Below are 72,089 nucleotides of genomic sequence, written 5' to 3' on the forward strand. Positions count from 1 at the left end.
AGTCTCCGGAGAAGGGCGGCATATAAATCAAATTAAAAAACAAAAAACAAAAAAACCAGAATGTCGTCTTTAATATGTTGAACCTGAATGGAAATAGAATACAGCTTTAATTCTGGCAAAATGTCAAGTCACCTTGAATTATGAAGTGTTCTTCCTCCATATATATATATATATACATACATACATACATACATACATAGGGGAAGAACACTTCATAATTCAAGGTGACTTGACATTTTGGCAGAATTATATATGCAATTTATGACTATCCTTTTCCAGCAGGGCCTTCCAAGTCAATTATTGATCCTGGATCTTCTCAACGTTGCTTTTACACATTACCTCCGATATCCTTTTACCGTGACAGGCATCCGATTGCGTTCAAAGGCAGAGAGCATGGTTTTTTTTTTTTAAAAAAAAAAAAACCAACAACAACCCACAACCCACACACTCCTCGCGATCAATACACGATAAACTGCTGAGGGCAACCAAAGGGGAAGCCGCAGTCCTGCAAGCGAAGAACGAGCTCAAACAGAAGAGACGCGGCAACGCTTGGAGTCGCCGGCACCACCTGCTTGCTAGAACAAGAAATCATAGCAATTGCTACTCCCCGGTGTGTGTGTGTTGGACATACATCCTGTGGGACAACAACTAAAGCCAGCGTCGGTCCCGTTGTGGGCTGACGGGTAAGAGGAGGAGAGAGATGTTAAGAGAAACACAACGTCAAACGACTGTTTTCTTTCTCTCTCTCTCTCTCTCTCTCTCTCTCTCCATGCCCTTCCTTGTCGCTATGAAAAATCGCTGCACCAATTTCCCGCAACTGAGGAAGGATGGGGCTGGGGGGGGGGGTGAGGAATAGCAGTTCTGCCGTCGAAGCCCACCGTATCCCTCACACACGCCCCACAAACGCCACCCTCATCAGCCCCGGCAGCGCAAGCGCTACAAAACATGGGGGAGCTGCTAGGTCCTCTCGGCTAGGTGAGGCGAAAAGCAGTCAACCCCCAAATCCGCCCGGAAGCTCCGAGCCAGGCGACGAGCAACGGCCAGACCCCCCGCCGCCACTAAAACACGCAACGCGCCGGCGTTTTTCCCGCCGCTCCCGCTCTCCTCCTTTGCCTTCGCATCTCCGCGCCCCGTCTTCCCGTCTTCCTTACGCCGCCACCCCTTCCCACGCGCTCAAGAAAGATACACAAAAGGAGGCGGGCGGCGCCCAGGAGGCTCGCTTACCCTGACGCCGCCAACGCCGCCGCCGCCGTTGCGCAGGGTGGCCGGATTCTCCTCGGCGCGGCGAGATAGTTTGACCGCCTGGCGCTCGCCTCCTTTCGAATGAGGAAAGCCGCGGCGGCCGCCCCGCCACAATCTCTTCAACAATGAGAGGCCGAGGCTGGCCCAGCACAGCACAGCTGCATGCATGCACCCGCTCGCCCGGCCTCGCTTCCTCCCCTTGAGCGGCGGTGCCAAAGCCGCCGGGGACGGCTGGGCGCTGATTCCTCTCACGCGACAGGCCGCCCGTCCCGCCGGCAGGGTCTCGCCGAGGAAGAAGCCCCCATTTCTTCCCCTGGCGAGGCGAAGGGGTGGCGCCGCGCTCGGGTTTATAGTTACACCGAGCTAACGGGGATGGGGTGGGGCAGAAGGCGGACACCTCAGAGGAAAGGGATCCAACGGCGGGCTCGGCAGAGACAGTCGCATGTCAGCCTCTGCTTTTGGGGTGGGGGGGGGGGGTTGTTTTAGTTTTGTTTTTTCCCCTCCAGCCTCAGGGAACCCAGATTGGCTTTGGGATTGTTGTAATTGGAGGTGGGGGGGTGAAACTTGGGGGTAACCGCTCAAATCAGCCCCAAGAGCCTTGGTAGTACAGTGGTTTAAAGCACCCTGTTATTAACACAGCTGCTGCAATTACTGCAAGTTCGAATCTTAACAGGCTCAAGGTTGACTCAGCCTTCCATCCTTTCTATGGTAGGTTAAATGAGGACCCAGTTTGTGGAGGCAATAAGCTGACTTTGTATAAAATATACAAAAGTATGAAGACTATTGCTTAACGCATTGTAAGCCGCCCTGAGTCTCCGGAGAAGGGCGGCCTATAAATCAAATTAAACAAAAATAAAACAAATTAAACAAAATAACGGGGATCAGGTGGATGAGAAGAGAAGCAGCAGTGCCAAAGGAGGACCAGAGGCAGGATGATGTCAGCTCTTCAGTGTAAACCAGAGAGGGCATCCAAAAACATGGAAACCTTTATTGGGAGGGAATGGAGATGTCTGTGGAGATTCTCAGTCACCCAGGTCATGGGTGCTTTTTTTTCAAGAGGCACCTGGAGAGGTGAAGAAGCTTCTTGGATGAGAAGCCAAACGGCTTCAAAGAAAAACCAGGGAAATCCAGCTGCCTCTTGAAAAAAAAAAAAAAAGCACTTTTGGAAGGGAATGGAGAGTTGGAAGACTCTTGCTAACTTGCTTGAGCTTAGCCAACTGTTGGGGATGTTATCACCTTGAAAGCCCTCCCCATCTCTTTAAACTTCAATTATTCCGACCCTGTTTTAACTGCCTTTTATTGACATAAAATACTTGCACCGTTTTTATGTATGTTTTTCATTGTACAATGCCCAGAGTTAATCTGTGAGTGAGATGGTCTGTAAATTTGATATAGAAATAAAATAAATAAAAATAAATATCATGTAAGTTTGACAGCACGTTTCTTTGCCTTTACTTTCCAAAGAATTAAGGAGAGTCCCTTCTGAGATGCTTTCCATCCCTATTCGTTCTGTGGGCTGAGATGTCTCTTATATAATCTTGTCCTGGCTGCAGCCCCCAAAGTTATTCTCACACTCCATTTCATCTGGAGGATAGGCCCATCTCATTCCCTCTTCCAAGCCAAGGAATATTCTTGTCAATCTATGCTGTTATATGTGTGTCTGTCTATTATCTGTCTATCTATCTATCCATCCATCCATCCATCCATCCATCCATCCATCCATCATCTCTATTATCTCCCTCTCTATAACTGTCTGTCTGTCTGTCTATCGTTTCCCTCTATAACTGTCCGTCCTTCCATCATTGTCTGTCTGTCTGTCTGTCTAACTAACTATCATCTCCCTCTCTATAACTGTCTGTCTGACTGTCTGTCTGTCTATCGGGGTGAAATCCAGCAGGTTTTCTGGAGAACCGGTAGTGGAAATTTTGAGCAGTTCAGAGAACCGGTAGTGGAAATTTTGAGTAGTTCAGAGAATTTGGCAAATACCACCTCTGGCTTGTCCCAGAGTGGGGTGGCAACGGAGATTTTGCAATATCCTTCCTCCAGGAGTGGGGAGGGAATGGGGATTTTGCAGTATCCTTCCTCTGTCACACCCACCAAGCTATGCCCACAGAACCGGTAGTAAAAAAATTTGGATTTCACCACTTATCTATCAGCTGTCTGTCTGTCTGTCTATCTATCTATCTATTCACACACACACACATATTTATCTTGACTTTCCTCTATTTTATATGTTCGTATATGCACCCTAATTTCTTTATATGAAAATCAATGTTAAAATATGAGAGTTGAGAACACAAATGACATGGAAATTAAAAGCAACAGAAAACTTAACATGATATGGGTATAATTTCTATGTAGAAAGCTTGGTCCAAAGTAGCTGAAGGTAGAGTGGGAAGCCATTTAACTTCCTTCTAGATCATACAGAAACCTGAGAAAAACCAATGAAGTGATTTTTATGAAAAAGCAAATGCACAGTGTCACATCTATATCTCCCCTAGGCATCTTTTCCAACTTTCAGCCTTGGTTCAGATTAGTTCAAGCGGTCAGATTTGCCATGAATGGTATGGAAGAATGAGTGTCTGGCTTGTTTGCCATTGGCAGCACCCATTGCAAAATCTGCAACCAATGTTATGACACCAAGCATTAACTTAAATCCTCGGGGACTTTCTCAATTCCCCAGGGAGTGAGAAAAGATTTTTTACTTGTCACCTGCACACGTTGGATTACATGGCATTTCTACCTGCTATTTTTTTGCAAAGAATTTCCTTTCTCCTTATACTCTTTTCTTGCAATACCTGTTTCCCTGCCCTTAAGGGTTTGTACTCTGAAAGACGTTAAATGCTATCTGCTGCTGAGGTTTCCTCCCTGTGTAATAAATGCTTGCTCTCCACCCACTTCTTTTCTTTTTCACATTGGAGGAAACCATTCGTCACCTTGGGTCGGGCAGGGAGTGGAGAAGGAGGGCAGAATATATGTTTTATTCCCTTGTTATCTCCAGTACAGTTTTTCTGCTGATGTACTTATGTACAGTACTTATTTGCTTTTCTAATTGTTAATTATATCTTTGCTAAATTCTCACTCCCGTGCACACACCATTCATGCCCATACAGCTAAGATACTCCCTACTATTTTGATTTTTTTTCTTCCAAAAATCTTTAGAATATAATTTTTTTTTTAAAGTAACCTTACATACATTTCTACGGTCTATAATCTATTAGTTAACTTAATGATGCCAAAGCATACAGTATAACTTATATTGGGTGCCACCGGTACATAGATTTAGCAAAAAGCAAGTTATAATAATTCTACTTATGTGATATGCAATCAGCTCATTGCAGTTTTGCAATACTTCTAAAGATAAAGACTTGCCAAAGTTGAGCTTGACTGGTTATCATGCAGAAAAACCCAATGGGATTTTTAAAATTCATACTCTTTTTGAAATAAGTAATGGCAAAGAGCAGAAAAGGAAAGAGCAGATAAATTAAGGAAACCCAGATGAGTCTAGTTTATACCAACACCATTCACTGCATCGCTCCAAACTTTTCTGTCCTTGCAATCCATTGCTTTCTCCCAACCCCACACATTGTCCCTTTTAAGCTTCTCACCTCTTTCAGAAGAACTTATCAGCTCCATCCAACCGCGAGTTTCTCACTCTTCCTCTCTTCTTCCTCAAACCATTTACTCTCGCTCGCTTCAAATTCTTGTTTTGTAATTCAGTTCCCCTCCTCTATTTGAGTTCAAATATTGACTTTATTTGAATCCATAGACCTTCTGTTCTTCAATGTCCGATACAAATGATTCTCAAATGATAGCTTGTTATTTCACAGCTTCACACCAGATGGTGATATTTAACTTTTCTGCACTCTAAAAAAATCCCACTTCAATGTGGGTTTTTTGTTTTTTTGTTTTGTTTTGCAGACTATTCATTTTTACATTCAACTTAATGAATGAAATGTAGGTACATCCACATTACACTAATTCTCCACGAGCTGCACTGGCTCCCTATTGGTCTCCGGTCACAATTCAAGGTGTTGATTATTACCTTTAAAGCTCTACATGGCTCAGGGCCAGGGTATCTCCGAGACCGCCTTCTACTGCATAACTCCCAATGACCGGTAAGATCCCACAGAGTTGGTCTCCTCCAGGTCCCGTCAGCTAAACAATGTCGGCTGGTGGGCCTTCTCTGTCGCCTTCTCTGTGGCTGCCCCAGCTCTCTGGAACCAGTTACCTCCTGAGGTCTGGACCATCCCCACCCTATTGGCCTTCCAAAAAGCGGTGAAGACCTGGCTTTTCCGGCAGGCCTGGGGCCGTTGATCTCGCTCTTGCAATCTGGCAAGATCCGGCCATGAATGGTGTGAATGAGTTTTAATGTTTTTAATGTTTTTAATTCTTAAATGTTTTTTATAATGATTTTAAATGCATTGTGAGCCGCCCTGAGTCTTCAGAAAGGGGCGGCATACAAATTTAATAAATAAATAAATAAATAATACTCACCAAACACCAATCCCATTCATTTGTGGGTTTCTAAATGGCTTACTTTTTTGTATCCTCTTATCTTCTGCCAAACTACCTTTTCATGTCATCATACATACATGTGTGTGTACTGCATATGTGTACTATACACACACACACACATCCATATATACATACTTATCTAATTATATATGCTACATATATTATTTGATGTACCAATATAAAAAAGTTTGCACTTCACACCTATATCTCCAAAGAAGAGTAACTCCACTGTATTTTAGACTAGTTATCCCACACATTTATAGTAAGTGGGACTGCTATCAGTTGAGTTGTGACAATGTATATTATTATTATTCAAGTTTGCAGTGGTACTCCTGTAGCAATCTACACAATGTAACTAAAACACATTCTGTTATGCTAGTTCTTTATTATAGTTGCATCAAAACAAGATAGTTTGATGTAAATGTCCCAGATTCTTTGTTTTATAAACTGTAAACATCATTAGATGTGGTATTTTCAATTTTGAAAAATAAGATGAGTAGCTATGTACAGTAGTGGCACAGATAAGAGCCATGGTGGTGCAGTGGTTAGAATGCAGTATTGCAGGTTGACTCTGCCCATTGTCAAAAGTTTGAACCTGACCGGCTGAAGGTTGATTGAGTCTTCTATCCTTCCGAGGTTGGTAAAATGAGGACTCAGATTGTTGGGGGCAATATGTTGGCTTTGTAAACACTTTAGAGAGGGCTATAAAGTACTATGAAGCGGTATATAAGTCTAAATGCTACTGCTATTGTTACTTCACTTTAGAGTGAGTGCTGAATATTGCCAAACAATACATCAAACAATGAAAATTCCAGACTTCAAAGGTTTTTAACAAAGGTCATTTCTGAATTGAGTTCAGTTGGATGGATAGGATTGGCCCTATAGGTAAGAAAGGAGGAACTCAAATGTATACATTCTTCGATATTTTTCTTCTTTCCTGTTTCCTCCGAAATCCTTCCCCATAGACATTTTGAGAAGGAATAAGGAGAAAGACAGAGAAACAAAATATTGTATTTTAGCACATCTGTATTTTCAACTACATAACAGTGCTTTTTCAAGAGGCAACTGAACTTTCCTTGAAGACGTTTTGTTTCTCATCCAAGAAGTTTTCCAGTTCTGACTGAAGAAGCTTCTTGGATGAGAAGTGAAATGTCTTCAAAGAAAAACAAAGGAAGTCCAGTTGCCTCTTCCCTTATATTATCAGCTAAATTAGGCTGACAATTCTTGATCCAAAACATCCTTGTTTCTTGAACTTACTGTTTTAAAATGGCATGTGGTATCATCTATAGGGCTGGTCCATGATATATACATGAAATATCTACAATAATGGAAGGAAGCAAATCCTTTTTTACCTCTCCCTATAGATAAAATCTTAACATTTCCTTTTAAAGAATTTGGCCTCATAAGTGGATTTATGAAAAGCAACTACTATGACTGTTAACATCCACTTCTGCTGACAAGTTGAAAAAAAAATCAGTTTGTTCACAGAAAAATCTGATAATAAAAGTCACTTGAATAGAAGTTGCCTTCAGTTACTGGCCTGAAGCGTGTCATATTTCATTCCCTCAGAAGGAATTTCTGGGCCTGAATTTTTTATCCAGTTCTGTTAAAAAAGGTTTTAAGTGCTAATTGATTAATAGCAATTAAAGAAAGTTCAACAAAAAAGAGAGATGGAAAGAGAAAGAAACACTGAGTTTACCTTCTTGTTCTGGGCAGGAATCTAAGTTAAAGCATTTCTGATAGATGACTTTTTGGTCTCTGCTTGAATACATCCAGTGAAGAATAGGTTACCGCTTCCCCAGGTAATTGGTTCCATTGCCAAGCGGTACTGCCAGTCAGAAAGGATTTTCTTTCCTCTAACAGTGAATTAGAAATTTTCCTCCTGTGACTTAAATCCATTATTTTTTACCTGGCACACTGGAGGAGTAGACATTTGGGCTTCACCTTCTATGTGCCATTCTTTCAGTTATTTGAAGACTGAGATAATAAAAGCCTTCAAGCCTAAACATTCCCAGTTCCTTCAAACTATTTTCTTAAAATATAGTTTCTAGCCCCTTGTCCATTCATTTGGACCTGGAATTTAAATTCATCCGAAGTAAGAAGATACTCCCTGATCATATTCCTATCAATGTCCTGCTTCATTGCTGACCCTTCAGTCTTCTCTTCTCAGTTTCCTGGAGCAACATTTACTTTCTTGTGGAGAACACCGAGACAAAAGAGAAGATAAGCGATTCTGTTTTTTCTATCACTTGTTAGCATTGTTACCAGGGATGGGCTTCAAAATTTTTAGTAAGGGATTCTCTGCCTGGTTGCTGGGTGGGTGTGGCCATGGTGGACGTGGCCTAATTGGTCTCCTGCACCACAGTGGGGGGGGGAGCGTTTTTGCCCTCCCTGGGCTCCGGATGCTTTCCTTGAGCTTCAGGAGGGCGAAAATGGCCTCCCCAGGCTCCAGAGGCCCTCTGGAGGCCTTCCCGAAATAGTAGGCCTGTTTTTCACCCTCCCTGAGCCTCGGTGTGCGCCCCACATGCACCTGCATCCAAAACAGGCCACATGGAGACTCCTGGTAGGGGAGGGATGAGCGGGCCCAGCCAGGAGTGGGGTTTGGGAGTTCTCCAAACTGCACAGAATCTTAGCTAGAGGTTCTCCCAAACCCCTGTGAACCGCCAGCAGCCCACCCCTGATTGTTACCCAAGCAGATGTCATACTGATCCTCTTCCTATATATCTAAGGAAGACTCATTTGTTATTCTTAATATCCTTGCAAATCTCAGCTCAATTTGAGCTTTCCTGATAATCTCTCTATAAATTCTAGATTACCTCCTTACATTCTTCCTTGACGATATAATCTGTCTCCACTTGCTGTCTGTGTCCTCTTTTTGTTTTATTGTTTTGTTTTTTGGGGGATAGTCATGAAGCCTTTTGGCAATCACATATGAGCCATCTTCTGTTTCTTCCTGGAATTGTTTGCAATTATGCCCTCAGAACAGTGGTGGGATTCAAATAATTTAACAACTGGTTCTCTGCCCTAATGACCGGCTTGGTGGGTGTGACCAGGAGGTGTGACAGGCAGCACTCAGCCTCCTGCACCCCCTGGGAACAAAAACGGGCCATGGGGAAGACGCGCCATCTCCCTGCGCCCCGTTTGGGCCTAGTAAGCCTCCCTGCACCTCCTGGGAACAAAATCGGGCTGTGGGGGGGTAACCCCCCCCCCTGCACGCTCCATTTTGGGCCTAGGCCTCCCTGAAGCCTCCTGCGAGTGAAAACAGGGTACATGGGGACTCCTGGAAGGGGCAGGGTGGGGAGGGGTGGTACCAGCCAGCAATTTAACTACTACTTCACCCAAACCGGCTCGAACCATCTGAATCCCACCACTGCCTCAGAATTTATTTATTTATTTATTTATTTATTTATTTATTTATTTATTCATTTATTTATTTGTCATATTTCTCTGCCGCCCACTCTCCGAGGGCTCTGGGCGGCTTACACCAAAGACAGTATACTAAATAGCATATTGCCCCCAACAATCTGGGTCCTCATTTTACCCACCTCGGAAGGATGGAAGGCTGAGTCAACCTTGAGCCGGTGAGATTTGATCCGCTGATCTGCTGAACTAGCAGTCAGCTGAAGTAGCTGCAGTACTGCACCCTAACCACTGGGCCATCTCGGCTCAAAAGAATCTTCTTTTTATGAACTCCTAGTCACCTTAGGTTCATTTTCATCTTGGTTAATGTTCAGTCAAGGATAGCAAATCTTCTTGTGCCTTTTGACGTCAAATTAAAAAACGTTATTGCCAAAGGCCAACAATAAAACCGTTTCAGACTCCCTCCGAAAATGAAAATTGTTAGCAAGACAAGCCAGAACTTTTCTTAAAGGATCATGCTTGGCAGAATTCATCTATTGAGTTATACAATTACATTCTTCCATGTTAAATTCCCCAAATTAAATGATGGAATTTCCAAATTATTGAAATTTGAATTAAATGCTGTAGTTGGGAGAGAGCGAGAGAAAGAGAGAGAGATTTAGCTGTATTTATTCATTAAAATGTCACCAAGCTCCTTTCCATTGAAAAGTGTAGCTCCAAATCATAAATACTTTTAAAGTAGACTAATGCAATCAGAGCAAATTGAATGCATGTTTTAAACAAATTAGAAAGAAAATTAATCAAATATTATAACCAGTCAGAACCTGAATGAACCTGAATGAACCAAAATAATTCTCTCTCTTTTGGGAAAAGGCAACCAGAAAAGAGAAAATAATGTTGGATAATCTTTGATTTTCTCTCTCCAGTCTTCTCTTTCAAAATACTTTTCATTTCCCACAGAATTTGCTTCCTCTTGATTTCACATTATAAATAAAAAAAAAAAACCTCTGTTCAGATTTTAGTTCATAAGATGGTCATAATTGCATATTGTATGAGGATCATAGTCTACATAGTTAGGTGTGTGGAATAATGTGTGGTCACTGCAATGGAACCATGATGGCATTCAGTTATGTTAATTAACTAAAGAAGCCAATAAAACAGATGAATTCTCATAAATAGCATGATTTTTAAAAACAAAAAACAAAATCATGGTTTTTCTCACCGCCTTATAGAAACTTGTTTGCATCTTCATTTAATAATTTTCCATTTTCAGTATTTAACTTAGAGCTCAAGGAACCAAAACAATGTTTTTTCCCCTATATGTGTGTGGTACAACCCTGTAAAAAAAATACCCTCAACTTCTGCTATAATAAATGTGGTTATTGAAACTGCATTAGATGAAACTATCTGGGAAATTGTTAAATTTTAGTCCAAAGTCACAAATCCACCTATGTTAGGTATTTAATCTGGATCATCCAGTTATGAGTTTAGGCCACTTGACTCATAAGAAGTATTGTGTCTATTTTTGATTTATGGCTATAGGCTATTCCTAATGTATTCTCAAAGCAAACTGTACCCAGCACTTGCTTATTTAGTCTACTGAAAAGAAGGACCAGGGGAGACATGATACCAGCGTTCCAATATTTGAGGGGCTGCCACAGAGAGGAGGGGGTCAAGCTATTTTCCAAAGCACCTGAAGGCCAGGCAAGGAATAATGGATGGAAACTGATCAAGGAGAGATTCAACCTAGAAATAAGGAGAAATTTTCTGACAGTGAGAACAATCAACGAACGGAAAAGCTTGCCTTCAGAAGTTGTGGGAACTTCATTACTGGAAGCTTTCAAGAAGAGACTGGACTGCCATCTACAAGAAATGTTGGGCAGGGGGAGGGGGGTTGGACTAGATGACCTACAAGGTCCCTTCCAACCCCGTTAATCTGTTAATTTACTTCTTCATTCAGTACTTATCTGGCTATACAATATTACTCAGGGGTGCTTGGGGTAGGAGTAGAGAATCTATGTTTGTTCCCCCAGACGTTGCTTAAATACATTCTCCACTTGGTCCCAAAAGCTCAGATGCGCAGTTAATTAACATCAAGAAGATCTTTGAGTTAAGGTCAATTCCTGATTATTATGTTCCTTTTTTTTTAAAAAAAAGTAACAAAATAGATATTGCTTTTCTCCTGTAAGCCCCCCCCCCCAAATTCCCAGCTAGGCCTTTTGAGATCAGCCAGAGTTGATTAGGTACACAAAGTAAGTTTTTTTAAAAAATGTTTGCAAGCATCTCCCATACTGACATGCAGATGACTATACTTGAATATAGAATAGGATTTTTTATTGGCCAAGTGTGATTGGACACACAAGGAATTTGTCTTGGTGCATATGCTCTCAATGTACATAAAAGAAAGGATACGTTCATCAAGAATCATAAGGTACAACACTTAATGATAGTCATAGGGTACAAATAAGCAATCAGGTATATATATATAACCTGGCTAGAAAGAATATGCATATATATGTATATGTATATGTATATGTATATGTATATGTATATGTATATGTATATGTATATGTATATATATTTGTTTTCTTTTCTTTTCATAGGCATTTATGTGTATTTCTCTTTAGCCAGATTCTTCCTACGTAAACCAAGATTTTTATGCAGCCCTAGTTCAGTGAAATCACAATCTACTAGTTTGTAGGCTTTTTTCAGGCAGCCAGCAAGCACCCTGCTGTCCATTGGGAGACTAAGGAGACTAAGATAGATCTATTTCGGACTTATTAGTCCTCATCAGTTATCCATACCCTCATGTATCCTCCCTGTAAAGGTACAGTATTTGTTTTCATATATATATGTGTGTGTGTGTGTGTGTGTGTGTGTGTGTGTGTGTGTATTTTCAGGTATATATAGATAACAAGGGTGGGTGGAGAGCCGTTGAAGTCCACAAGTCTTAAAGTTGTCAAGGTTGGAGACCTTGCTTTAGGTGGACCTACTTTTAAGATCTGTCATTGGGATATCTTAAAGTATCCCAATGACAGATTATTGAAAGTATTATTTCAATAATGCATTTCATTATTATTTCAATAATGTATTTGTTTTCATGACTTGATTTTTGCACTGTTCATCCCCCCTCCCCCCTCTTCCTTATTGAACTAGGGTTGCAACTGCCATCAGGCCTTTGTCCTGCTGTTAAACATGTTATGACTTCATTTTCATCCCTCCATAAAAGTAGACAGATTAAACACGGGACTCATATAAAGAAGGATTAGGGCGTTATTATTTAGGAAGTGAGAGTTTTTAAAACTCCCCTACCTGCACTTTCTTGTATTTCAGCATTTTTGCGGTTTCATTCTGCTCTCCTTCGAGATAAAGTTAAACTATATGGACGTTAATTTATCTTTGTGGCTGTTTGCAAACCTCCTTAAGCCAACCACTTTTTTATTGCTTCACTGACAAACCTTCTCTGTTGTAACTTGTACAAAGTTGTGAGAGCTTGCAGGAAGTGAGCACACACCTCTGCTTCACCGGGTGGAGCCTCTCATTCTGTGTCTGATTAAGAAACCACTTACACCAAGCATGGGAAGTACCTAGGGAACTTAAGGAAAATGCACAGTCTTTGGGGTAGTTTGCTCTTCACCATATTCCACTAAAAAGGCTTTGTGGATCACATTTTAAAGAAATTTAATGAAAGGATTTCAAGTGGCATCAAAAGGAAAAATATGGGGATACTATATTCACAGGTAAGTACTCTGTAGCCATTTACTACTATTTAAATGGGCTTCAACAGTAGCCATTATGCAATGAAGCCTGTTTGATATATGTTCAAAGGGGTTGGTTTTGCTTTTATCAAATTGAAGCATCTCTTATCAAGTCTGAGAAATTGCATTTTTATGGGGAATCAGTAGCTAGTGGAATAATCAACAGTTTTCCATTAAAATATGAATTGAATTGAAGTTAGAAGAGGGAAATATCTGAAACAGGGTTGCGTGGCTTATGGAAATCAGAAAAAGTGGTCCGTGTGTGACCTCTTGATCAAGGACTTTGGAGATGTTGGTTAAAGGTGGTGATTGGAGATACAGCAATGAATGTTCTAGCAAGTGCTTGCTTGATACTACTAAGAAAAAAACAGATTTACCTCCTCAGTATCTGTATAAACTAGTGAATGTTCTAATGACAAATCTAGTCTTTTTTGAGTATAAAAACAGGAATTAAAATAGAGCTAGATATTTAAAGCATATGCCAGTCCCTAAGACAGTCCAATAAGGACAGAACGTGTTCAAAGCACTCTACCAGGAACAGCATGTTGAATTTGAGTTAGCAAAGAAAAATGTGTAAACATAATAATGAAATATCTTGCTTCATCAGCCTAACTAAAGGTTTCAGTTTGCATTAGAAAGTATGAGCAGTATCTAAAACAGAAACTTTCCTCCGTGATTATAGGTATATTGCCAAAACCTCTTCTAAGTTCCTATGTCTACATTTAATTCCAAATTTGATTATGTGCCATCAAGTATGCGTTCACTCTTATCAACCACAATGATATATTTTCTTCCTGATCCTTCAAGTTTTCCAATGGTGTACCCATTATTGCTTTAATGAGTCATTCCTTATCTCCTTGTGACTAGTTGTCCTCTTCTCTTACTTTCTACCTTTCCCAGAATTATAGACTTATCCAGAGCTACATCTTTGCACAATATGTTTCATATTAATATATATTTTCATAATTTGTGCCTGGTCATTTGTGCTTTAAGTGAGGACTCTGATTATTCACGATATTTGCTATAGTTATATTTATATAGCTATCGCTGATATTCCCTGGAGTCTTCTCCAATAATACAGTTCACAAGTATCCTTCCTCTTCAAAATCCAACTTTCACTTCCACAGAGCCTTTACTGATTACATCAAACTGGCTTACAATTGCAAACTTAAAGAATAGTAAACCGGTATGTGTATTTTGGGATTTTGTAATGATACAGTATGTGGCAATGATCTTGGGAGACATGAGGAAGAGCCACAGCCTGATATATTAAATTTTAGTCTAAAAAGAGGAGGGATCACGGTTGAAATCCAGCAGGTTCTGACAGGTTCTGGAGAACCAGTAGCGGAAATTTTGAGTAGTTCAGAGAACTGGCAAATACCACCTCTGGCTGGCCCCAGAGTGGGGTGGGAATGGAGCAGTGGTGAAATGTAAAATTTGTTACTACCAGTTCTGTGGGCATGGCTTGGTGTGTGTGGGGGGGTAATATGACTGAGTGAGCATGGTCAACTTTTTTTTTTTTAATTTTTAAAACCAATTTTTCTACTGAAGATTTTTTTTACAATTTGTAAAATATTTCTACAATTTTCGGCTGAAGAGATTGTAAAAAAAATCCTTTTAAAGCCTCTGATGATCCCAGCTGAGCCACGTGATCATCAGAGGCTTTTTTTTTTTTTTTACTTTTAAAAGCATTTTTTTTTCGGCCAAAGAGATTGTAGAAAAAATGCTTTTAAAAATTAAAAAAAAAAAGCCTCAGATGATTGCTCGGCTCAGCTAGGCAATGGGGGTGGGGACGGGGATTTTTGCTACTGGTTCTCTGAACCACCTGCCTCCTTCACTACTGGATCAGGCGATCCGGTCCGAACCGGGAGCATTTCACCCCTGGAATGGAGATTTTGCAATATCCTTCCCCCAGGAGTGGGGAGAAAATGGGGATTTTGCAGTATCCTTCCCCTGCCATGCCCACCAAGCCACGCCCACCAAGCCATGCCTGCAGAACCAGTAGTTAAAAAAATTGAATTTCACCACTGGGAGGGATGGTAAAAGAATCTCAGAAGGAACTATCAGTAGTTTTTAGGAAAATAAAAATGAGGGATGGAAGAGGTACTTTCAGCCTTGCAAGATTCTGCTAATGCATCTTTACAATAAAGGTTAAGCTAAAATTCCTGGCTGTGCTTCTTGCCTGGATTACCTCACAAGGCTAAGAGATACAACTCTCTGTCATTGTTCAAGAAAAAAATAATTTTACATTTAAAAACTTCTTATGAAAACTCTGTAACTAGGGGAGACGATCCCTATTTGTTAAAAGTAAATAGAGAAAATGCGATTTGGATTCCCAACCCACTTAATCTATAAACACACGGGTTTGTAGTATAAGCATATCCAGTTGAGCTGCATTCCATTTCAGAAATGATTTGGATTTCTGAATCCTTCACCTGGGTTATTGTGGCTTTTGTTCATTCACTGTCTTGAAATGCAAAATGTAGACGTGCGGTGATTCTGAAGCACAATCCATGCTGATGAAACTCCTGTACATAAGACATTCTCAGGCAAAGGAGAAAGTCAGGATGATATACGCGCCCTCTAAATTAGAGGGGCCCACGCCTTGTCACGAAGACGCCAGAATGATGAAACGTGGTTTGTGTCATCATAATGCAAGCTCCACCGTTTTATATTAGTGTCATGACAAGGAATACATAAGGAATGTAGTTTATTTCACATCATTAGGATATTCTAACAGTGGAAGTTTTTAGGAAGATATTGGATAACCATTTGTCTAAAATGGTATAGGGCCGTGATGGCGAACCTATGGCATGGGTGCCACAGGTGGCACACAGAGCCATATCAGTGGGCATGCGAGCATTGCTGTAGCTCAGCTCCAGCGCACATGCATGCACCGGCCAGCTGATTTTTGGGCCTTCCAGTCCCACCGGAAGTTGGGAAATGGGCTGTTTCCAGCCTCCGGGGAGGGGGAGGCCGTTTTCACCCTCCCCAGGCTCCTAGAAAGCCTCTGGAGCCTGGGGAGGGTGAAAAACAGGACTACAGGCCCACCGTGCCATTGCATGCTAAAAGCAAGGGAGGGCTGCAGGGAGGACGCACGCGCATGAGCAGAGACTGGGCACATTGAATTATGGGTGTGGGCATGCATGTGAGTGACCTCCCCGTGGTCCCCCCACTTTTGGCACGCGATGGCAAAAAGGTTAGCCATCACTGGTATAGGCCAGTGGTGGCGAATCTTTTACTTACTGAGTGCTGAACAAGAACGCGCTTCGTGCGCTGCACATACTCATGTGCCATCCACGGTAACGCGCGGGTCCTCCCCATGTGCTGCGCACACAACCGCACCATCTGTGCACGCGCACAGCTTTTGCGCATGCGCACTAGCGTGTGCTGTGTGTGCAATCTCACCATATGCGCATGCGCACAGCTTTCGTGCATGCAATGCATGTGCGCAAACGCTGTCTGCACATGCGTGCACAATCTTGCATGCATGCGCAAACATGCGCACATGCTCAGGACAGCTCCGAAGACCAGCTGGGTCCCCTGAATTGCGCGCATACGCACCAGAGGCCTGAACACCAGCTGGGGCACACGCGCATGAGCAGTTTCAGTTGAGCTTGGAGACGGCTTGCGTGCCCGGAAAAATGTCTCTGCATGCCACTTCCGGCACACGTGCTATAGGTTCACCAACACGGGTATAGGATTTCCTGCCTGAGCAGGGGATTGAACTAGAAGACTTCCAAGGTCCCTTCCAACTCCTATTCTATTCTATTCTATTCTATTCTATTCTATTCTATTCTATTCTATTCTATTCTATTCTATTCTATTCTATTCTATTCCATTCCATTCCATTCCATTCCATTCCATTCCATTCCACTCCACTCCACTCCACTCCACTCCACTCTCCTCTTGTTTCTTTGGGGGTTTGCTATTCTCTCCCACTCTCCCTATGCCCATGCCACCAATATATCTTTATATCATGGTATCAAAAAGTAACCAGGATAAATGTTACCTCTCTTTTTCTTTCCATAAGAATGCACTATTGAAAAATAGAACCCCTAAGCAGTGTCACCGATTCATTTAGAATATTTACTTGGCCAATAAAAAGTTCTATTCTATTCTATTCTATTCTATTCTATTCTATTCTATTCTATTCTATTCTACTCTACTCTACTCTACTCTACTCTACTCTACTCTACTCTACTCTACTCTACTCTACTCTTGTTACTTTGGGGCTTTGCCATTCTCTCCCACTCTCCCTATGCCCATGCCACCAATATATCTTTATATCATGGTATCAAAAAATAACCAGGATAAATGTTACCTCTCTTTTTCTTTCCGTAAGAACGCACCATTGAAAAATACAACCCCTAAGCAGTGTCACCGATTCATTTAGAGTATTTACAGCTGATCCTTCAGAAAAGTTAGCTACCTTTAGATTTGCAGGTGGTCCTCAACGTAAGACTACAATTGAGCCCAAAATGATGTTGCTAAGTGAGACAATTGTTAAGTGAATCTTGCCCCATTTTATGACTTTTCTTGCCACAGTTGTTAAGTAAATCATTGCAGTTGTTAAGTTAGTAATGCGGTTGTTAAATGAATCTGGCTTCCCCATTGACTGCTTATCAGAAGGTCATAAAAGGGGATCACATCACTCTGGGACACTGCAACCATCATAAATATGAATCATAAATGTGAATTTTGATCATGTGACCATGAGGATTCTGCAATGGTTGTAAGTCACTGTTTTCAGTGCCGTTGTAACTTTGAACCATCACTAAATGAACTGTTGTAAGTCAAGGACTACCTGTATAGTTCAAAATGAGATAACCCTACGCTAAGAGGTGTTCTGTCCCCGTCTCACACACGCACACAAACAGTCAGCCAGGAGTTAATTAAACCAGCAGTAAGGAATTTCTTTGAGATAACAGAATTGGCAGCAACCCAGTAGCTGCCTGCCAAAAACTTTACTCACAAAGGGAGGTTTTTCTCCTCCATCCTATAAACCAAAATAAGTCCACAAAGCCAAAGAATTGTCAAGTCCAGTCCATAATAAATCAAAGGAGGGCATATAACGAAGTTCCAGAAATGCATTATGACTTGCTAGCTTTTCAGTTTTGTCCGTCACAAGGCCTGAATGGCCACCACAGCCCCTTTTATCCCCTGTGGGGTGTGGTCCAGTGACTCAGCTTAATCTCTGGCACGCCTCCTTCTCTACTGCACGTGCTTGTCTTTCTGACGCTGTCGGGGATCCAGCCAAGACTCATCTCCGTCGCTGTCTAACTGCGGCTGCTCGGAAGTGCCTGGCTCCTGGCCTATCTCTTGACCTTCGGAGGACACCTGAGGCATTGCCAGAGAGGAGGGTCCTGGAGAGGGAGGCCTTGCCAACTTCTCTCCTTCACTTTTGGAGTCTTCTCCCCCTGATAAGACGGGCTCGGGGATCAGAGTCACAACAAGAGGATGGAGAAAGAAAACAAGAAAACTGAGACACAAATTCTTCATACTTGGTGGGATCTTATAATTGCTGACATTATGGCTGAACTGAAAGTTATTATGACAATTGACTTGAATTGAAATAACTCATAGAGTCAAACCGTTCTGATCTGTATAGTTGCCTTTATGTAGTTTCCTCTTTTCTTTTTTTCACACAGCTGGATAGTCCGTTTTGGACTGAAATTATGCAATTTCTGAAACCTAAGTATTCTAGGCTTGGAGAGGGAAAGGACGTATGGACTTTTACCTTTTGATTTGTTATGATAAAACAAAAACAGTTCTAACCTAACCTACAAGCCTTTTTCACTAGCCTTTTGTTAAACAGTTTACATTCCTTAGAGGGCTGCCAATTTGTATTCATTAACATTAGAAGTCAGTGCTCTCTACATCATACAGCCGATTAGACTTAGAGATCTTTGAAGGAACAGTCCAATCTATGTGTATGGATTGGAGACTACAAATCTCTTTATGGCATGAGTTGGCCAGATTATGCCTTGTGGGAAGGGCAGCCATGCCAAGCCCTGAAAATTCATGTGCCTAGTTTGCTGCGTACTTTCAAAGAATCCCTCACTTCCACCTCCTCCTCCTCCTCCTCCTCCTCCTCCTCCTCCTCCTCCTCCTCCTCCTCCTCCTCCTCCTCCTCCTCCTCCTCTTAGCCATTGTCTATCCATTGCAGGATGAAGGCCTCTTCTTCATGTTTCCAACCAATATGGTCCTGAGCTTTCTTTTACCAATTGGGCCCGCAATACTTGCTGATTTCATTGATCCCTCTTTGAAATCCCTCCCCATTTTAGATCTTTGAAAAAATAGTTGCCCTTAAGTTGATTCCTGGTGACTATATGCCTGAGTTACCAAAACAATTTATCTTTGGGCCTCCCAATCAAGCATACATTCTTGACGATTTCTTGATGGGTGGTCTCTCCTCCAAATACTAACCAGATCTAACCCTGTTTTAGCTTTCTTTTTTTTTTTTCCAAAATCATCTAAGTGCTGCCGTTTGCCTTACTTAACTATGATGGATCTCATATCATGATCAGTTTTACAGTTTGCAATAGCAATTATTCACCAAATGACTCAAGAATTCTTATTCGGAGAATAGATGTTAAAGCATGGAGATCTCACTGTTATCCTGCTTATTGGGCTTTTCAACTGGGAAAAAAAAAACAATTCAGGGAAAACAAGAGTGATTGGTAATTCAGCAATCCTTGAAGCTGTCACACCAGTAGTTTTAGATTAATTGTTAATCTATTAGCACCACTTTGTGGATTTAATGTGGAACTGCAGCCCTTAATGCAATACTTATTCAAGTTGTCCCTTAGTTGCACACCTTTAAAAACTATTTTACTTTCTTTTAACGTGTATATGAATTTATTCATTACACATTTGTATCCAGTGTGATGCCTATATAGTGTATGTTAATTCTCCTGTGATGTTTCCAAGAGTGCTCACCAGGTGCTGGGCTGATTTAATTTGATTTTAAAATAAAGCAAAACAATGAAATGATGAAACAAAACGACGAAATGGAAAACGGCATGTTGATAGCACATTACCTTTATTTCCAAGAAAGTGTTTGGATACCACAAAGACCCCAGAGCCATTTTTTGGAAATAAAAATCAGGGATGTTTGCAGCTTTTTTTTTTTTTTTAAATGTGTTCTTGGTTTCAATTTCAACTTCAAACTTCAACTTCACCAGGAGTTTGGTGAATGCTGCATTGCTGCAATTCCTTTTCTCCTCTCCTTGGTTTCTTTGTCTATCTCTAAAAGTTTAGGATGATCCTAAGTTCCGCTCTGTGAAAGTCAGTTTGGTGGCAGTGGTTAACGCATCAGGCTAAAAATTGGGAGGCTGTGATTTCTAGTCCCGCCTTAGGCGCAAAGCTAGCTTGAGCCAGTCACTTTCTCTCCAAGAGGCATCTTGGAGGGGAAATGCTGGTATCAGGGTTTTGAAAGTAAAGAACTTTCACAAGAACAAGTTGTATATGCATGATAAGACCCATGTGTATTAATTTATAGAACTGGAGACACCAATTTGTTCTTTACCTCATGGAAGAGATCTCAAGCTGCTTTCAACTTACAGTAATCATCTGTCACAGTGGTGGGTTTCACATTTTGTTGCTACCGGTTTGCCTTGCATGCGCATGCTCGCTTCATGCGGACACCTTCCGTGCATGCGCCCAACTTTCCGCACATGTGCTTTGCTCACGCATGTGCCTTCCACGCATGCACCCAGCCTCAAAACCATGCCTAAATAGGACAGCATAGAGCCGGCGGGGTTGGGGGGGCCGGCCCACCTGCGATCTCCACTACGGTTCCTCTGAACTGGTACGAACCGGCTGAATACCACTTCTGATCTGTTGGTGAAAGTTCATTTACCTAGCCTGCATTAGAATTACAGGTAATCCTCAACTTATGACCGTAGTTGAGCCCAAAATTTATGTTTGTTAAACAAGACTGTTGTTAAGTGAGCTTTGCCCCATTTTACGACTTTTCTTGCCACAGTTGTTGAGTAAATCACTACAGTTGTTAATAAAACAGTTGTTGAGTGAGCTTCCCCATTTGACTTTGCTTGCCAGAAGGTCACAAAAAGGGATCACGTGACCTGGGGACACTGCAACCATCATATACATGGGCCTGGTGGCTCAGCAGACTAAAAGCATTGTGATTAACACCAGCTGTCTGCAATTACTGTAAGTTCGAATCTCACCAGGCTCAAGGTTGACTCAGCCTTCCATCCTTTCTAAGGTAGGTAAAATGAGGACCCAGTTTGTGGGGGCAATAAGCTGACTTTGTATAAATATACAAAAGTATGAAGGCTATTGCTTAACGCATTGTAAGATGCCCTGAGTCTCCGGAGAAGGGCGGCATATAAATCAAATTAATATATATATATATACATACATGCCAGTAGCCAAGAATTTGAATTTTGATCACGTGACCATAGGAATGCAGCAACTGTCGTAAGTGTGAAAAATGGTCATAAGCGCCATTGTAACTTTGAGCAGTCACTAAACAAATGGTTGGAAATTGAGGACTACCTGCATGTTGAAAAAAGTTTGTGTGTTACAATTCAAAAGGGTGGATGGATGTGTTGAAGTAACAACCCACAATCCATTTATCGTTTTGTCTTAAATCAAAAGCTGTTGAAACTACTTACTGAAGTTCTCCTGCCTTTCTCTCTTTCCTTCCCTCAGCCCATTTGCCAGGCAGCTTATAATAATGACCTCAATGAACTTCAGCTCCTCTTGGAAGAAGACAGAAATAATCTGAATATCCAGGACTATTTTGGTGGAGACACGCCATTAATCTGTGCATGCAAAAAAGGGCACAATAGAATCGTCAGTTACCTTCTGAAAATGAATGCTGATGTGAACATAAAAAATAAGGTGAGAGCAGCTACTGCAATAGGACCTCTTCTTAGGTTGCTAAAACCAGGACTGATCTGCAAAGAGAATAGAGGAAGGATATGCTATCTGAGGAATTCTGGGAGTTGAAATTCACACATCTTATTGTGGGCAGGTTTGAAAAACACCGGTTTAAAATCACCTCTTAAGCTCTGTAGAAATGTAGGTTTCCTTTCTGAGTTCTGAAGGGTGAGGCAGGAATTCCAGACATAGAGGCCAGGGGTGGGTTCTACTTATCTTTACTACTGGTTCGCAATGGAGGCCCGCATGCCTGTGCTCGCTCACGCTTCTGCGCGTGCGCAGAAGCTTCCTGATAACATCGGGGTTGGTGGGCGGAGCCTCCCGCCAGTTTTACTACCGGTTCTATAGAACCGGTCCGAACCGGGGGCAACCCATCACTGATAGAGGCAAAATGAGGAGATGTAACTAATGTTTTTGGTAACCTATATCTCTGTTTATAGGTAAGATATGAGAAGAAGAGATCATTTGTTGTGTTTTAAGAGAAGGCTATTAAAATTCTTTGTACTGATTGTGAAGAAAGTCATTTCTTTTCCTTTTTGTTTGCTGTATTCTTATTTCTTCTTCCTTTTCCAGTTTGTTTTTCTTTCTGCACCTTCTATTTTTCTTTTTAATTCTTTTTAGTTTGTAGTAGCCTTCTATTAGCCTTCTAATTATAATTTCTAATAAAGTTATTAACATGCTTCACATCCATTACATTTGTACATGTAATGGATGTGAAGCTTGCAAAAAAAGAATGGCGTTTCAATTATCCAATTGTGGCTTGCCAGCTTGATTTTTAAATGATGGTTGAATGCACAGTCAGCCAGTGATTTAATCTGCATTTGGCATTTTTGTCTATCTGCTGGGTCGTTCCTAAGGATCTAGGCTGTTGTTTAATAGTATTAAAGGTATCGTTGAAGGATGCCAGTGGTTCTGACTAATTGCAATTGACTAATGGTGATTTTTCTCAATGTTGATGGTGCTTTCGTGTGGTGCTCCAGATGTTTTGGAATTGCATGCAAGGTACTTATTACTATTGGTGTTATTCATTATTATTATTATTGTGGATGGTTGCACAATTAGCCAGATGATTAGACTGGCTGTGGCATTTGTATACACCTGTTGGGTTCTTCAATTCAATTCAATTCAAACCTTTATTGTCAGAGTACAACATGTGTACTATGAGATTGGCTGAGCCTCCCTTCATGCACACCCCCTCCCAACACAATACAACTCACCGTGAAAGATAGAAAATCCCTAGCCCAGTGAATCCTGCTCACAAACACTATTGCATCATTGTTTGATGGTATTAAAGATGTTATTGCAGGATTATAAACTGTTCCAATTATAGCTGCCTTTTGCTATTGACTGATGATGATTTTGTCAATGTCAGTGATGTTCAAGATGTTGCTCAAGCAGAGATGCTCCAGATATTTTAGAATTGTGCCTCAGGTACTTATGACTATTAGGATTATTTTTGCTTTGGTTTGCTACAGTCATTCTATTTCTATGTCTTTGTATTTTGTGATTTTCTACAATTCTTTCTCTTCTCTGTCTCCAAGTACCGCAACATCCACTATCCAGACTCTCTCCTTCTTAGTTGTGAAGTCTTGGATATTTTGTGGAAGGTGTTTGTATGTTTGAATTCTAAAATCCCACCTTTATTATTCCTTTCTTATGAATGTTTCTGGGAAATGGGGGGATAAAATATCATAACCAGCACTACTAAATGTTTGACTTCCATCAGGGGTGAAATCCAGCAGGTTCTGACAGGTTCTGGAGAACCGGTAGTGGAAATTTTGAGTAGTTCGAAGAACCGGCAAATGCCACCTCTGGCTGGCCCCAAAGTGATGAGGGAACGGAGATTTTGCAGTATCCTTCCCCTGCCACGCCCAACAAGCCAACCACGCCCACCAAGCCACGCCCACAGAACTGGTAGTAAAAAAATTTGGATTTCACCACTGACTTCCATGCAAGACATGGAGCTGAACTGGGGCGACGGCTTGCATGCTCACAGAGAGGACGCTGCGTGCCACCTCTGGCATATGTGCCATAGGTTCGCCATCAAGGGGTTATGACATCAAAATGTTTTAGTAAAATTCCAAGTATTGGCAGAGGGCTTTTGCTTCTAAGAATTATAAAATTGTTGTACATTAAGATAGATCACAAAGATAGGAAATTATTAAAAATGTGAAAGAAAGGTATATATATATATGCTTTAATTTATATGCCGCCCTTCTCCGGAGACTCAGGGTGGCTTACAATGCGTTAAGCAATAGCCTTCATACTTTTGTATATTTATACAAAGACAGCTTATTGCCCCCACAATCTGGGTCCTCATTTCACCTACCTTTGAAAGGATGGAAGGCTGAGTCAACCTTGAGCCTGGTGAGATTTGAACTTGCGGTAAATGCAAGCAGCAGATGTTAATTACAGTGCTTTAGTCCACTGTACTACAGGCTCTTCCATATTTGTACTATGTTGAGAAGTAAATTCCATGGATGTGGAGTAACCATGGGGAAATCTTGGTCTCTGGTGACTTGTTGGAGCTAAGCTTTGTAGGATCTAAGTGGGTGGTGCTAATCTGCAAGGAGAAAGCGTTTTTCAGTGGTCCTTGGTTCAAATCGTTTGAGGCTTTTTAGATAATAATAACTATATGAAGAAATCAAAATTGCTGCATCATGGTTTCTATGGAGATCAATCTGCTGCAACGCTGTGTCCCAGCTGAAGTTCCATGTATGTAGAACATATTAGAGAAATGTTCTAAAGCTTGGAAGTTATCTGTATAATGTACTACTGTTTTAAAGCCAGTTGTATCTAGGATTGGGAAGCAATGAGTCTTTTGCCTCCTTCTGGGGGATTAGGAGAGATCTAGATTGCTTTGAAAAGCATGGAACTTTAGAAACTGACCTCAATTACATTATTTAAGAGATTAAGTGAGGACTTATTGAAGATGGCTTTAAAAAGGATGAAACCTCCTTTCCCTCAAGGAAGTATTAATCATGTTTACCAGGCCAACTCCCAGAGCTATCTGGTAAATAGATACAAGCCATATAAGGCAAGCATCAATACAACATGTGGTAGATTTTGCTTCTCTGAATAAACTATCCAGGTCCTCAAAAACATGTAAATTATAATTTATACATTATTCATGTATGAATTAGGAAAAAAAGAAGAAGGCAAATTGTCACTGTCAACTTGCCATGGCCACCTCGCCACAGGACAACTCACTGCAGGACAAGAGTTACACTAATAGCAAATAAATAGTGGAATAATTTTTTTTTTAAAAAAAGGATGCAAAAATGCAGAATGAAATGTGAATGGCAAAAATTAAAATAATGTTTATTTATTTTAAATAATTAAATAGAATTGTTAAATTGTCCCCCAATGAGTTGGGTCGTGGCGAGTTGGCCATGATGAGTTGGCTGCAACGAGTTGGCCGTGGCAAGTTGTCCCACAGTGAGTTGGCCATGATGAGTTGGCTGCAGCGAGTTGGCCATGGTGAATTGTCCTGCAATGAGTTGCCCATGGTGAGTTGGCCATGATTAGTTGGCTTCAGTGAGTTGGCTGTGGCAAGTTGTCCTGCAATGAGTTGGCCTTGATGAGTTGGCTATGGTGAGTTGGCTGCAGAAAATTGCTGTGGCAAGTTGTCCAATTCCTGCTGCTGGCTGATAACAATTCAAGTAGCTTCTAGCTACCTAAATTCCTAAATCCCTTATTCCTTGTTATTACTGTCTCAACAAGGCCCTTCTTTCTTTCCTTAAACAGTAACTGAGGGTAACTCTCCTGGAACCGAGAATATCTCCAGGGTAATATCTGCAATGGGAAAGCATCGAAAACCTTTCCAAGCTGACATCAAACAAATCGCGAATAATTTATGGTCGATGGAATGAGAAACTGTCTTAAAACTCTTTCTTTTCTCTCTAGAAAGAAAGAACCTGTTTGCACTACGCAGTCAAAAAACGATTTGGTTTCCTTGATTATTTGCTCATCATACTTTTAATGCCTGTTATGCTACTAGGATATCTTCTCATGGTAAGTTCCAGGTCAAACAAGTATCAAATGATGCCTACAGTTATTATCCGTGTGCCCTGTCCTTTCTACCATGGTTGTTGTAGTTACGTGTTTTAGGTTTAGATTCAACTCAGCAAGGAGTTTTGGGCTTTAGGGGTACCATAATTCTCTTTCCTGATTCAAAGAGGTAACTGTGATTCATCTCAATGAAACACTTCATATTGTTTCCATGTGAAAATTAGTCCTTACACAATACAGGCAGTCCTTGACTTACCACCACCACAGCTGAGCCCAAAATTTCTGTTGCTAAGTGAGACAGTTGTTAAGTGAATGCTGCCCCATTGTACAACCTTTCTTGCCACCCTTGTTAAGCGAATCACTGCAGTTCTTAAGTTTTTTATTTATTTATTTATTTATTTTTATATGCCGCCGTTCTCCGCGGCTTACAATGCGTTAAGCAATAGCCTTCATATTTATGAAGTCATTATACAAAGTCAGCTTATTGCCCCCACAAACCGGGTCCTCATTTTACCCACCTTAGAAAGGATGGAAGGTTGAGTCGACCTTGAGCCTGGTGAGAATTGAACTTGCAGTAATTGCAGGCAGCTGGATGTTAAATGCTGCCTTAGTAGGAGGCATTAGCCTCCTACGCCACTCAGGCTCCTTAGTAATGCAGTTGTTAAATGAATCTGACTTTGCTTGTCAGACGTTTGCAAAAGGTGATCAGGTGACCCCCGGGACACTGCAAACGTCATAAATGTGAGTCAGTTGCCAAGCATCTGAATTTCATTCACGTGACTATGGGGATGTTGCAAAGTGTCATAAGTGTGAAAAAAGGTCATAAGTCACTTTTTTCAGTGCCGTTGTAACTTCGAACACACCGTTGTAAGTCGAAGACTAACTGTACTGAAAAATTATATGATGGCATTGAAAAAACAAAGAACAGATGGGAACAGACCAGTCCCCTCAAAAGACAGGGCTAGATAATCTGATATATAGGACAAGAATGAGAAAAAGTTTTTCTGAGAGATTGAGATTTTTTTTTTCTTTATATAGTTTGCTTTTGAAAGTTGCAGGGATTCTTGATAATGACTTTCTAATTTTTCTTATTGGAAGATATTGGATTCTAGTGATCTTGTCCTATTGGTTACAATCTTCTCTGCTTGGTAAAATCTGCCATGCAGCCCTACCTTATGTCTTTCTTTTGTCTCTGGCAAAAAACAACAACAACAACCCAAAAAGCTTTTGGTAGGAGCTTCATATTTCCACAGTCTTTTTCCAGTTTTTTTTTTAAAGTGCCAGAAAATTTAGAACACCCCCAGAGCGTCTCCTTAGCATTAGCCAGCTCACTCTAAAAGCAGAAGAGGCTCCTGAGCATGTAGAGAAGACCAACAATGATGATAAGGGTCTGAAGGCTAAACCATACAATGAATGATTGAGGGAACTAGATATGTCTAGTCCAGGGGTCTGCAACTTTAAACACTCAAAGAGCCATTTGGACCCGTTTCTCACAGAAAAGAAAACACTGGGAGCCACAAAATCCTTCCCGCGCCTGACTATTTCTTGAGCGGCCACAAAACTAGCATATGTAGTTGAATTAAACTTTGTTTTCTTCTGAAACTTTTCTTTTCTTGGATTTATCCATGGTTGGCCTACCGAGGGGGTGGGGGTGGGGTTTGAAAAGCTCAATAAATTGTGTGCCGGTGGGTGTCGCACATTGGCGGTTGTGACACATATTTTGATTGCCAGGGAGCTGCAGCAGAGGGGTGAAAGAGCCACATGCGGCTCCAGAGCCGCAGGTTGCTGACCCCTGGTGTAGTCTAATGAAGAGGAGGACTAGGGGTGATGTGATAGCAATCTTCCAGTATTTGAGGAGCTATCACAAACAAGAGGGAGTCAAAGCATCTGAGAGCAGGAGAAGAAGCAATGGGTAGAAATTAATCAAGGACAGACCAATTTTGAACTAAGAAGAAGTTTCCTGAGAGTGAGAACAATTAACCAGTGGAACAGCTTGCCTCTGGAAGCTGCGGGTGCACCATCACAGGAGGTTTTCAAGAAGAGACTGGACAGTCATTTGTCCAGAATGGAATATTTCCTACCACAGGCAGGGGGCTGGATTAGAAGACCTCCAAATTCCCTTCCAATCCTATAATTCTATGTTCTGTGCACACAAACTGTCTTCCAACCCGGAAGGCAAAACAAAGCCGGTCATATTGCCATGTAGCAGATTCAGGAAGTCGTTTTGCTCTTCTTTGAAGCAAAAAACACCCTCATAGGTTTACAGTCTAATATTTTCTGTACCCATTGATTACAGGAACACTTTTAATTCTAATTTGTACAGAACACTTTTAACTTTTATCTGTAAGAGCCACGTCTCCCTTAAAGAGTGTTTTCTACATTAGTATTTAAAGAGGTGATTGTTTACCCTTATCTTTCAACTTGGTGTGTTCTAGATGTGCCGTGACAGTGACTTTCTAGCTATGTGGGAAATTACAACATCTAGAAGAACCCAAGCTAGAAAAAGTCATTTAGCAACTCATCTGTATCATTCCCATGATGTACTACTTTTCTTCCTATAATAATTTTTGACTTCCTAAAAATGGAATTAGCCAATATTCAAATCTGCTTCTTGGGCACTGTTCAACTGTCTAAGTATTAAAGTGTATCTCTTAAGTAACTGACACATAACTTTTCTACTGTAGTTATGCATGTTATGGATACTCCCCATGTGCAATTTCTCAATTCATAATTAGGGCGAGTCATTCCATCATTCAAACTGATCCTGCAAACATTATGAAAGATCTGAACACACTTAGAATAATCCATAGTTTCTTAGGACAGAACTTGGGAGGCAACTAATCAGATATCCTAATTATGTTTTGAGAATTTTTAGTATCAGGAAGTTTAAGAACACCTAGATGTTCTCAGCCGGATTTGGATAAATTTATATAAGAGAAAGTCTTTATTAGCTGCCTGCTTAATATGAGTGTTACCCATTTTCCAATAATGTTCCATTTTTTTTCCTTTCTCACCCCTAAAATCTGCTAAACAGGTTTCTAAAAGTAAGCAGAATGAAAACCTCATCAAGATGCTGCTTAGAGCTGGTGCATATGTTAACACTCAAGATGATGTAAGTGCATCTATTCATATACTCTAATTCTATCTAGATTATAGTTTGGGTGGTAACTGGATGTGACCCATAAAAATATCTTCATTTTCCTAAGGATGAGGCAGGAGAGGACCATTTTTCCCCTATGATTTCCCCTATATCAGGCCTGTCAAACTGGTGCCCCTTGGGCCCAATGCGTCACATGCAGGTCAAGCCCACCCCAGCTCCGCAAAGGCAAAAAACGTTGTGATACATCATGCTACATCATGTGACGCGATTAAGTTTGACACCCATGCCCTATATGGAGAGAAAATGGGAGCAATTGCTTCTTTCTTTTTGTCTAGTACCCAAGCCAGCCAACTTAACATGAGATCTATCAGGGCAGGGGTGAAATGTAAAATTTGTTACTACCGGTTCTGTGGGCATGGCTTGGTGATGGGGGTAATGTGAGTGGGTGGGCCTGGCCAGCTTTTTTAAAAAAAACTTTTCAAAGCACTTTTTCTAATGCTTTGAAAAGTCTCGGCCGATCAGGCAACTCAGCTGGAATCGTCAGAGAGGCTTTTTAAAAAATGCCACTCTCCCAATCAGGCAACTCAGCTGGGATCGTCAGAGAGGCTTTTTAAAAAATGCCTCTCTGCCAATCAGGCAACTTAGCTGGGATCGCCAGAGACTTTTCAAAGCATTTTTTTTTTCCACCTCTTCGGCCAAGAGGTTGCAGAAAAAAATGCTTTGAAAAGCCTCTGACGATCCCAGCTGAGCCGTGCGATCATCAAAGGTTTTTTTTTTTTTTACTTTTAAAAGCATTTTTTCGTCGGAAGAGGTTGTAGGAAAAATGCTTTTAAAAGTTTTTTTTAAAAAGCCTCTGATAATCATGTGGCTCAGCTGGGCATGGAGGGGGCGCAGGAATTTTTGCTACCGGTTCTCCGAACCATCCACTGCCATCGCTACCGGATCTGGCGATCCATCCAAACTGGGAGCATTTCACCCCTGTATCAGGGTCAAGTAGACTAAAATGTTACCTCTTGTCACCCTTTCAGCCTGTCTCCAACGAGGCCATTTCCTAGGCCCCATTGTTCAGCTGTTATTTTTTGGTTGTTTTTCCTCACCAAAAAAAAAAAAAAAGAAAAAAAGCAAAACAACCAGGGAAGATGAGATCCAATTAGATCCAGTTGGCTGACTGCCAGTTGTACCTTTCCACTTATCAACTGAGTGGTTCAGTGTCGGAGAAGTACATCAATCAAAGATGTATAGGATCTACAAAATTACCACAGAGGGTTTGAAGTGTGAGGCTGGTAGTTGTGTAAAAGTGCTATTAGATTTAACAATTTTATATGCAATAGGATAATTTAACATGTTTTCTCAAGGGCAATTAGACAGAATGAGGACGTCTTCCAAATACCGCAGAAGTTTACTACATAGCCATGTAGTTAGGTTGCAGGTACTATTCTTGAAAAAAAAATGCAATAGTTTCTTTTTCATTACATTAACAATAACAATGCCTTTTAAATGATTTTAAATTTGTATGTTTCCTAAATTTTTGGCCAAATTGAGATATTTCCTTTTAATTTGTTCTTAATGTTTATATTATGTGTTTTTATCTGGCTGTACACCGCCCTGAGTTCCCAGGAAGAAGGGCGGTATATAAATTCGAAGTAAAATAAAAATAAAAATAAATTAAAACACCAAAGCAAACCAAACAGAAGTGGCCGTGAAGAGTTCAGTCCTTTAGCAAATAATTGTGTCTCCTGAACAAGTATGATTTACGTGTGCTAGAACTTTGTGGCTTCACCTGCTTCAACTCTTTAATTAAAACCACACAATATTGCATAGTAGGGTTATTCAAATCAGAGTTAAACCTTATTTTTATTTCAGTCTGTATGTTGGGAATAATATAGGACAGTGATGGCTAACCTTTTTGCTGTCACGTGCCAAAAGCTGGGGGAGTGTGGAGTGGTTGCCCACGTGCGTGCCCACACCATTCTATGCGCCCTGCCTCCCCCCAAGCACGTGTGCGCAACTCTCCATGCTCCCCCTGCTTTTGGCATGTGATGGCATGGTGGGCCCGGTAGGTCCATCTTTTGCCCTCCCCAGGCTCCAGAGGCTTTCTAGGAGCCTGGGGAGGATAAAAACAGCCTTCCCCACTTCCCCGTAGGCCCTCCGGAGGCTGGAAATAGCCCGTTTGCTGACTTCCGTTGGGCTCAGAAGGCCCAAAAATCAACTGGCCAGCGTGCACATGTGTGCTGGAGCTGAGCTAGGGCAATGCTCGCGTGCCCACCAATATGGCTACGTGTGCCACCTGTGGCACGCGTGCCATAGGTTCGCCATCAGGGATATAGGACTAGATCACTGAATCTGTCCTAGTACAATATTGTACTCAGCTTCAGGATTACAATGGAATAAGATGGTTTTTCAAATCTCAAGGCAATTAAGGAATACAGGTGAACACTTGCAGAAAATAATACAAATGGAACTAACTGAAAAAGAGTTGGCAGGCCATGTAAATTCATCCTTGGTTGCAATTTAACGCATAATTTGAAGAAGTTGCTACATTTTATTTTTACTGTTGCAACCCAATGAAGACTGTTTAAATTCTGTAGTATATATTAATTATGATAATTTTGTTTTGAAGTTCTTAATTTAATTTTTTAATTTAGCTTATTTTATTTATGGAGCCATTTTGCAGTAGAGTAGCATAAAGATACCTGACGACATCAATGTCCAGTCTATAAGTGAATGAAACAATAGACCAAAAGTATAAATATATGATAATTCAAGAGTTTGCAAGAAAGAATTCCATTTTTAATTTTATACTTAATGAGAAGGATATTAGGGTAAGGGTACAACTTATTCCTGAAGAATATGTATTATGTTTTTTCTCTAGTCAGGACGGACTGCTCTCCACTATGCTTGTGAAATGAAGAACCAATCTATCATTCCATTATTAGTTGAAGCAGGCGCTGACCTTTCCCTAAAGGACAAGGTATGGAAAAGTAGTCTTATTATAATTTTGAACTCTAGCTCTGTGATTTGGACTATCTCTCTACTAAGAAAGAGGAATCTATTTTTATTTTAGAAAAGAAAAAATATATAAGTGGGGTTCTTTTCTACCAGGGCAGTACATTGGCTTAATGGTTAAGATCAGGGGTGGGTTCTAAATTTTTTTACTACCAGTTCTGTGGGTGTGGCTTATTTTGTGGGTGTAGCTTGAAGGTCATGTGACTAGGTGGGCGTGGCTAGCTGGCCAGAGTCATTTCTGGAAGGTCCTCGCACTTATGACCAAGTTCTCGCACTTACGACCCGACTCATTTGTTTGCTTTTAACACTGATCAGCTGTAGGACGGCCCTTTGAAGCCCTGTGGCAAGAGTTTAAACAGTTTTTTTCCCTCTAGTCATCAGCTGGGACTCAGGAGGCAGCAATAGATTGGGGGTGGGACCAAATAAAAGGTAAGAATAACGTGGGTGGGTGGGGGGGGTGGGAGGGCGGGGGGGGGGAGAATCGGTTCGGTGACATCATATCGTCACCGCTACCAGCTCGGCCGAACGGGACCGAACCGGGAGGAACCCACCACTGGTTAAGATGCTGGGCTTCTCAGCTCGAAAGCTGACAGTCAGGGTTGAAGACCCGAGAGCTGTGTGACAGGATGAGCTTTCATCATCATCGCCCCAGCTCCTGCCAATTTAGCAGTTCTAAAGCATGCAAATGCAAGTAGATAAATAGGTACCACTTTAGTGGGAAAGGTTTTTGTGTTCTGTACTTTCATGTGGGCCACATAATGACAGAAGCCTCTCTCAGAAAATGCAGGATCCCTACGCTGAGAATTGGAGATGAGCATTGTCACCTTAAGTCAATCACGACCGAACAGGGGAACCTTTAAACCTTCTTTTCTTTTCTACCATTTTCCAAGATTTTCATCTACTAGTTTGCTAATCGAGGAAAATGTGAATATTTGTGGTGATGTATTACAAGTCATTACATTTGAAGATTTTGATACAGGTTATGTTGTCCAGAAACAGCTGATGTTTAAAAAGTCAATATGGATAGTAGCAAGGAAAAAAAAAGCAAAAAGGTAAAAGAAACAATAAAAAGGAATTAAAACCATCTATACAGCATCCATAAATATTTAAAAATTGAGATTTATCTACTTACTATAGATCATGTGTAAACAATCCAGCACTCCCCATTAAGCTTTTTGACTAGAACACTCAGAATCATTTACCATGAAGGTTAAAGTTAGCAACCTTAACTACCTATGCTGATGACAGATAATTTTAAGTTTCCCATAGGGAGAATAATATTTAAAGCAACTAGTCCCCTTTAACAATTTGAACAAGGCAGTTAAAAGACGAACGGCGGTAGATGCAAGCATTTCGTATTGACTCGTCAGGGCCAAACTTACAATAACACAGTTAAAAATCAACACGGAGCATAAAGTCCAGTGAAACCATTCAATTAGACATATAACGTGTGTGAACACCAACCAGTGATGAAACTTTACGCCCACGGAAGGCGCAGATTGACATACAGTTGTTTCTGTACACCCAAGGGAGGCTTCACTCGATTGATGGCAACCGCTTCAGCCAACCACAGAAAATGAGAGTTCCTGTGACACCATAAAACTCTGAACTTGGTGACCCGTGGCTATATGTGGCTATAATATATGTCTCGCGATAGCAGAAGAAGACATTTTATAGCCATGATTTGAGAATTATATTGTTTAGCAGTAGCTTAGCAGAAGTAAGTGATGTTTTAGACTCATAGATGTCCCCCCCCAAAAAAAAATAATATCATAAAATAATATTCAGACGTTTCCACTGTGTGAAAATCAATCTTTATACAAGGAGTTTTATTTCTCACTGATAAGGCACTTTTTGTCATACCAATAGCAATCATCACTCACCTTTTGGTCAAAATTCTTTTTGTTTGACCTAACATTGAAGAGATTAACTTCAAGTGGTAATCTTACCTGTATTACCATTTGCCACTGGTTTCAGACTATATGGACTACTTCCAACATTTCTTAAACAAATTTGCACTGGAGAGATTCATCAAAACTTTGAAGCAAATAGAGGAAAGTTCTAATGGTAGATTAACACAATTATTTAACCACAATGGAGGTGGTTGTTCGATTAACAACAGATCCCATTCCCCTCCCCCCCAACTGTTCTCCACATCTTTAATTGGATCATAGTGTTTGGCTTGTTTTAACTTATTTATGTTTTATTATATTTATATCTAGCATTCATGATTATAAGCAGCCCAGAGTTACCTTGTGGTTAGATAGGTGGAGAAAGAAAGAAAGAAAGAAAGAAAGAAAGAAAGAAAGAAAGAAAGAAGGAAGGAAGGAAGGAAGGAAGGAAGGAAGGAAGAAAGAAAGAAAGAAAGAAAGAAAGAAAGAAAGAAAGAAAGAAAGAAAGAAAGAAAGAAAGAAAGAAAGAGATTATGACTTCCTCCTAGAACTTGTAACATTTGTAACATTTGCTTCAAAAGCCAGTATTGGATACTATCCAAAATGAAATTATTCTGCGCAACTTACAATGAAATAACTGTCTTCTTGGCAATAGTACTCTTTCAAATATCTAAAGTTGGCCAAGTTAGATGTTTATGGAGCTTCTCAGTCATCATGGTTGTCCCAAAGGTGCTTTTTTAAGAGGCAGCTGTTTTTCTTTGAGGACGTTTCGCGTCTCATCCAAGAAGCTTCTTCAGCTCTGACTGGATGGTGGGGAATGGAAGGATGGAAAGACATTATTGTTCTGACCTAGGCTTCCTTAGAAAGCATGAAGCAAGGTCTTAGTCCCACAAAACCTCTTTTATTTATCCGACTGTAAATTACTTTCTTTTACAGTCCGCAAGGCTTGATAAACAGTCTTTCAGAGGAAGGTTATCAGCACCCACCTATCTCATATGGAATGCTGCCAGAGAGCTAATTTCCAGATGCAGGGCAAGGCCAAACTTGGCACAGAGTCACAAACAGAATTTTCAAATCTTGAACCGTCCAAATGAACTAATTGCTTCCTGCAAAAGCTCATGTCCTGTTCGCTCTTTTATGTTTTATGGGAGGGGCCAATCATCTCCAAGCTTTACTCCCAAGTCGACCCTGTTTTCTTAATTGTTCTTGTCTTCTGGCAGCTCTACACATGCACACACTGGGAACAGGCTCCCACTGTTCTTCTGCCTCACTGATGTCAGACTCCAGGGGCTGCATATAACTATCAGATAGCCTTGGCCTCCTCACTGCCTCTGATGCAGAGCCCTCATCCGAGCTTTCCCCAGCCCCCAGGACTGGCCCAAGTTCCTCCCCAAGCTCCTCACTGTCCGTCTCTGTTGCCAGCTCTGCTGGCCACCAGCAGGCCACAGCAACTATCCTGTCAGAACTGAAGAAGCTTCTTGGATAAGAAGCAAAATGTCTTCAAAGAAAATCAAGAAAGTCCAATTGCCTCTTGAAAAAGGACCTTTGGGTCAGCCAAGTTAGATTTTATATATGTTGATGCTTTCTTCATTCATTCTTTTCACCTTTGTTCATTTTATCCCTTTATTTCAGGCTGGAGAGACTCCATTGGACATAGTAAGAAGATTAAAGTTCCTCAACATAGAACACATATTAAAGAAGGATTCCTAGATCATTACATCAGATATTGTTAGAAAAGCTCCGACCCATGGGGCCAATTCATTGTGATAAATGTAATTCCTTTTATAATTTCAAGTAACATCAGGCAGCCAATAAGCTTATGCAAAAGAATAGACTGCATTAAATCCTGTTGCTGGAGGTTTAATGGGTGATAAAATCAAAATGAGGTGGTCAATTCTGTGAGTGTCAAAATATCATTTTTATTTTCATGATTGTTTTCTTACTAAAGTACAGCGTTTGTAGAGTATAAGTCAGTGTTTTTCAAACTTGGCAACTTTAAGATGTATGGACTTCAATTCCCACAATTCCCCAGCTAGTTGAAATCTACACAGTGGTTGTCAATTTGAAAACCATTGGTATAGTATAAGCCAGTGATGGCTAACCTTTTTGCCGTCGTGTGCCAAAAGCGGGGGGAGCATGGGGGTTTGCACACGTGCGTGCCCACATCCATAATTCAATGCTCCCCACATATGTGCATGTAACCCCCCCCGTGCTCCCCCCATTTTTGGCACGTGATGGCGCAGTGGGCCCGGTAGGCCTGTTTTTCACCCTCCCCAGGCTCCAGAGGCTTTCTTGGAGCCTGGGGAGGGCGAAAATGGCTTCCCCACCCCCCCAAGGCCCTCTGGAGGCCAGAAATGGCCCATTTCTCAACTTCCGGTGGGCCCAGAAGGCCCATTTTTTGCCCTCCCCAGGCTCCAGAGGCTTTATAGGAACCTGGGGAGGGTGAAAACTGCCTTCCTCACTCTTCCCGGAGGCCCTCCGGATGCCAGTTTCCTGACTTCCAGTGGGCCCGAAGGGCCAAACATCAGGTGACTGACGCGTGCATGCATGCTGGAGCTGAGCTAGGGCAATGCTCGTGTGCCCACAGATATGGCTCCGCATGCCATAGGTTCGCCATCACGAGTATAAGCCGTATTATTTATTTCATTGGTGTTAAATTGTGCTATTTATATGTGTTGTAATCCAAAACAGGTTTAGCAATAAAGTTATGTTGTAAATTGACTTTTGGCTTGTCAAAAGGTGTTTGTCTATTTTGTTTTGAATGTATGTAATAGTAATAGAACAAGGAGATAAAGTGCTTTAATGCCTGGGAGTTGCCAACTTCACATGGGAATGGAGATAGAACAGCCACACCCTACCAATTCCTTTTATCTTTGTTATTAATGATTTGAGCAGAATGACACAATCTCTTCAAATGTTGCAGAATACTCAAAGGCACTCAAAGGGATATTGTTGAGATTTTACTGTTTTATCTTAGGTCTCCTCCTTGGGTGCCAGTTCATCTCCTATTTCATTTTCCCGTTGTTAGTTTTTGATTTTTTCCCCCCATTTTACAGACTGCTTTTCTAAGACTTTCTGGTTGTGTATCATAATAAAGAAACTGACACATTATATTAAGACAGATCCCAAGAAGTATTCATGTTAGGCAGTGAGGCTGCACGGCAACATTTTTTTGCCAATGTATCACTATCGCCATTTGCATCTCTATCTCTGTCTTCATCTCTATATAGGATGGTATGCATTAAAAATGGAAAGCCTTTAAGTGTTAAACAAAACAGCTAAAACCATAATAAAACTCAGATTAAAACCACCCAAAACTAATAAATACAATGAATAAAAGCCAGACTAATTGTTGTGGCCCATCACCCGTATCAGAGGAGGAGGAGGCATGGGAGTCAGGATCAGCATCAAGGCAACCTGAGATCTCCGAGGGGGAAGAGGGAATGGAGCTGGCAGAGAGAGGGGGGGGGCAGAGCCTTGGCCATCTGTCAGCCCTCAGATGGAGAGTCAACAGCCTCCAGGTCTGGAGGTGACTGATGAGGAAGAGGAGCAACAGCTGGGTCCAGTGCCTGACGTGTGGATGCGCAGGCAGAGGAGAGGAAAGCAGTGGAAATCTTTGGGCCTATCCTTGGGAAGGAAGAGCCACTGCTGCTAGTGAAACCCCACCCTAGCTCTGGGGATAAAAGGCAGGGGGCGGAGATGAATAGATATGGCAGACAACTATCCATCTCCCTGTCAGACAGACTTGTTAGCCTGATGTGAGACAGAAACTTTTTCCTCAAAGATTAAAGGAATCTTTGAGTTCACTTCAGAGGGTTTGTCGTGTTTGGGTCAGAACACTAATATTATGAGCCTTTATCATTCTTTCAAAGACCTTTAAAGAAGCTAGACTTTGATTTTTTTCTGGTGGTTTCTGTTTCTAATGTAGCTCGCCCAGAGTAATTTTGGTATCAGAGTCTTCTAATTCTCATCAGTCAATCAATGAAAGCTACAAGAAAACCCTTTCTGAATTTAGGGTAACAAAATTAGAAGGCTTGTTCTCAAGATGATGACAGATGTCTGGGAACTCTTCTGATTATTTTAATGAACATAGAGTTAACACAAAGAAAAGAGTCACCTCGGTATTTTGCATTTCACCCAGAAGCATATCAACAAACTGTGGTAAATTCTTAAGCATATCAGCTTAGAACAAACATAACACAGTCTCTCTTAACTGATCAATGTCGCTGCTGCAACTTGAATTAACTGAACTGTCCAAGATACATATTATAATAGTCATATTACCACTTTGTACAGCGGTGCTTATTGTATATGGATAGTCCTCGACTTACAACTGAGTTGAGCCCAACTTTTCTGTTCTTAAGTGACACATTTGCTAAGTGAAGTTTGCTCCATTTTACGAAATTTCTCACCTGGTTGTTAAGTGAATCTGGATTTCCCCATTGACTTTGCTTGTCAGAAGATCACAAAAGGGGATCACATCAGTGGTGGGTTGCCCCCGGTTTGGACCGATTCTATAGAACTGGTAATAAAACCAGCGGGAGGCTCCACCCACTGACCCTGACATCATCAGAAGCGATCTGTGCATGCACAGAAGCAAGGCATGAACGAGCGATCCCACTACGAACTGGTAGTAAAGGTAAGTAGAACCCACCCCTGGATCACATGATCCCGGCACACTGCAACTATCATAAGGATGAACCAGTTGCCAAGCATTTGAATTTTGTTCATGTCATTATGAGGATGCAGCAAAGGTTGTAACTGTGAAAAACCGCTTTTTCACTTTTTTCACTGCTGGTGTAACTTTGAACAGTCACTAAAAAACTGTTGTAAGTCGAGGACTACCTGTATACTGCACAAGCCAGAAAGAGGGCTGTGAAAATATCTACAGACCCCTCACATCCTGGACATAAACTGTTTCAACTTCTTCCCTCAAGATGTTGTGGCTCCGTTGCCTGAGCCTGGGCTATCGACAGATGCATACTCTGAGAGTGAGGGAGAGGAGTTGGCAAGGCCTCCCTCTCCAGGACCCTCTTCTCTGGCAATGCCTCTGGAGGACACTGAAGGCCAAGAAATAGGGCCAGAGCCAAGCACGTCCCCGCAGCCACAGGTGGACAGCGACGAAGGAGATAAGTGCTGGCTGGATCCTCGACAGCGGTGCTGGGAGAAGCATGTGCAGCAGAGAGGAAGGCGTGCCAGAGATTAGCTGAGTCACTGGACCACACCCCACAGGGTATAAATGTGGGTGTGGTGGCCGGTTAAGTTTGTGACGAGCAAAAACTAGAAATAATCCACGATCTCTGTGTTACTGGACTTCTGCCTACCTTGTTGGACTGCATTTGGACTAATCCTTGTATTGCTGAAACTTTGCCTGCTTTATTGGAATGCTTGCAGTCTAATCTTTGTTTTGTGTGAGTAAAGTCTGAATTGGCAGCTAGCCACTGGGTTGCTGCCAGCTTTATCTTCAAAGACTTTGTCGTGTGGCTTATTAACTCCGGGCCGCCTGTGGGTGTGCGTGTGTGGGACGGGGACAGAACACAAGATGACATTATAGGGCATTGCACACTAAAACAAGGAAGAGCCTTGGTGACACAGCAGACTAAAGCGCTATTAAGTAGCACCAGCTGCCTGCAATTGCTGCAAGTTCAAATCTCACCAGGCTCAAGGTTGACTCAGCCTTCCATCCTTTCGAGGTAGGTAAAATGAGGACCCGGATTGTGGGGGCAATAAGTTGACTTGGTATAAAAAAGAACACCGCTTGGGGGCCCCAAAAGCCCTACTAAGCAGGTATATACAAAAGTATGAAGGCTATTGCTTAACGCATTGTAAGCTGCCCTGAGTCTCCGGAGAAGGGCGGCATATAAATCGAACCAATGAATGAATGAATGAATGAATGAATGAATGAATGAATGAATAAATAAATAAATAAATAAATAAATAAATAAATAAATAAACAACTAGACACAAGGACAGTCCCCCCCCCATGCCATCACTCTGCTAAACAGCTAATTCCCACAACACTGCCTTATGCCCTGGGATGTCAAACCACCTACTAGGGCTGTTTTCCTATTATCCTTCTCATCTTTCCTATTACCTATTTCCTTAGCTTCTTATGACTATAACTTTGTTGTTTGTATCTTACAATTTATGTTGATTGCTTATTTAGTATCCTATGACTACAACTGAATGTTGTATCTTATGATTATGATGATTGTATTTTATGATTATGATCATGATTTATCACTTGCCGTTTGCGTGTACACTGAGAGCTTATGCACGGGAGACAAATTCCTTGTGTGTATTCAATCACAGTTGGCCAATAAAGAATTCTACTTCTCCAGTATATGAGCTAAAACCTGGTAAGCTTTTGCTCCAAATGTGCCATTTGACTGATTACTGCTACCCCATTTTGTTAGTGCTATAACTTAGTATTGCTACTATAATGGGCATCCAAATAAAAAAAAAGAAATTTCTTAATTGTTTATGAGAATTTAATTTGTTTCTCAGTTACAGAGGAATAAGGTAAAGAATTCAGAGGAAATGGGAACAGCTAGAAGAAATGATTGGCTAATATAAATATTATTTGGAAAAATAGCATTAAGTCAGATTGCAAACTTCAACAAATTCATCGACTCAGCTGTATTAAGACTTCAAAGCAGCCTTAAGGCATGTTTTTAAATTGTCATCATACAACATGCATTCTTTGTATATCACTGCTGAGGAATCACTGATATTTTTTCATTATCTCAATGATATGCATGTACATAACCTCAGGTGCATCAAGTCCCCAAATGTAATCTAGATGTTGCCATTCAGGAACATGTTGATGATATATGACGTTACCAAGCCGTGCTAATAATGCCTGGAGGTCTTTTATGTTCACCAATAAGTCATTTCCACCATACCAGAATGCAAAGGGTATTTTTATATCTTCTATCTTGTATACAGGAGGAGTCGTCTGGGAAGAAAAGCAACAAATTTAAATAATTAGTCAAAAACTGCTCAGGAAGAGATGCAACATATAAAATATTGCAAATTACCACTTTCAAAAAAGTGGGTGAACAAACAAAGTAATAGAACTCAGTGCAAACACTAAACCTGAGATGAAACTGAGGGTGGTAGATTAAATGTGTTTGGTTTGGTTTTTTAACTCTGATGTTTGCCTTCATTACATTACTGATCAGGTCAGAGCGTGTCATGACTCAGGTGATTTATTTATTTATTTATTATTCAAATTTCTATACCGCCCTTCTCCTTTCGGACTCAGGGCGGTGAACAGCCAAAATAAAACATTTATACATAAAATGCGATTAAAAATAGATTTAAAATAATTAAATTTGGCCCATAGTTTAAAATTGATGATGATCAAGGCAAGGCAGATCTTTAGAAAGTCCTTTTTTTGCCCTCAAGAAGTGTCCAATGGCCAGTAAGGCCCCACCCCATGCTACCTTGAAGGCAGCCTCCCTCAGTTCCCCCAAACAACATATATTATGTATAAACATATATTACAGTGGTGGGTTTCAAAAATTTGTACTACCGGTTCTGTGGGTGTGGCTAGATGGGCGTGGCTTGGGCATGGCAGGGAAGGATACTATAAAATCTTCATTCCTTCCCCACTCCAGGGGAAGGTTACTGCAAAATCCCTATTTCCTCCCGATCAGCTGGGACTTGGGAGGCAGAGAATAGATGAGGCTGGGGCCAGTCAGAATTTTTACTACCAGTTCTCTGAACTACTCAAAATTTCTGCTACCAGTTCTCCAGAACTGGTCAGAACCTGCTGAAACCCACCTCTGCTATATTACCAGGAAAGTCCACAAGTCCAGGCATAAGACAAATGACAATCCTTAGAGCAAAGACAAGCTACAAATGAGGAACAACATATTTCACAGGAAAACTGTTTTATTTTCATACCTGGTTATATTTCTCCATATTTTTTTCCTTAGTGCCATAGTCATATGCTTGAAACACCTTTTCATGATAGATCTGTAATGAGTAGTAGTTACAGAACTGAATAAAAGAATTACCAGTCATTTTGATAACATACCACTGCTCTACAAGCTACATTGTATAGCAGATACAGATGCAACTCAAGGTGCTGGTTGTCACCTTACAAAGTCTTCATGGCTTGGGACTCAATTACTTATGGGACCGTCTCTACTCAGTGGTCTCTATTTGTCCCATCCAGCAGGAGGGCCTGTTCTGGCCTATCCAGGGCTGGGTCCTACTTACCTTTACTACCGGTTTACAATGGGGCCGCACGCGCATTCTCGTTTTGCTCGCGTGTGCACTCTTCTGTGCATGCACAAAAGCATTCTGATAATGTTAGGGTCGGTGGGCGGAGCCTCCCACCAGTTTTACTACCAGTTCTATAGAACCGGTGAAAACCAGGGGCAACCCACCACTGGTACTATCAGCTGGAGGCCGGTTTGGGCCCATCCATGTTGTTCTTCTGCAAGACTACTCACATTGTAATCATGAAATCTCTAGAACCATAAAGCCTACAAACTTGAAATTTGCCACGTATGTTCCTCTTTGCTTTTAGGTGCTCACTAAGAAAGGATTTTTCCAAATGACCATCAGAACATTAGTATTTCCTATCTTATTATTAACACACTCTGATGCTAAGGAGTTCTACTCCCCCTCCCCACCTGAAAAGAAATCTGTTCCACACTCTGATGCTAAGGAGTTCTTCTTCCCCTCCCCACCTCAAAAGAAATCTGTTCCAAATGCAAAACACAAGCAGAGGAAAGGAGTTTCACTTTCAGTTTTACTTTCACAGCAGCAAGCAGCTTTACTACAGAACACTCGAGATAAGAGCCTTGGTAGTACAGTGGTTTAATGCACCCTGTAATTAACACAGCTGCCTGCAATTTCTGCAGGTTCGAATCTTACCAGGCTCAAGGTTGACTCAGCCTTCCATCCTTTCTAAGGTAGGTTAAATGAGGACCCAGTTTGTGGGGGCAATAAGCTGACTTTGTATAAATATACAAAAGTATGAAGGCTATTGCTTAACGCATTGTAAGCCGCCCTGAGTCTCCGGAGAAGGGCGGCATATAAATCAAATTAAAAAAAAAAAAAGTCACGCCCAGCCTCCTTCCTGTCTCCTTCTTGCTCACACAGCAAATACTGTTTGAGTTTCCAAACACCCCTCAACTCTCTCACACACTGACAGGATGCTAGCCAGATGAAAACTGATGGATGCTGCAGGCTGGGACATTCTACTCCCACTCCCCCTCTGTTATTTATGAGACCGTCTCTCCCCAGAGGTCTCTATCTATCTATCTTTTTATTTATTTGTTTGTTTTGTCAAGCATATATAAGATTACAGAAAAAGTATAAACATGATTGTGAATACATGAAATGTATAAGCATGGGTATGAATACATGTGATAGTTACGAATACATGGGGACATTAGGACAGGGACGATAGGCGCGTTAATACGCTTATGCACACCCCTTACAGACCTCTTAGGAATGGGGTGAAATCAACAGTAGGCAGTCTAAGGTTAAAGTTTTGGGGGCTTGGGGAAGAAACCACAGAGTCAGGTAGTGCATTCCAGGCACTGACCACTCTGTTGCTGAAGTTGTATTTCCTGCAATTGAGTTTAGAGCGGTTTACCTTAAGTTTGTATCTATTGTGTGCTCATGTATTGTTGCGGTTGAAGCTAAAGTAGTCATTGACATGTAGGACATTGTAGCAGATAATTTTATGTACTACACTTAGGTCGGACAGAAGATGGCATAGTTCTAAATTGTCTTAAACCCAAAATCTCAAGTCTGGTTGCGAACAGAGGAATGGAGGACTCTTATCCTGAAATATCTCTGGACATTCTCAATTGTATTAATGTCCGATATGCAGTGTGGGTTCCAGACAGATGAGCTGTAATCGAGAATTGGTCTAGCAAATGTTTTGTATGCTCTAGTTAGAAGTAAAATATTACCAGAGAAGAAGCTACACAAGATTAAGTTAAAAACCGATGATGCCTTTTTGGCAAAATTGTTGCCAAAATGTTGTTGGGCTCAGGCACTTAGATCATTAGAGGTCCTTGACATAGTGAGGGTCATCTACAAGGTCGTAGGCATCCAGTTTGTATTTTATGTTTTTATTTTATTTATTTTATTTTTTTTGCCAATGTGTAAAACAGAGCATTTGTATCTGTCCCATCCAGCAAGAGGGCCTGCTCTTTGGTCCCATCCATGCTGGTCTTCTGCAAAATCTTGAAAGCGTGATCGGAGCTGCCGTCTCTCTATAAATACTGGTGGGGAGGTGGGGAGTATTGGCTTTGTTGCTGTGAATGGGTTGGTTGCCTCTGTCGTTATATCTTGATTGGTTGATGGAGTTGATGTTTGCAGATTAGTCAGCTGTTTCATAACATTACAAAACAGCCGACTAATCTGCAAACATCAATTCCATCAACCAATCAAGATATAACAACAGAGGCAAACAACCCGCTCACAGCAACAAAGCCAGCACTCCACACCTCCCCACCAGTATTTATAGAGAGACGGCAGCCCCGATCACGCTTTGTTCGCACAGGCACGAAGCCGAAGACACAGCCTGAAGATGACAAGTGGGACCTCATCAAAATGTCGCCAAAATACCCTCAATCTTACATGGGAAAAGACCCGAATACGCCAAGACTTGCATACCTCTACCTGTGAAACTCTACGAATACACACACACATACACACATATATGTATGTATGTATGTATGTATGTATGTATGTCATTAGCTCAAATTTGTACATAAGCCAGAACAGTTTTATTGCATAATACTGTATAAGTAATATTGTGTAATGAAATTGAACCATTGAAAGCAACCAATACAGCAAGCTCCGTTCTTAACTACGGTTCATCTTTTAACCAGGAAAAGTCTTTACCTGGAGACTTGCTATAGAAATAATAAAGATTGCAGCTGAAATAGACAATTTGTATGCTAACATCATATGCTGAATGAGCTCAATGTAGTTCCAGATATTACAAGCTGCAGATTATTACCCCCAAAAGAGGCAGTTTTAGGTAATGTCACAAATCTTACAATTCTAGGTTGCCTTCTTTGATATAGTGCTCTTCTTCATAGCCAGATTTTTTTACTTTAAATTAGTCAATGATGTTTAATCAATTTTTAGTTAAAAAAAAACCTTAAACCTTAAACACCTCTGTGGATTGTATAGTTTCAGATATTCAATTTGTTTTCTCCCTTTCTGTCACTAGATGATCATGAATGGTTCACTTTAGGTATAATTTTATTATAACAAGGGAATTTATAAATCATATACTTAAATATATTTGTTTGGTGTGTTTCTTTTACCTGATCTATTTTATTCTACTCTACTCTACTCTACTCTACTCTACTCTACTCTACTCTACTCTACTCTACTCCACTCCACTCCACTCCACTCCACTCCACTCCACTCCACACCCCACCCCACCCCACCCCACCCACCACACCACACCACACCACACCACACCACACCATACCATACCATTCCACTCCAACCCACACCACTCTACTAGTGAACTTGTTCTATTTGTGTCTACTCCTCCTAGCATAATTCAGTTTATGTGATTTATTATTTGTGATTGTCACTAGTGCTTGAAACATTTAATAAATTCACATATCGCTCCGCTGCATCCAGAGTTAGTCAGAAGAAACCCATATATAGTACAATGATTAATGTACTCTCCTATGTATGGTTAGAACTGGATTCAATATATGGTACAAAAACCTACCTGTTTCCAGTGAAGAAGATTTTGTACAGATGTTCCAGCAGGAGAATGTGCTACATACATGTCCATACGACTCTGAAATAAAATAATTCTTCATCTTAATTCTCTAATTAATTTCATCTGCTGTGTAGTAAAAATTCAATTAGAGCTTATTGTAAATTTGTGGGTCTATTTACATTCACGAATAGACCTAACACAATAGATGAACATCCCCAACCCAGGATACTGTCTAGTAATGTGCAGTGTAATAGGTTTAATTTTCATAATTCAGCTGAGGTTACCCTATTCATTTGCTATGTGGTTACTTTGTATTTTGAAGTTGAATGCACAAACATCAATAGTTTTGGATGACTAGAGCCATTTGTTATCCTGCAACTAGCCAGAAATATAAAGGGGCAGCTCAGAATGCAGTGCTTTGTATTTTTCATTTTAAAACAATTCTCATTCCAGTTTGCTGATTCTTTATACAAGCCATTAGTTTTTCGAACAGTCATGGTGCTTGATTCTTCAGTTTTATTGGCATGACATTTGCTAAAAATAACTTGGAAAATTCTCAGTTCCAGTATAATGAACACAGTTACACCCCGTGTTCTAAAACGTTTGCACAAAAGTTAGTTCTTCCTTCCTGGAAATCTTGAAATCCAAATGTTAATAGTAAAGCTCAGCTTTGGCTTACTTAAAATTTAAAAAAAGGCTTTCATCTAAGGATTAGCAAACTTTTTCTGTAAATGGCCAGATTCTATCCCCTCCCCCCATGTTTGTGACTGGCAGATCTGCAGGGTTAGGGTTAGGGTTGGAATTGCAAATGTATTTAATAGAAACCAAGCCTGATCCAGTTTTCGTTTATACATACCAGGTTGAAATTGGGAGTGTTAGAACCAGCTATAAAAGACATAATAGATTCGCAGAATTTCGGTTGAAAATTACAAACCGCAACCTTTAGATTTCTCAGAGTACTAGGATACTGCAGAATTCCTAGGTAGCCATACAGTGTCTGAAATATATTAATTGATTAATTAATTAGAATTGATGTAATTCATCCAAATCAAATATTCTCCTGAATAGTTTCTCCTGAATTCCAAGTTGCTTCTCTCCTTAATTAGTTTCTATCCATTGTTTCTTTTCTTGCCTTCTGGGGCTTTGGAAGATAAGTTGAGCCCTTCTTCTTTGTAGCAGCCCCTCAAATACTGGGATACTTATTTATTTATTTATTTATTTATTTATTTATTTATTTATTTATTTATTTATTTATTTATTTATTTATTTATTTATTTATATGCCGCCCTATCTCCAGCCGGACTCAAGGCGGCTCACAACAGTTAAGAAACATCTAATAAAAAGTTAAAAAAATAAATCCAAATCTCATAATTTAACAGTTAAAAGTACAATTAAGACTAACAAATTAAAATTAAATTAGAATTAAAACCCCATCAGTCCAGACCAGCCAAACGAAACAGCCATGTTTTCAGGTCACGGTGGAAAGAGCGGAGGTCGGGGGCCACCCAGAGCTCCAGGGGCAGTTGATTCCAAAGGGTAGGTGCACCCACAGAGAAAGCCCTCCCCCTGGGGGTTGCCAGCCGACACTATCTGGCCGACGGCACCCTGAGGAGGCCCTCTCTGTGGGAACACACCGGGCGATGGGCAGCTGTTGCTGGCTGCAGATGGTCCCCCAAATATCCTGGGCCTAAGCCATGTAGGGCCTTATAGGTAATCACCAGCACCTTGAATCTCACTCGGAGGGCAACCGGCAACCAATGCAAGTTGTATAGGAGAGGTGTAACATGGGAGTGTCGGGATATTCCCATCACAACCCGTGTGGCCGCATTCTGCACCAGCTGAAGTCTCCGAGTGGTCTTCAAGGGCAGCCCCATGTAGAAGGCATTGCAGTAGTCAGTACGGGAGGTGATACTGCTATCATATCACCCCTAGTCCTTCTTTTCTCTACACTGGCCATACCTAATTCCTGTAATCGTTCTTCATGTTTTTTTGTCTCCAGAGGGACCATGAGGAAGACCTCCTGATCCAGGAAAGGGCACAATTGGCACATTAGGCAAATCTGTTCAACACCCCCCCCCCAAGCCAAGTTTTGGCCAGGAGGTACTATTTGTGCCTCCCTGTCTTAGAGATAAATATCAGGAGGGGGTAGGGTCATCGCCCACTTTTCCAAGCTATGCTGTTTTCATTACTTTACTGTTACTTCCTTTGGAATAAGGCACTTGACTCAATTATGCATCAACAGAGTCCAAAAGCACTTACGTGTAATAGCAGAGGAGGGGTCCACATTTTTATTAGAGGACATGTAGTATATGTTAGTGTGATTATAGGTCCCATTCCAAAAAAGACCTTGATTCTTTCAGCCAGTTCTGGCCAAGTAGAGAATGAGATGAAACCTGGAAAAAAAAAGCTTTTGCAAAGAAACTGACCTTTTCAACTGTATAGGAGAGCAATGTTTTACACTAAACAACTATTATTTTTCTTTTTCCTCCTGCATTTCTGCAGGGTATACAGTAATTGTGCACTTCATACACAATGCATGGAGGAGAATGCATCTTTGGTTTGCAATCAAACAGCTGGACTGCATGATGAGTGTGATATTTATTTATTTATTTATTTATTTATTTATTTATTTATTTATTTATTTATTTATTTATTTATTTATGCAGCGGAGGGAGAAATATCTGTTTCCTGTTCTCATCTTCACAATGGGAAGATGCATTACATGATTCAGGTGCCTTCACTGATCAGCCAGAAGAAAATTGCTGAAACACAAGACTATCACTTTATGTTAGAACAGTTTGTTTACACACAAAAGTCCTAGGCTTATCTTTCTTTGTCTAGAGTGTGGCATGGCTAATTGCATGCCACACTTAGAGACGAAGGGCTGGGTTAGATGAGCCAACATTACAAAGTGGCTCATGATTAATAGAAATTCAGAAATTGATTTGTTCAATTCTTCCTGCCTTGACCTCCTCCATAAACTATTTGTCAGGAGAGAGGAATTCTCAAATTGTTCACTGCAAGTTGCACAATTGCAATTTGTAGACTGTATTAGTTTTCCCCATTCATCCCTGCTCATAGATTTGCCTGAATGACTTACCGGCAGTTGTGCCTTCTGAATGGCCCACATAATAAAGCTGCTGCTGTTTGGTTTTGTTCAGGATAAAATTTATGACGGCTGGAATGTCATAGTATCCCATCTCATGAAAACTAGGAAGAAACAAAGGAAGCCCATTGCTTTATAAATACCAGCCTAGGTCATCTTGCTCAGAAAGTAGATCAGCTGATCGCATGGAAAGGATCACAAGGTAAAAAAGCCATAAAGATATTTGTGCAAGTGTAAGAAGGATTGTAGAAGAGGGAAATCAAGATCAGGTTGTTGGGAAATCTTAGGAGAAAATAATAGATTGCAAGACTACAGACCTTGTTGAACTAGTATTACCAGATTAATACCCTCAACCCAGATCCTGATTTAGATTAATCTTGGAACTATCCAGTTCACTGGATATCACTAGATTGAATGTAATTAAAATATTTGCTAAGAAGAATTGCTGAACATACATGGCTGACCTTGCAGGGAGAGCAAGTTTAGGAAAGAAATATTTCAGAATCCCAGGAAAAGCAAACCAGAGAGAACTGTTCTTCCTGCCCAATCAGAGGTGGGTTTCAGCAGGTTCTGACCAGTTCTGGTAGCGGAAATTTTGAGTCGTTCGGAGAACTGGTAGTAAAAATTCTGACTGGCCCAACCCCCATCTATTCTCTGCCTCCCAAGTCCCAGCTGATCAGGAGGAAATGGGGATTTTGAAGTAACCTTCCCCTGGATTGGGATGCGAATGGACATTTTACAGTATCCTTCCCCTGCCATGCCCACCAAGCCACACCCACAGAACCGGTAGTAAAAAAATTTGAAACCCACCACTATGCCCAATGGAAAGTAAATAGGATTGGAAAGTAATTTCCATCATTATATCTTTCCCAGGTAATGCCAAAGATAGAATTAGAAGTCATACACTAGTCTGATGCCTTAACCACTACAACAAACTGCCTCCTGCTCCTATCTTTTTAAGCTAATAATTCATTATAATCTGCTATCCCTTTTATATTTTCTTACCTAAAGTTCCAGAATTCATTCTGCCATGGCTTCATTGTCTTATGATTTGAAGACCAGATGTTTCCTCTGCTATTTCCAAGCCAAACATCATAACCATTATCTGCTAATATGAAACCAAAACTATTGTGAGGCTGGTTAGAAACCCAATGGGAACCATCTCCCATGACACTATGTACCAAATACACAACAGGTCGTGCAGCTGTAAAATAAAAAGAGATGCTTTTTAAAAACGAGCCAGATTGTTGAAGACTGCAAAACCATTGAAGTATTGGCTGCAAATAAAACTTGCAAAGAATCAACATTTGTGGTACATTGTTACAATCTCTTATTAGAAATAGTATATGTTACGCTGTCTGGAATGAAAACATGATCATTATGTGGTTAAATCTATAGAATTTAGGAACTGAGGTTTTATTGATTCAATGGATCTACTCTAAGCCATTCCTTTGTCTCCAACATTATGATATATTCTCAATGATATGGTATAATCTTCAAATCTAGATTCTTATATAGAAAGGTTGTAGAACTCTTCTTCTTTAAAAGAAATTGACTAGACTGTTTATTCTATTGGATTATCCATTGTTTTATAAATAGTATCATGATCTACAATACTTCAGGATGCCTCAGTATACTCACAAATTGAGAATATATTTTTCTTAATCTTTCAAGACTCAACCTAATTAAATTATGCATTGGACTATTAAGCAGGTTTAATAGCTAAAACATTTTCCAATTGCTTCTTAAATGGGATTCACCTTTGTACGTTTTTAAAAAATCATCGATTTTTGTTTTGAAACATTTCATGAGAAGTTTCCATTGGATCCTAAACATTCTTTAATAGACAATTTCACAGATGTCTTCTTATGAGACTACTTTCCTGAATTCTTGACCTTTTTAAAATTATAAATGATACAGGATTTCAGCAAAAATCAAGGGTAAAAACCTTCAGCAATTAGAATCCAAATTAGATATTAATTTTGGTTGAAGCAGCACCTATACAGCGCCTAATATGGATTTATTTGTAAAGGTCTGGTATAGTTCTAGTAAAATTACAATTCTCATTCTAGTTTCTAATTGGGCGGTTTTGTTTTTGTTGGCCTTAGTTTCTTTCTTGCAACATCTGTTGCCATGATTTGTCACAATAGTTTGCTATTTTATTATATCATTCTTGCTTTTAAAACTTTTTTTAATTAAAAAGAGCAGTGTAAGATTCTCAAAAATCTCAATCAGTCAGTCGGTCCTTCAAGACATTTTGACTATCTCCTTTTCTAAGCTATTGAAAGGAGAAGTTTACAGTACAATTTCTTGTAACACCCAATACAAATGTCGGTGTTCATTCTGAAATTATCACATTTCACTTGGAAGAGATAGATCATTCCACCTCAATTATTGAAAAGTATTTTCAGCCATGTTCTATAAGAATCTTGCACGGCACATAGGTTTGTCGAGAATAGATTGGTGCATCACTTCAGATCTGAAGAGGAAAAAGGTGCTTCCACAGCTGTGGAGCGCAAAAGTAGCCCATTTGCCGTTTCTTAAACCAGACTGCCATTGGATGTCATTTGATTTGTCCATGGTCTTACCTTTATTTGCACCATTATATCTTCCGTGTGGTATTCTGTTAATGGTAAGTATATATCCATCTTCTGTTTCAACATGATATTTCTCACTTGGATAGTTATGAAAATGGATAATTTCACTCTATAAATAGAAAAGAAAGATAACAGAGCAAACTTGTCTGAACTTATATTTTCTGAACACAAAATGGGCAAACAAGATGATGAATACTGCAGAAAGCTCAGGAACATTAAAAAAGGAGGTTGCCAAAAATATAAACCTTCAAAAGATGGAGATCTTTTCCCCAAAGCCAGTGGAATGAAAAGTTTTAAGAACATTGATAAACTTTTGAAGTATTTTGAATGACACAGACAAAAATAAAAGCAAGGGTTTTTTTTTTTTCATTAGGGGAACTGGGAATCTCAAAAGCCTTCAATATGTATTTCTTTTGACTTCTATGTAGAATGCACAGAACCCTGCAGATAATTTTCAAGTTTTTCTTTCCATGCAGATTCGTGTAGATGGAATTGCTTAACATTTGCAAAGCTCTTACTCTATGCTTAGTGCAAGGGCTATCAGAACCAAGTCTGTAAAACTTTTAAAAATTTTTAATTAATTTTGGGGGGCATTGCAAAGGATTATTCTTTACCCTCCATATTGCCTAATGTTCAAATTTCTCCTAACCCAGCGGTTCTCAAACTTTTCTTTTTCATGGACCTCCTTTAAACATTTTCTTTGGCCATGGACCAGGGCCACGAACCCCCAAGAATTAACTCAAGATTTAAATCATAACATTTCTTAAATCTTCATGGACCCCCTGTGATGAAACCTCAGCCCCCCAGAGATCTTCAGACAACAGGTTGAGAACCACTGAACCTGTAGAAAGATTCCTCTTTTTCTCTATTGAAACATTTGGAATTGCTTCTCAGAATACTTTTACGATAAAACCTTTTAAAAAACCTTTTTCAAAGCTATCATTTCCATCAGGCTTTGAGATCCTTTTAAGGCTCACTATAAATGAGGAAAGCAAACTAAGTGGGGATGAAAAGAATCGATGTGGCTAATTTTCCTCTGTATCCTAAATTCATGTTTACAGAATAAAAGACAGCCAGTTCCTCCCCACAGCAGATCCCACTCTACCCAGCTCATTGCTGCAGTCTCTTTTGCAATTCTTCTCTAGCATTGTATCATAAAGATCGAGGGATAAAGATTGAGCAAAGAATTTTAAATTACATATACTTGAGACATCAGCATGACAGGGTAACATCAATCTCAGTTACTCTCTCAGCCCAACTCATCTCACAGAGTAGTTGTTGTGGAGAAAATAAGAGGAAGAATGAGTACTGGGTTATATTTGTCCTCTTGAGTTATTTAGAAAAATACAGGTTGGATATAAAAAACTAAATTAAAAATTAAAATTGACTTTACTCTCATTATTTGGTAGTTTGTACATTGTATAAAATAGCATTTAGTATTAAACATTTCAACATCATACTGGAGTAAATATAATAAATAACCCTTTGAAGGTTATAGATTTGGCAGTGATGCCTCTTTTGCATTTCTTTTATGTATCTGGCTGCACCTATCAAAATATAGCAGTCAAAAAGGATTTAACGTACAATATTCATAAAACACTCAGGGTTCACGTTATAGTTAGTGTCAAGACTTTCTGAAGTTTCCAGTTCTTCCAAGCTGAGCATTTCATGGCATAAATAAACCATTATGATGAAACTCCTCATCTTCATCCTATAGGAAGCAATTCAGTCTTTGATTAACTTTTATAAACATGACCTTCCCGAAGATACAAAGCACCAGTTGCTCTGAAATATCTTCTGCTATCTGCCCATTGAGCAGAATTTTACTTCTAAAGAGAATGGGAAAAAGTCAATGCCAATTAGAAAATGGCTTTGATCTGAATGATGCTGAAAAATAATTAAACTCACTTCAGCAGTGGATTAACAAATAGGTAGATAAGGATCTACATCAAGATTAAGCAACAGAGAATTTACTGGTTGGGATTTATATATATCTTTTTCTCATGTTCCCATGTTGCCTGTTTCACCTATTGTACCTCCATTTTGAATTAAATGATATGAAAAAGGACTCTAGGATGAATTTTCCAACCAAACAAAAGTAGTTGAGGCCATCTGCTCAGCTCTCCTTTGGATTCCCAACTGTTGAATTCGAATAAGATAGTTGCATTCCATAATCTTTTGTTGTTGTTGTTAACATTTTTTGTTGAGTTATAAAGTATTGTAAAATACAAAAGTAAATAGAAAAGCAATTTTCTATTGGGTCAATTTTCCCATTTCAGCTAACTCCATCAATTTCTGCAACCATTCGTCTACGGTAGGAATAGAAGTGTCCTTCCATTATTGTGCATACAATAGTCTTGCTGCTGTCAACATATATAATAACAAAGTTCCATTTTTTTTTCTTCAGTTCTTTTTCCATTAAACCCAAAAGGAAAAGCTCTGGTTTCATTTATATCTTCATTTTTTAAAAAAAAAAATGTATTAAAATATGAATCATATTCCAATTGTTTTTTGCTTTATCACATGTCCACCATTGATGATAAAAGGTCCCCTGTTTATTTTTACACTTCCAGCATTCATTTGACATACCTTTGTACATCTTAGATAACTTATCTTGTGTTAAATACCAATGATACGTTATCTTATACAAATTTTCTTTTAGATTGCAGTTTAATGTGAATTTTCAACCCTTCATCCATATATTTTTCCCATTGTTCAAACATCACATTATATCCAAAGTTCCTTGTATGACTGAATCATACAATGTTTTACATGTTCATTTTCTAAATTCAATTTCAATAACATTTTATAGATTTTAGCAATATGATCACCATTGCCACAGAATGAAATGTCCAATTCATTTTTAACAAAGTCAAATCCATAGCTTTCAAAAATCCAGTTTAAATCTTTCTTTCAGTTGTTGATAGGTAAACCAGTGTCATACGTAACCTTCTGGTTCAAGTTCTTCCCTCGGTTTTATTATTATAGTTGCATTCAATAATCTTAACCATAGGATATGCCGAATGGTGCTAGAGGTTTTGTACAGAGGTGTTTTTGCACTCATTGTTTATTGGTTTCAGGAGGTGTGATGAGTGCCAAAAAGAATGACTACCAAGCAAATTTTTCCCATAAGGAATAATGTAGTGAGTCACCAGGTAGCCGACATCGAGAAGGTCTAGGGTTACCAAATAAATGATGAATACCGGGTCAAAGTTTGTCGGATACTAGATACTAGACCATTACATTTTAGTTAAACTTTTCTTAGCCAGTCTATTAGCACACTAACATACACACACACACTTAGGGGCAACAGAATTTAACACTTCACTTCAAGACTTGAGAGATAAACAGTGAACAAAATATGTAAACAAAACAGGAGCTTGCCTGAAAAAGCTTGTTTTTAACAGAAACATTCAGACGATGAGTCCAAATCCAGTCCAGATTCCAAGAGCCAAGTCAGGGCAGTCATCCAGTGGAAAGATCAGAGATGCAAGGTTTCTTACACAGATAGAAGCCACACACAAGTATCACATAAGAGCTAGAAATCAGTCATTGTTTCCCAGATCCAGGAAAGGCAGCATGCATCAGAACTGCTTCTTAAATAAGGATACAGTCAGCTATCACTAACCAATGAATTTACTCCCTTCTTTGGCAAGAAGTCTAATAGAATGTTGCTGCTTTGATCTCTTCTCTACTCATTGAATCTGAGTATGGAGGCCTTATGAGAGGGTGGATGGGAGAATACTTATTCATCTTGACTCAAACAGCAAAAGAAATTGTCGTATTTATTCAATTGGTTTCTGTTAGATCCATTTTAATTGGAGGAAACTTTTGTAAAACCCAAGGGTGTTGCAAGTAAATAATTTAAAAATGTAGACCAAATATAACTATAATTATTTCTTGGAATCAAATGGCCAGGAGCAAAAGAAACGCATAGGCAATTCATCCTACAACTGGCTATCCTGGACACAGTCCAGCACATCTAGGAGGCACCAGATTGATCAAACGTTTATGGATATTTGTTTGTTAAATAGCTGCCTTGCCCTATTTCCATATGTGGATTCCTCCCATTAGAGATATCCCTTTTTTGGATGGGGTTGCCTTCCCCTTACAGAGGGAGCAAAATACACAAAATACAAAGTCTTTAAGCACCCTCCACCATCTAAACATAAAAACAGAATGTAAATTATAGAAAAAAGAGATTTCAGGAGGAACTGAAACCTATGCAGTACAGTGGAAGGTGGTGAGGAAAGCAATATTTTCACCCAGCCTGGGTAGAAATTGAAAGAGTGCCCACTGGAAAATATAGGGTGGGCAGAACGATAAATTTGTAGAAGGGGTGGGAAAACCTTGGACAAAGACAGTTCATTGATGTAACTGGCCATCATTAGATGAATTGCCAGATAATAACCAAAATTTTAATTATCAATTTTGTGAAGTGTGTATGACCATCAACCCAGTCAAAGAGAGCTGCACAAAACAGCAACCAGGTGTTCAAAGGAGAAGACATGCCATGTGACAGTCAATCAGAATTAGAGCTATCACTAGATCAGAAAGAAGGGCTTTAAAAAAGCAGTGTTTTAAAGCAGAGCTAATACAGGGAGAGGTCGATAGCAATTTAACTAGGTGAGTGAAGCTCACAAAGCTCTGTTTTCATTCACTATTTTATTGAAAGAAGGCACCAATATTTTTTGAGTGGGAAAACAAATTCAGTGTGTAGATTCATTTAAATGAATTTAACTAGCAGGGGATTAATTAATTTCCTAGCCCTTCTATCATCTCTCTAGAAGACTCAGTCACCTTTCAATGTGAAAGATTTTTTTTAAAAATGCTGAACATGTGGAAGGAGTCAACATAGCTCTGATGACATCACCCGAGGGGTGAAATCCAGCAGGTTCTGACATGTTCTGGAGAACCGGTAGCGGAAACTTTGAGTAGTTCAGAGAACCGGCAAATGCCACCTCTGGCTGGCCCCAGAGTGGGGTGGGAATGGGGATTTTGCAGTATTCTTCCCCTGGAGTGGGGTAGGAACTGAGATTTTGCAGTATACTTCCCCTGCCACGCCCACCAAGCCACGCCCATCAAGCCACGCCCACAGAACCGATAGTAACAAATTTGGATTTCACCACTGCATCACCCTCTCTGAGTATCCATGAATTCGGTGTTTTTATCTGCAGGGAGAAAATTTTGCTCATGAGGTTTTCCTTACAGCCGCTTTTCTTCCCCCTACCCCAAGTTTTTTTTTTTTGTTTGTTTGTTTTTTACAAATATATCAATGCATGAACAGTGTGGCAACTGAGTGTCTTACATTTTAGTACAAATGAAATAATATTCATCGCATTGACTACATTTGACAAGCTTATATAGTTCTGGTAATAGTACACATATTTTTGTTGAATTATAATCTTTCATTATTTAATTATTCAATATTTCAATATGTTATTTTTATGCCAATCACCATATTCTAAGTGTTATTCCTTTTACTACAAATAAAATATTATTAATCATATTTGTTACATTTAGCAGGCTTACTGTATACGGTTCTAATCATAATACACATATTTATGTTAAGTTATAATCTTCCATTATTTAGTTATTCAATATTTCAATGTTATTTTTATGCCAATCACCATATTATTCAAGCATGCTTAATAATACCATACTTCAAGTTCTAATTTCCCCTCTTGTTATTACTTCACTTTATTGTATAAAAATGTGTATTCCATTAATCCCCCTCTCTCTAGTGTTCATCCCTATTCTAACTTTTAATTATGCCACTGTTATATTTAAAAATATTCCCTTTCTATCCATCGTCTCTTGCCTGCTTTAAAGCTTTAATTGTCTGTTTCTTAGCTTGCCTCCTATATTCCTCTCTTGGATCTTTATTTCTATCTGCTTCCATGTCTTGACCAATCATTTTAAACATTTCTCCCTTCTCTGCCCTATTCCATTTTCTAATTTTCAAAATATCTACTCTTGCCCCTATCTCTCTTCCAAAAAAAGTCTTCCTGCAACTCCAGTTCCTTTTTTAATTCCTTTAAAATACTCTCCCCCTTGGCTTGTTTCATCAGTCATTATTATTTTTGTTGTTATCTCCTTCTTGTGATCTCATTTTATTTGTTGGTTTATCTATTCTACTTATCTATTTTTCCAATTGGCTCCTCCTCTTCCTGGGTGTCTTGGTCACTCCTTGTTCTTTGTATTATGTTTTCCAGCCCTCCAGCTATGCTTTGCCTTTTATTCATAATCTCCTTGCAGCTTCTTGTCAAAATATTGTTGAATCTCCGTAGAGGTTTCCCCCAAAAGGGTTTGAATTTCCCGGCTGGAAGAGCATGGCAGGCACGACGAGTAGATTAACGAGTGAAGTGAGCTGCGTGAAAACAGGTTTCTTTTTATTATCGTTTCAGGAAGATGGATCCGGCAAGCGCACGAACCAGGGTTCCTGGGTGAGCTGACATCGTTACAAGATAAGTGTACATTTTTATACTTTTCTATACAAAGGAAATTCTTTGTTTCTTTTGTTGCTTTTGTGGGTCTCCCTTTGTGTGTGTGTTCACGGATCGCCCTGCGTTTTCTTATGTTAGTTCTTCCCTATTTGAGACTGGGTGTTGTTTTGTTCATCTGGTTTCGTGTTCTTTTGTTTCCTTCTGCTCTTATTATTTGTTTCTTGCCTTAAGCTGATCATGTTGTTATCAGGTAAGCCCTTACCCCCGCCTTAACTCTTAGCAGATCGCTTGAGCAATAGATTGCTTAAATCTATTCCTTAGCTAATCCTCTGCCATTCCTTTGTCTGCTTTTCTAGTTTCTGCTGTTTCAATAGTTTCTTTCCTGACATTTCCTGGTTCTTTTGTGTATGTCATTTCCGTGGGTCCTCTTTTGTTCCTAAATGGCCCTGAAGTTTATGTGTTCTATTTTGGGAAGGTTGTTTTCCTATGCCTGTGCCTTTATCTTTCTGAGTTGATCTTGTACTATGAGGTTTTATTATGTCTTACTGGCCCTGGCACTGTCTTGGTGGTGTTCCCCTCCTACAATCCCCACTTTTTTTTCTTTGTGTGCGCATGTGTTAAATAGGTGTTTCTCCATCTTCCTTTTCTTTGGCTGGATCTAGGTCTGAGTAAATTTGATACTCGTGGTCAATCTGAACCATCATGAGGGCTGCTTGGTTATTTCCTGCCTTCTGCTGAGAAAGATTTGGCTTACAAGTCCTTATGCAGCTGAGGCAGGGAGGGATGCAGTGATAGAGACAACACATAAGGCCTCCCAGTACACAGATAGTGACAATACTCATTAGGGCAATTTTGAGCCAAGACAAGTCTGGTAACCAAGAGAAGAGCCAAGAGAAGTCTAGTGATGACTGGCTGTGGCCAATGTTTTGTGTCAGTTCCTCTAGGTGTTTGACTTCTGTGTCTACAATTTTTGAGCTTTGTTCCAAGTCAAAACAGCACAACCCTTTAAATTCTTTGCAGCCATGGTTGTGTTTTAATAGTAAGTAATCAATTGCTGCTTGATTCTCAAGGGTGGCCTCCCTGATTTGTCTCAATTCTCTGTTTAGGGCATCCAATGCATAGGAAGTCAAATTTAAACCTTTTGCTTGGGTGCATGCCAAGCTATTTAAGTTTCTGGAATTCCGAACTGCTAGTCCTGGCACTCCCACTAGTGAAACAGCCAATGAGACATATTCTGCTTTGGTGAGTAAGCTCACTTGAGAGTCACAGTCTGTTCTGTCTCCTGTCCTCACACAGACAAATGCAGTATCAAATACACCTGCCAATAATTTATTGTATAAACAGACCAGAATACCTGGTAGACAAGAGTTCTGGCAGCTAACTGTAAAACGCCTACCAAGTCCAATTAGTACTCCCAAAAAGCAGGAGAGGCCTTATCTGCAGTCCGTTTCCAGAGCGACAAATTATCCACAAGAGTTTAGTCCAAAATATATCTGAGCCGAAGTGCAGGATTCACGATGTGACTCTTTAGAGTTTAAACTTTTGTCCATCATAAAGCCTGCCAAGCAATTACGCCCCCTTTTATCCCTTGTGGGGCATGGCTCCTTTTTAAATTTATCAGTATGGAATCCTTGGCCTTACGCCATCTTCCCCAGGTGGATTTTTTAAGGATGTACTCACCGGCTGAGCTCTTTGCCTTGCAAGACTCCCCCCTCTCACAAGCCTGGCCTTCTACGTTATCGAAGGCCTACCTCGATGACGGGCTTTGAAACCCAGAGAGGTGGCATGCCGCGAAGAGGGGGTCGAGGGGCTTTTTATATAAATTTTTAGTTAACTTTTTAAGGGGTTCCAGGGAGGGGGTGGGTTGGTTTAGAAGTAGGGCCATGGGTATGGGGGATAACCCACAAAGGGGAGGGCCGGGTATGGCTGTGAAGCGCGGCATGGAGGGTGGGGGGCCCGGAGTTGAAGGGGGGGGTTAAAGCTCATCCAGATAAAGTTTCTACCATCAGTACTGTAGGTGGGAGGGGTAGATATGGTGGGAGCAGGGGGCCATATCGTGTTAGGGGAGCGCGTGCCCGCTATCTCCAAGCGGTGGCGCGCTCCGGCCCCCAAAGCTCCACTCGTTCTCCAGGTTGCACAGATCCTCAGGGCCCTCACCTCCAGCTGATGTTGTGCAATGCCAGGTCTGTAGTAAATAAAGCCCCCCTCATTTGTGATCTTATTCAGGAGGGGGGAGCGGACCTGGCAGGTATTACGGAAACCTGGTTGGGCCAAGAGGGGGGGTCCCTCTCGTTGAAATGTGCCCACCAGGTTTCCGCGCATTCCATCGGCCGAGGTTGCAGGGTAGGGTTGGGGGGGTAGCGGTTATTATTAAAGATGGTCTGAGACCGAGGGAGGCCACTGTTCCTCAGACGACCGGCTGTGAATCCCTCCTTGTGAAGTGGGGTCATGGGGTTCAGATGGGTCTGCTGATTATGTACCTGGCTCCCTGCCATGCGTCAGCAGCCTTGCCCGAGCTACTCAATGTTGTCGCTGTGGTGGCGGTTGATACTCCTAGGCTTATGGTCATGGGGGATTTCAACCTGCCGTCCATGGGTGAGGCGTCAGAGGTGGCTTGGGAGTTCATGGCTTCCATGACAGCCATGGACCTGACCCAGTTAATTCATGGCTCTACCCACATGGGGGGAAACACGCTGGATCTGGTTTTTGTCTCTGGACAGTGGCTGAGTGGCCTTGAGATAGGGGATATAGTTACTGAGCCCTTGTCATGGTCAGATCACTCTCTCCTTGTCTCGACTTTCAAACCGCTACACCCCGCCACAGGGAGGCGGAGCCGGTAAGATGGTTCCGCCCCAGGCGCCTGATGGAACCTGATAGGTTCCAGATGGAGCTTGGGCCATTTCCTGAGGCTCTGGCACATGCCTCAGCTGGAGACCTAGTGGCCGCCTGGGAAAGGGCGGCCGCTGGAGCTCTGGATCGGGTCGTGCCTTTGCAGCCTCTGACCTGGCGATGATCTCATTCAGCTCCTTGGTTCACTGAGGAGCTGAGGGAGCTGAAGTGCCGGAAAAGATGCCTAGAGAGTAGTTGGAGGGCCAGTCTTTTGGAATCCAACCGGATACTGGTAAGATCCCATATTAGGACTTACCTAGTGGTGATAAAAGCAGCGAAATGTAGTTATTTTGCTACTCTTATCGCGTCATCAGATAATCGCCCGGCCGCCCTGTTTAGGGTGACCCGTTCCCTGCTCCACCAGGAAGCGCGGGAGGACCCCTTGGAGGGTAGAGCCGAGGATTTTGTTCAGTATCTGTATGACAAAATCACTCAGATTCGGGAAGATTTGGACTCCGACTGGGTAGTCTCAGGGGGAGGGACTGGGGCAGGTCTTGAGAATGTTATCTGGGATGAGTTTGATCCTGTGACCCCTGAGGATGTGGACAGGATTCTGGACAGACTGAACGCGACCACTTGTTTATTGGACCAGTGTCCCTCCTGGTTAGTACTGGCTTCCCGGGAGGTGACGCGAGGCTGGCTCCAGGGGATTATAAACGCTTTGTTGGGTAAGGGTGACTTTCCCGCTGCCTTGAAAGAGGCGGTGGTGAGGCCTCTCCTCAAGAAGCCTTCCCTGGACCCTGTAATGTTGGTTAATTATTGTCCAGTCTCCAACCTTCGTTTTGTGGCGAAGGTTGTTGAGAGTGTGGTTGCGCAACAGTTCCCCCCAGTTCCTGGATGAAACGACGTATTTGGATCCGTTCCAGTCAGGCTTCAGACCCGGGTACAGCACGGAATTGGCATTGGTCGCGTTGGTAGATGATCTCTGGAGGGCTCAGGACAGGGGGTGCTCCTCTGTCCTGGTCCTGTTAGACCTCTCAGTGGCTTTTGATACCATCGACCATGGTATCATGCTGCACCGGCTGGAGGAGTTAGGGGAGGCACTGTGCTGCAGTGGTTCTCCTCCTTTCTCTCTGACCGGTCGCAGGCTGTGTTGACGGGGGCAGAGGTCAATCCCGAGGCCCCTCATATGTGGGGTGCCGCAAGGGTCGGTCCTCTCACCCCTCCTGTTCAACATTTATGTGAAGCCGCTGGGTGAGATCATCCGTGGTTTTGGGGTGAAGTACCACCAGTATGCTGATGACACCCAGCTGTATATCTCCACCCCAGACCACCCCAACGATGCCCTTGAAGTGATGTCCTGGTGCCTGGAGGCCGTGCGGATCTGGATGGGGAGGAATAGGCTCAGGCTCAACCCATCCAAGACCGAGTGGCTGTGGTTTCCGACGTCCCGATATAGTCAGTTGACGCCATCGCTGACTATTGAAGGCGAATCGCTGGCCCCCACGGAGAGGGCTCGCAACTTGGGCGGCCTCCTGGATTCACGGCTGTCTTTAGAAGAGCATTTGACAGCCGTGACCGGGAGGGTTTTCCATCAGGTTCGCCTGATTCACCAGTTGCGTCCCTTTCTGGATTGGGACTCTTTACACACAGTCACTCATGCTCTTGTCACTTCCCGCCTGGACTATTGCAACGCTCTCTACATGGGGCTCTCCTTGAGGAACACCCGGAGGCTCCAACTGGCGCAGAGTGCGGCTGCGCGGGTGGTTATGGGAGTGACATGGCGCTCCTACGTAACACCTCTCCTGCGCCAGCTGCACTGGCTCCTGGTGGTCTTCTGGGTGCGCTTCAAGGTTCTGGTTACCACCTTTAGAGCGCTCCATGGCTTAGGACCTGGCTATTTATGGGACCGCCTACTACCACAATCAACCTCCCACCAGCCGGTACACTCTCATAGAGAGGGGCTCCTCCGGGTGCCGTTGGCCAAACAGTGTCGACTGGTGGCCCCCAGGGGGAGGGCCTACTATCTGGAATGAGCTCCCCCCAGAGATATGTAGGATCCCGGACCTGTGCACTTTCCACCGCGCTCTAAAGACATTTCTATTTCAGCAAGACAGCCTGGCCTGACCTTTTCCCCCTTTTAATTTTTAATTTTAAATTTAAATTTAAATTTTAAATTTGTTCTAAATTTTTTGGGATGTTTTAAATTGTCTTGGGCTTAAATATTTAATTTGGTTTTAATTCTGCTCTTAACTTTTGTATCTATGTGTTTTATTTTGTGCCTGTTCACCGCCCTGAGTCCTTTGGGAGTAGGGCGGTATACAAATTTGATCAAATAAATAAATAAATAAATGGCTCAGTGACTCAGCTCAATCCCTGGCCCTCCCACGCCTCTTCCTTTGTTGCACACACTTCTCCCTTCGACACTGCCTGGGATCAAGCCAGGATTCATCATTATCACTCTTTATCAATGGGTGCTCCAAAATGCCTTCCTCCTGGCCCATCCCAGGCTGTTCCTCCTGGCCTTTGGATGGAACCTGAGGCATTGCCAGAGAGGAGGGTCCTGGAGAGGGAGGCCTTGTCACTTCCTCCCCTCACCTTCTGAGTCCTCTTCCTCCATGAGGACAGGCTCGGGAGTCGGAGTCACAACACAGTCTGCCTCTAGGGAATGAAAGGCCCTCCTGTGTCATCTCTGTAGGGATGGCATTAGCCTGGTTAGTTTCCCTAGGGTGCATGGTCCTCCTGTTGAGTTGGCTGGCAGGTATGAATAGGCTTGTAGTCCACACAGTATAAACTAGCCATGAGGCAACCTCGGGTAGCTATAAGAAAAGGGAATCTGCTCTGTATTATTGCATCTTAATTCTGTGTTATTTAAATTGATGCAATTTCCATTTCCCAACTTGCTGCACCCATAGATTTCAAAACAACAGGATGAGGCAGAGATAGCAGCTACATGGAGAGTGTACATGTCTAGATCTTTTGTTATGGAGATATTTCCCCACTCATAAATGGTTGAGTATGGTTGTGTAATAGGGAAATGTCTAAGCCATGTGTGGTTGAGTATAGCTTGGGGTCCTATTGCTACTCCCATTAAACATGTCTTTAAAATGTCTTTCACTGATTTCCCCCCTGCTAAACAAAATTCTGTGGTGTTCAGTATCTCTTTTGCTAGGTATTCCCAGATGTTCCCTTTCTCTGGGATGAGTTTTGGTTCTAGGAATGCTGTTACTTGAGTTACAATTAACAATATACAATAAAGGTTGCATAGCATGCTTACAATAGATTGTTGTTTTCCCATTGTATAATCTGACCCTCCCTCTTAACAAATAATAATAATAATAATAATAATAATAATAATAATAATAATAATAATAATAATAATAATAATAATAATAATAATAAGAAGAAGAAGAAGAAGAAAGGTAAATATATATATCTAGATAGTCAGAATAATGTTAATAAAGAGTTATTACTGTTCAAATTCGTTTTGTTCAAAAAAATGTTTGCAATGTCCATTGTTCTGTGTCTGGGTTTTTCTTCAGTTTGATTGGAGGGACTGCTGGGCTGTTGTCCACCACTGCTGGTTTAGCGTGTGTCCAGTGTACCCAGCTGTCCTTTTCTGCTACTTTGATGGCTGTCTCTGTTAGCAGAATTTGTAGGGTCCTGTCCACCTGTTTGCAGTGGTGAGGTTCTTGTGAAGGATTTTATCCACACCCAATCACCTGGCTCGAAAGGGTACAGGTTTTCTTCCAGGGGCAGCGTCTGTGTTAGGGCACTCTGTGTCCACAGCTCCTGTAGTCTCCTATGCAAGGCTGAAAGGTATGAAGAGAGGACCATATCCCCCCTGTCTAGGCTGAGAGATTGTGGGTCAAGGCCTTGTAGTGTGTCAGGTGGGCGCCCAAAAAGAATCTTAAAAGGGGAGATTCCCATATCCCTTCTTGTTCTTGTTCTTATATAGAATAAGGCAATGGGCAAGACTTGTGGCCAGGAGAGGTGTGTCTCCTGGCAGAGCTTTCCCAGTAGTGTTTTTATCTCCCTGTTAGCTCTCTCTGTACCCGTCGAAGAATGTGGTGAGTAAGGACAATGGAGGTTTTGAGTTATGCCTAAGGCTTGAAATATGTATGTGAGGACCTGTGCTATGAAATGTTTTCCTCTGTCTGTATCTAAGGTTCGTGGTACACCGAAACTGGGTACTATATCTTTAATGAGGTGTCTGGCAGTTTCCAGGGCTATGGCATGGCGGCATGGAAAAGCCTCCACCCAGTGTGTCAGCTGGTCTCTACACACGATGGCATACTGGTATCCATTAGCCTTGGGCAATTGGATATAGTCCATTTGTATTGCCTCAAATGGCCTTTGTGCCCATGGTTTACCTCCCTCACAGATGGCTTTCCTGGATGTGCTATTATTGGCTTGGCATGTCTGGCAGGTGCTGGTTACCCTGGTTGCCTCTGTGTATATACCTGGTGCATGCCATACCCTCCTAGCAGCATCAACTATTGCCTGAGTCCCACAGTGCCCTTTTGCATGTAGCCTCTGACAAATTAAGTGTATGAGGCAACGTCGGGTGATAGGTCTACCATCTGAGACTCTCCAAAATCCTTCTGAAAATGTTGCCCCCAATTTCTCCTCCCACATCTGTGCTTCTCCCTGCTCCAGGAAGTCCCTGAACTGAATTTCAGGATCAACTCTTATTGTAGGGGCAGTGATATTGTAGGGAAGAAGTTCTATAGCTACCCACTTGGCTGTTGTGTCAGCATATTGATTTCCTTTAGTGACCAGGGAGTCATTCGTTTGATGGGCTCTACAATGAATGACTGCAATGGCTATTGGTAACTGGATAGCTTGTAATAGTTGGGAAGCTTGGGTGGCATGTGTAATTTGTTTTCCTGCTGATGTTAGGAAACCCCTTTGCTTCCACAAGGCTCCTGTAGCGTGGCAGACTCCAAATGCATATTTGGAATCTGTATAAATGTTAGCCGATATATCCCTCGCTGCTTCACAAGCTTTTGTTAAGAGCGATGAGTTCAGCAGCTTGAGTGCTAAAGGAGGGGGAAAGTGGTTCTGCCCAAATGATCTCGTAAAGAGACACTACCGCAGCTCCAGCAACCCTATTTTCTTCATGGATAAAAGAAGAGCCATCTGTAAAAACTTCTAAATCCGAGTTTTTCAAGGGGGTGCCAGTTAAATCCAGGCGCTGTAATTCTGCATCCTGTATTAGATGGAGGCAATCATGGATGGGATCATCTGTGTGATCCGTGGGTAGCAGTGGCTGGATTTAATGTGTTGCCTCTCTCAAATGTTATGTGGTCTGAGGTGAACAATTCAGCCTCATATTGTGCTAAACATTGTTGTGTGAAAGCTTGGGTCTGGGATTTTAGAAGAATGGCAAAAACCTCATGAGACACTTTTAATGTCAGAGGTTGTCCTAGAACTAGATCTCTGGTTCTCTTTACTATTTCAACGGTTGCTGCTACTGCACTTAAGCATGGGAGTGTCCCTTGGGCTACCGGGTCTAATCTAACAGAATAATATGCCACTAGTCTATGTCCTGGACCAAAGCGCTGGGTCAGGACTCCAGACGCGATGCCCAGTTTTTTGTGGATGAATAGGATGAAAGGCTTGTTGTAGTCAGGGAGACCTAGCGTGAGAGCCAATGCCAGGGTCTTTTTAATTGCTGAGAGGTTTTGTTCTAGGGATTTAGTCCATGTTATGGGATCTGGCATGTCCTGTTTCATTAATTGTATTAAGGGTTTTACCACTTCCCCAAAAAATGGGATCCAGGGGCGGCAGAATCCCAGGACCCCCAAAAGCGCTCTGACTTGTCTTTTAGTGCGAGGGTTTTTCATGGATAATATATTTCCACCCAGCTTGGAGCCAATTTCCTTACTCCAGGGCCAATGATATAACCTAAGTATGTCACTTCCTCTCTTAGGTATTGCAGTTTTGAGGGGGAGGCTTTGTGTCCCCTCTCTGCCAGAGATTTCAGCAGGTGAAAAGTGTCAATTTTACATGCCTGTTCGCCTTTAGAGGCCAGCAGGAGATCGTCCACATATTGGACTAAGGTTAATCCTTCTGGCAAGGTGATGGAGGATAAGTCAGCCTTCAGGATCTGGGAAAATAGGATGGGGGATTCCGTGTAGCCCTGAGGCAAGCGGGTCCAAGTATACTGCTGTTCTTCCCAGGTGAAAGCAAAAAGGTATTGGGAAGCATGATCCATGGGAATACTAAAAAAAGCGGAGCACGAATCTATAACAGTAAAATGGTAGCTGAAGCCGGCACTTCCGTAATTATCGTGGCCGGATTAGGCACTATTGGCGCTCAGGGCATCACGTGGCAGTTGATGAGGTGCAGATCATGTACAAATCTAAAAATGGGGTTGTCGTCTTTGTCTAACTTGGATTTTTTTATTGGGAAAATCGAGATATTGCATGGGGAGGTGCACTTACGCAGAACCCCTTGCTCTAAATAGGCTTTAATCAGTTTACGTATTGGCTGGATGGCTTCAGTCTGGATTCTATACTGTGGTATGCAGGGGGGCGGTCCTGGTTTTACTCTAATCGTGACTGGTGTGGCTCCTTTAAGGAGTCCTACCTCTGCCACGTCCCATCCCCATAAAGAGGAGGGTAGGGTGGCCAAATGTGTATTGAGTGGCTAGTAGAAAAGTTTTCCTGCCTGGGATGTCTAGGGCCAGACCCTCTTTTCCACACTTGATGGTTGCTCCTAATTTATATAGGAGGTCTCTTTCAAGGAGAGAGACTGGAGATTGAGGGCATATGGTGAAAGAGTGTTTCAGTGAGAAGGGACCTACTTCAACTGTTACATCGTTTGTGAATTGTACAGGAATAACCTTTCCTCCTACTCCCATTATATTATCGTGAGCTCCAGGTTTTATTGAGTCCCTATGTGGTGGTTGAACAATTAAAGAGGCGGTAGCCCCGGTGTCCACCAAACAGTCATATTCTTTTCCCCCTATGAACAGAGAAATCATGGGCTCTCCCTCCGGGCCACTCCTTATGGGAATCGTGAGCCCTTGAAAGGTAAACTCATGAACTCATATCTTCTTTTCCTAGTCATAGACCACCCGGGTCTCTTTCCGGTTCCCAATTGGGGTTATCTGGTCCATCCTGCCGGATGCAGCAGGGTGGGTTACTATCAGGAATGGGGCTGTCGGGGGTTCTGTGTGATAGTTATTCCTCTGCTCATTGGTGTTGAAAGTGTCGCTCCTGTGCCTAAAGTTTCTGGGTGGTTCCTGATATCGGGGATGTGTGGAGGTTTTAAAACAGTCCCAACTTGAATGTCCTACTTCTCCACATTTAAAACAGTGTCGGCACATGTGGGGGCTCTTTGTCCTTTCACATTGCCGGCATTGGCGCTTGCTATAATTAAATTGCCTCTGCAGGGGTCTCATGTCATGGTGCATGGCCATGAATATCTGCAGCTCTTCGTGTCTCTCTAACTTCCTTCTCCTATCCCTCTCTTTCTCTTTTTCTATTTCTTTCCTCTCCTTCTCTTCCTCTCTCAGTTTCTCCCTCTGGTCGTAAATGAAGTTGGCGATTCAGCGCAACTCCGATATTTCTAACGAGGACCAGTTAGAGACTATCTTATGAAAATGTTCCTTAATGTGTCGGGCGGATTGGTCAACAAAAGCCGAAGCTAAAATCCTTTGGTCCTTCTGGCAGTTCACATCCAGGTGGGCATAAGTAGTGGCTGCCTCTGAAAGTCAGACCCAGAAGGCATTGGGGTTCTCCTGGTCTCTCTGAGTAACTCGCTGGAATTCTGACCAATTTAGGGGTTTTTTCCCAATCTCTTCCAGAGCTTCCATTAGGTTTTATTTTGCCCTGGTATAGGTGACCCAGTGGGTGTCATCGTTATAGTCCCAGTCTGGGCGCTCAAGGGGCCAGCCAACCCTGGGGCGGACAGCCTGACCCGGGACCCTTATGATTGGTTGTTTAGCAATCTGGTCCGTTTTCTCAAAAAGTTCTAACAATTCGTCTTTGGTCAGGAAAACGTGCAGTAGTTGATTCATGTCCTCCCATGATGGATTGTGACTATCTATAATGGCTTTTAGGGTCCTGATCACAGTTTGGGTGTGCTCTGAAGGTTGGGCATCTTTCTTCCAGATCACTAAATCTGAGGTGGAAAAGGGTGTGTGTGTTAAAACGTAGTCAGGTTGGCCCCTCTGTCTCCCTGGCACGGGTCTACTTATTAGGGGGGGCATTATTTTTGCCTCTCTATCTTTTTCTACCTTAGGTATGTTGTTTTCTATTAGGGATTCCTTACTCCTAGCTAGTTCGGCCCAGCAATACCAGTATGGTATGTGGCTGGGTTTCAATCTTGGTCTAAGTACTTTTAGAGTGTTTTACTCATGCCAGGTAACACTGGTGTCTGCCTGGCGTCCCAGGCCACAATCAATTCACTCAGGGGATTTCCCTCTACTCTTGAGCTACTGTTTCCCATGTTCCTTAGAATGTAAGGTTCACTTTGGCTGAAGCCGGGCACCACTCCTACGGTTTTCAGAAAAAAAGTTCTGGGAAGGACTTCAATTCCCTGATGAAGTATGGGCCCCTTCCTTTTAGGGAATTTGTCTAGGTTTTCGGATCAAAAAGGGATCCGGGAGGACCTCACTGCCCCTACAGTTAGTACTAGCAACTCCCTCATTTCAATACTCAATACTCTCAATACTCTACATTGGGCTGCTTTCTGGAATACACTAGGTAACTCCCTTTACCTTTTTCTTTTACTCCCCCTCTTTCCACTTTCTCCTCGCATTCGCTCAGCTTTCGTTCCCTTCAAACACAAAGTTCCATGTTTGGCTTCCCCCCCTCCCCTTGCTTTCTCTATCCTACTGGTCACAGCTCGGTGGAGCTAGCAGTAGGCAGAAGTGCAGCTAGAGATTGCTCAAAGAGGTGGAATCAGACTGTTATCCAGGTGAAACCCCACACTCACACGCGCACTTTCATTCCCCCCTTTAATTTAAGGGATGTTAAAATTTAGAGCGGTAGTCACCTGTTTCCCAGCAGCTCATTGAGGGCAAAGCTCAAAAATCTCCCTTTACTACCTCTTTTCCTCCCGGGCAGGGTCCATGGATTTTTCCCTGAACAAAGATGGTCCGTGCCGGCTGGGTTCAATCTCCAGGACCTGTCCGGTTGGTTAGGTTGGCTGGGAGTCCCTTCATGATTGTTGCCAATTGTTGAATCTCCATAGAGGTTTCCCCCAAAAGGGTTTGAAGTAGATGAGTAGATTAATGAGCGAAGCGAGCTGCGTGAAAACAGGATTCTCTTTATTATCGTTTCAGGAAGACGGATCCGGCAAGCGCACAAACCAGCATTCCTGGGTGAGCTGACATTGTTACAAGGTAAGTGTACATTTTTATACTTTTCTGTACAAAGGAAATTCTTTGTTTCTTTTGTTGCTTTTGTGGGTCTCCCTTTGTGTGTGTGTGTTCACAGAGCGCCCTGTGTTTTCTTATGCTAGTTCTTCCCTATTTGAGACTGGGTGGTGTTTTGTTCATCTGGTTTCGTGTTCTTTTGTTTCCTTCTGCTCTTATTATTTGTTTCTTGCCTTAAGCTGATCATGTTGTTATCATGATCAGCTTACCCCCGCCTTAACTCTTATCAGATTGCTTGGGCTATTGCTTAAATCTTTTCCTTAGCTAATCCTCTGCCATTCCTTTGTCTGCTCTTCTAGTTTCTGCTGTTTCAATAGTTTCTTTCCTGACATGTCCTGGTTCTTATGTGTGTGTCATTTCCGTGGGTCCTCTTCAGTGGTGGGATTCAATAGTCCAGCCAACTATTAACAACCGGTTCTGTGGGCATGTCTTAGTTGGGGGTGTGGCTTGGTGGTCATGTGACTGGGTGGGTGTGGCTAGCTGATCGTGTGACTGGGTGGGCATGGCTATCTGTATAGGGACTACTCAGAGGGCTGAAAAAAATCATTTCTGACTGGTCCTCACATTTTTGATTGTTCCTCGCACTTATGACCATCCTCACATTTATACCTGTTGCGGCATTCTTAACAACCGTGTCACTCATTTCACAACTGCTTCTCTTCACCATGATGACAAGATAGGGCAAAAACGTAAAATGTGAGGACAGTCGTAAGTTCGAGGACTGGTCAAAAGTGCGAGGACCAGTCAAAAATAACTTTTTCAGCCCTCTGAGTAGTCCATATGCACAAAAGGACTACCCAGAGGGCTGAAAAAAGTGATTTCTGACAGGTCCTTGCACTTTTGACCGGTCTTCGCACTTATGACTAGTCATCATTTATGCCCATTGTAGCAGTCTTAACAACCGTGTCACTCATTTCACAACTGCTTCTCTTCACCATGGTGACAAGATAGGGCAAAAACGTAAAATGTGAGGACAGTCGTAAGTTCGAGGACTGGTCAAAAATGTGAGGACCAGTCAAAAATAACTTTTTCAGCCCTCTGAATAGTCCATATGCATAAAAGGATACAGCAATAGAGAGGGATGAAGGAAGGGAAGGGAAATTAGAGTAGGAGTGAGAGTAAGAGAGGGAGGAAGAGAGGAGGAGAAGGAGAAAGGAAGAAGAAGTAGGGAGGAGAAGAAGAGGGGGGAAGAGAAGAAGAGGGGGGGAAGAGAAAGTAAGAAGGAAAGAAAAGAGAGAGGTGGTAGGTTTGAGGAGAAAGATTGCTGCACAATAAAAAAGATGAAAGGGAAGAAAGCCAAACAAATATAAAGATATTAAGATAAAGAATGAATTGTTAAACTTTAAAGAATAAAAGAGAACAATAAATTATTATATTATATTATATTATATTATATTATATTATATTATATTATATTATATTATATTATATTATATTATATTATTATATTATATTATATTATATTATATTATATTATATTATATTATATTATATTATATTATATTATATTATATTATATTATATTATAGAAAATATTATTATATTCTCTTATATATTCTCTTATACATATATTCCTCCAAACCACAACTTAACCATTTCTGCTTTCAACACAATATACAATTAATAGTATCTCAATTATTACAATTCCCTAGTTAAATAGAGCTTTTTTTCTTTTGTGTTTTAAAATCTTGAACTCTCCTCTTTTGCCCTAAATTTCCCATTGTTTGCAGTTTTGCACCTACCTTTTTTTGTGAAGAAAAAGAAATCTCTCCCTGCCTCATTTTGTCACGTTGCAGCAAAGACCCTGCTTTACTTTCAGTTTCTCTTTTTCAGCATAGCTAGGGGAAAAAAAATCTGCTCCAGCACTCTTTGCACATAGCAACCGAGCCCTGGCAAAACAGCTGAGAGCAAATCAGCTGAGAGTCGGGAGGCCGATCTAATCAACTTGTGCTAATTAACCGATGCTGAAGCTGAAGGGGCTGTTTTTTCTTGCTGTTTGCTTGCAAGGAGGTAAGTGCTGCGAGGCACAGGCCAAAGGGTGGGGCCACCCTCCTTGCCACTTAGCCCCTCCTGCCGCCCCCCTTGCCTCTTACCGCCCCCTAAGGCATTCCACTGCCCCCAGGGGGCGGTACTGCCCACTTTGGCAACTACTGGCTTAACTACTTAACTACTTAACAACCGGTTCTACCGAA

At 41.4% G+C, this 72,089-nt stretch overlaps 2 protein-coding genes across 2 annotated transcripts; one reads left to right on the forward strand and one right to left on the reverse strand.

Annotated features, from left to right (window-relative positions):
- The first annotated feature begins 12,839 nt into the window (after window positions 1-12,839).
- On the forward strand, window positions 12,840-35,554 carry ANKRD22 (ankyrin repeat domain 22). Its single transcript, XM_070946064.1, has 6 exons — window positions 12,840-12,860; window positions 21,561-21,752; window positions 25,698-25,805; window positions 28,837-28,914; window positions 31,775-31,873; window positions 35,433-35,554. The coding sequence occupies exons 1-6, from the start codon at window positions 12,840-12,842 to the stop codon at window positions 35,508-35,510; spliced, it is 576 nt and encodes a 191-aa protein (XP_070802165.1). The 3' UTR covers window positions 35,511-35,554.
- A 4,970-nt stretch (window positions 35,555-40,524) lies between these two features.
- LOC139318605 (lysosomal acid lipase/cholesteryl ester hydrolase-like) lies at window positions 40,525-52,941 on the reverse strand. Its single transcript, XM_070946124.1, has 9 exons — window positions 52,816-52,941; window positions 51,223-51,340; window positions 49,640-49,838; window positions 48,629-48,738; window positions 47,788-47,921; window positions 46,385-46,525; window positions 45,535-45,606; window positions 41,712-41,783; window positions 40,525-40,758 (listed from the first exon to the last, which is right to left on the reverse strand). The coding sequence occupies exons 1-9, from the start codon at window positions 52,939-52,941 to the stop codon at window positions 40,525-40,527; spliced, it is 1,206 nt and encodes a 401-aa protein (XP_070802225.1).
- Between the last annotated feature and the right edge of the window lie 19,148 nt (window positions 52,942-72,089).

Source organism: Pituophis catenifer, unplaced genomic scaffold, assembly GCF_029215685.1.
Source record: "Pituophis catenifer annectens isolate HBS135680 unplaced genomic scaffold, rPitCat1.0.hap2 SCAF_6, whole genome shotgun sequence".
Taxonomy (NCBI): Eukaryota; Metazoa; Chordata; class Lepidosauria; order Squamata; family Colubridae; genus Pituophis; species Pituophis catenifer.

Bases quoted from the DNA above. Each gene is read 5' to 3' on its own strand.
- LOC139318605 (XM_070946124.1), bottom strand. From the start codon at position 52,941: ATGAAGATGAGGAGTTTCATCATAATGGTTTATTTATGCCATGAAATG. The intron at 51,341-52,815 runs GTACGTTAAATC...TTCTATTTATAG, and splicing joins CTGAGTGTTTTATGAATATT to AGTGAAATTATCCATTTTCA. The intron at 45,607-46,384 runs GTATGTATAAAC...ATTTTATTTCAG, and splicing joins ACACTCCCAATTTCAACCTG to AGTCGTATGGACATGTATGT.
- ANKRD22 (XM_070946064.1), top strand. From the start codon at position 12,840: ATGGGGATACTATATTCACAG. The intron at 12,861-21,560 runs GTAAGTACTCTG...TCCTTCCCTCAG, and splicing joins TGGGGATACTATATTCACAG to CCCATTTGCCAGGCAGCTTA. The intron at 25,806-28,836 runs GTAAGTTCCAGG...TCTGCTAAACAG, and splicing joins TACTAGGATATCTTCTCATG to GTTTCTAAAAGTAAGCAGAA.